Raw genomic sequence first — 72,089 nt, 5'->3', positions numbered from 1 at the left:
CTTGTTTAAGGCTCTTGAATTGGGGCCCTCAAGCCACTGGCAGCTCAGAGCCCCCATCTGCCACGTGATCCAAGGACACTGGACGTCTGAAGGGAGGACAAAGAAAGAACAATGGGAGGGGTGTGCGGTGTGGAGACGACTTTGGCATGATAGTACAATTATAAGGGGGAGAGGGTGGAGTCAGAGAAACGGAAGCCTAACTCTATCACTGAATAACTTTGCGACCTTGGGTGAGGTCAATCATTATCTCAGCCTTAGATTTATGACCTGAAAACTATCAGGATAAGATTTACAAAAATTGTCAGCTCACACCTATGGGCCACCCTGGACCTACAGGAATGCTGTTTTTTACTGGTCCGTGTGCCCGGTAGCTGTGTGGTTCTGCCACGTGTGCCACCACGTCCCACTCTTACAGCCAGGCCTCTTCACTCATCTCACCTGTGCATCTCCTGGGCCATTGGGTTCAGGGCCCCCAGGTAAACCCACTCTCTCCCATCCTAGGAGATGTTGATACTGTGTTATATGGCTCTGATACGAATGTCATTGGGGTCAAGAATCAGCCTCAGGATCTCTGCTGTTTCTACAAGTCTTTTTGTCTACACCAAATGAATTTCACGCTGATTAAAATACCAAAACCCAATTCCGAGACATCCACAGTTAAAAATTACCAATTTTTACTTTCAGGGAGCACCTAGTATATCTTTTAAGTACAGAATGCATAAACGCTAACCTTGCACATTGCATCACATTCCGTTCAACTTCTTATTAATGTTTATTTGCAGAAAAATAAAAATTACTTCCCCTCATCTACTTAGGGTTATTGTATAAACCACTTAAATACAGGGTTCTCTAGTGCCATCTAGGGGATTTTAGACCAAAAAAAAAGAAATTGTCTGCTCAGCTGAAAGAGTAAAACAAGAACTGAAAAATCAGCTATGACTCGCAATGTAATTTCTTATACACCCCTGATAATGTTTGGGTAATCTTTTATTTTACAGTTTGGATAGCTGAGCAAGGTCACACATGGTGCTGCATCTGGGGAATGCATAAATGAGTAAAATGTATGACATTGCACCATGCTTTGTGGCCTAATATTTCGCAAACATAACCTTGAGAGAAAAAGTTTCCCTATTTAAATCAATGCCTCTTTCTAAAACCAAATCGAGCAGGATTTGTTAGTATTTTTTTTAATGTGTTTTCTAGATTCCTGGTTCCTACATACCAATCGTGTGCATGTAAGAATTCCAGCAAGTGCCCTGAAAAGCTAAAGGGAAAAACCAAAAAGTGACACACCTTGCAAGAACTTGCCTCCATCCTCAGGCCTGAGCACAATGACAAGTAGATAGAGGTCACTGCTAAGCATCCGTTTTACTGAACTGAGCTCAGTAGCTTCTAAATGGTGCTGATGGACAATGTGTGGTGCATCACTTTCTAACATACTCTGGGTGACCCGATTGCAACAGTCTGGGTTGACCTAAATAGCACATTTCTGGGGAGTTTTACTTGTGTTATGACCCTGGGTGAGGCGCTTTTCCCACAGGTTCCTGCATTTAATCCTTCCCCCCAAACCTCTGATTCCTATAAATACCTAATTCCTATTTTACACATAAGAAAACTGAGGCAAAGAGAGTGGAACGGCCTCTTCAAAGTAACACAATAAGAAATGGATAAGCAGGGTTTCAAATCCACATTACGCTCCAGCCTCAAGCAGTGTGCTTCCTCCAATAAGTGGAATTTCAAAGACAGCATTTAAATATGACTACCAAATATCTTACAAACTATTTCAACCAAAGGGAAAATGCACATTAGGCTGAACCACATGAAATTCCTGCTGTTCAACCATTTTTGACCTACGAAAGAGCACTTACATGTGGTTCAACACACGGGAAGGCACATTCAAAGAAGCCTGGGAAGAAAAGAAATACATGTCTAAGGGCGTGCGGTGCCCTGGGCTCTGCTGTATGAGCACCACACCCACCCCGACCCCGCGCATCCTTTACAAACAGCAGCAATCCCCACTTACAGGGTGGCCTTCCTGGAGAAGCCTGGGAAGGGAAGAGATTCTGTGTCAAGGTCAGAGTGGGGCACACGAAGAGCCTGACCACCTGGGCAAAGGGGCAACGTCTGGCCTGGAGTCCCAGCACCCACGTGTGAAATGACCCGCACGCCAGGCCTTAGTCCACACCTGCGGGGAGCCCGGCAGGGCACCAGCGCTGGTGTCCAAGGTGAGGACACTGGCCTTCCCTCCCTGCTCCCTAAGGCGACAAGTCGAAGTTCTAACAACAATTCCATCTGGTAAGAGTAGTCCTTGTTAACAGGTCCCAAGTTCCTGTCACTTTGCTGGATTTTCTGGCCCGAGGTTGTTTCTGCTCTCAGTCCTCTTCCTCCCTCCTCCAGACCATTGCGCTGTGCTTCCTCCCGACCACCTCCCACCTGAACCTGGCGAGCTCCTCCTTAGCCTTTAGATCTCACCTTCCAAGTTTCTTTTTCTAGGGAGGCTTCCCCTAGCCTCCAAGACTAGATCCATGTCCTTTTATGTGATCCTTTAAGGCTGGTAAGAGGAAGAAGTAGCTTTTGTTATGTACCATTTGCCATAATTTTTTCAGATATCTTAGCTACTGCAGACATCAATTCATTAAACTGGATTACCTCCAAAGATGCAATTTCCTCGTATATACCTATGTGCCTGTCAAGGCGAAAGTTCCTAAATATCACCTCCAAAATGTGTTGGTCTTATTCATCCCACAAGTATTCTGTGACAGTAGGCAGTGGCAACACAATTCTAACACCATTTGTTCAGGGCCGCTTTGTTCATGCCTGGCTTGATTAAATGTTCTTTCTCAGTTGGTTCATTTGGCTGGACTAAGTCTCCATGCCAGAGTAAATGCATGAGGTTGATGGGGTGATGAATAGGTGATGAGTGGGTAGATATTTTAGCATGTATCTAATAATGAGCCACAGCACCTTATCATTTTACAAAAATGAAAAGCATTGGGTGTTTAACAATGGCTCTGAAGCAACTCTGATGTAACTTCAATGGGCCTTGCCAAGGCCATATACCTGAAAGTAAAGATGATCAAGGCTTATTGGTTCTCATTCCAATAAAGCTAATGACTTCTGCTTAATATGCAGTCAAAGGCTAGTTGGTTTTAAGCAAAGATTTTATAACTTATACTTTGTTTCAAAATATTTTCTCTCTAGTCTTACCTTTCTAATGTAGGAGGGGCAAATGTAATTAATATATGAGTATATATAACCTCCTTCCTTTGCTCAACCCATCCTCATCTACTCATTAAGGAAATATTTTGCAGATTTGTCAAAGGAAAGGGGGATAGGGACAGAAACTGGGGCCCACAGAAATGGGTGTGGAGAAGCATTTCATGGAAAGCTAAAATACAGGAAAGAAAACAAAAATTGACGCATGGACGGATGCTGTAGCAAATACGTAGGAGAATGAGAGGCGTGTGGGGAAAGAATTTAAGAAATACTGTCATGGATGATAAAGTGGAGCTCCTTTGACATTATTGAACACAATCAATAAAATTATAATTATTTTATTTCAGAATTCTGGACTGTAGCCATTTAACTGTGACCCTGCAGTGAGACTGGGCTATGTGGAGCCCTAGGATTTATTCAGATTACACTAACATGTTGTGCAATATGAAAGACTAGTAACATAAGTTGTTTTGTATAGAATTAGCTTGCTCTATTTACTCTAGGGCCCTGGGATTCATTGCATTATTTGGTCCATGATTTTTATTGCCAGCTCTACACAGCATTCTGACAACCTGTGTCTCTACTGCTCAAATATACCCATTGCCTCAAATACTCCTCACCTGAAAAATCTCTTCACAGTATCAATTCTGAGTTCCTCTGAAAAAGAGGAGGGTTGTAGGCCCCAGATGGACAAAAAGTGAAATAAAACTTGAGATTAGACTTTTAGTGGGAATCTACCCAACAGAAGTTTCTCACCATATAACAGGACCTCAACAAGTCTGCAAACCACCAAGAAGCTCACTAAACCTCAAATCCCAGAGTTCCTTCCTCAAAGATGATGAAATCCAGACATTCAGTAGTTGAATGCCCAGTGGTTTTCTTCTCAGCCTTATTAACAAAGAGAACACTAAGAAAGTTCTCTTTGTTGACTTCTTTTTTGGTGTGTTTTTTTTTGCTTGTTTGTTTTCTGTTGACATGGCCTGAAAGAAAGGCACTGAAGATAGTTTGAAGACTTCATTTTAATTCTTCACAACACCTTATATCACCTTATACCACTTGACTATCACAAACTATGTTACTGTTTTTGGACTTCACTAAGCCTCAGTTTTACCAGTCTACAAAATGAGATGTTGCAGCTTTCCTTTTTCCAATATGGTTTTTTATGACCTATTGGATGGTTTGAGAGGTACATTAACTACTCCTGATCAGGAAAGACTTATTACACTTTAGGTATTTAGTTTAATTTATGGTATTATGTTATACACTTTTGATATAATATGTTCAGTAGTGACATCTGAAATATGTTGACAAGTACACTGGCACTGGAATTAAAAAACCTAAGAAGTTGGCTCAATTTCTAGATTGTCTACCACTATTTATTTCTGACTCTGTGAGCTTAAATAGGTAACATTACTTCTTTGCGCTTCATTACTTCATCAATAAACTGACTGTAAGAAAATTAAGTTAATAAATATAGGAAATGACTAACATAAACATATTAAAACCTTAATGGTTTAATACAACTGAAGGTTATTTCTTATTCATCGTGTTCAGTATGGGTGTTTAGTGTAGCCTTCCACACAGTGATTCAGGTATCCAGGCTCCTTCCATGTTGTAGATTTGTCATCCTCTTTACTATCTGTAAAGGGACAGATAGCAAATATTTTAAGCATTACAGGCCATATGTTACAACTACTCAACTCTGCCACTGTAGTACTGATATAAAAGCAGCCATTGCCAATATATAAATAAAGCAATGTGGTTGAGTCTCAATAAAACTTTATATATATAAACAGGCGGCAGACCAGGTTTGACCGACTGGCCATGGTTTTCAGACCCCTACACCAGAATACTGAATTCCTCTTCTGGATTCCTTATAACCAACTAGTTAGTGGGGGAAAATCAAAGTATGGGGAATGGCCAGGAGTTTTTAATGGGCCAGGCTTAAAAATAGCATGTATCACTTCTGCCCATTCCATTGGCCCAAGAATGGGCATACATAACTCCAAGGAAGCCTGGAAAATAACTTGTGCTTACCCAGAAGAAAAAGAAAATAGGGTGCTATGAACTCATAACATTCTCTGCCAAAAATACTTTTTTCAATGGTTGTGGAGAGAGTCGTATGAGATGATGAGTGTGCAAAACTACTTTGTACATTATAATCTGCTATGCAAACATAGAGTGCTATTGTTATTATAATTACTATATGTAATGTCTTTATGAATACCTTACCACCAGGGAGTGGTAGCCCCCTCGGAAAGAAGAGAGTTTATGGATGTAAGAGACACTTGAAATTTTTGGATCAAACAGGCTCTAAAAATTATATTTTATGAGACAGGGCATTCAGAGCCCTTTCTTCCAACTTGGGTGCCTTGAAATACACTGAAATTTCTTCTTCCTCCATGGTAGTAACGAGGTTTGTATGCATAGAAGCAATTACTGAAGCACTTTCCAGGTTACCTCAGTAGTTAGATTACTTGCTGTAAAACTGAACTTTATTTATGATACCCTTCAATGCCAGAAACAATGAGTTGGAAATATAAAAATGAAGCTATCCATAATATTAACTAATTAACTAAAAATCCGTGCTTAATATTTTCCAAGAGTAAAGCAGTGTGCTGGGGAGATAGGATACATCAGAAAACATATAAGCCAAGATAAAAACAATTCTCAGTGTGATCCCTTCAATCACATTTTGAAGGTCTCACTTCTAAACCACTTAATGTGTGAGATCGGGTCATGGTATTTTTTTCAACAGCCTTTTCACAAAGTAGCATGAGCAGCACAATTATTCCACTAATTTTAAAAGAGTTCTCTTCTGTTTGTGTCTTCTAAATGATAGAATGAAACATGGAGAAAATGAAAATGCTACAGATTAGAATTAATTATATTGAATACAGGATAAAGCAGGGATGATTCATTTATTTATTTAATTTTTAGCAAAGTAGCAAATTGAAGGGAATTCCTATGAAGCAATTAGTCATCCAACTTTTGTTATTTCAAACAAAGCAAGTGAATCAGACATTTAAAGGGGTTTATAAAGATCTCACAGACTGTTGGAGGTGGAATGCAGGGGTATTTGGAGACCACTGTGTTGGCTAGTGGGGATGATGGTACCCGGTTGAAAGTCGTGACCTGGGTGGGTCTCTGTGTCTCCATATTATATATAATCTCCCCACTTCTAAATAGCTGGTGTTCAATGGATAGGGTATGCATAAGGCCCAGTTTGTTCAAGCCAGTCCAAGTTTACCCCGATTCTCCATCATAACTATTAATAGTGTCCTCATTCACTCTCCAGTGTCCCCAGTTTGGACAATTCATTACATGGACAGGCTGTCAATGGATATGTGTTCATGGCTTGATGGGCAGAACTTGGGAAGATGATACTCATGCCACCTCTTAACGGCCACGCCCAAGAGGCTTAAAACATCAGAATGCACAAATAACTGAGCACAGAGAAAGTAATAGGATCCACAGGCCCGTAACTGAAGGTCTTACTGGTTGTAGACATTTCCTTCCCTGAAACCTGGCCAGAAAGCTCCTCAGCAACAAGAAAATGGCCAATCAGCACTGATTTGTGATCTGCCACCACCCAAAAGAGGAGGCGAATTGTTATTTGAGAATCTGTATGAGCTTGGATCACCATTGCTAAAAACCTGGGCTTGGGAACCCAAAATAACTTGTCCAAATTTATAAAAATTCAGTGCTCCTCATTTTGATCAGTAAAAATAATGTCTCTAGCTATTTATCAATTAAATTCTTATATTTGCCAAAGGTGAATCTTGGGGGTATTTGTTAATTGCCTCATTATTGATTCTAGGCTTTATTAATCATAATGATAAAATTTCATAGGGCAAGAGGTCAGAGTGAGCTTGGGCAACATCCAGTTCTACACGCTTCAAGATATAATACCCAGAAAGACCCAAAGGCTTACCTCAAAGCATTAGCTTATTGGAAGCCTGCGAGGACTGTGCCAGTCCCTAACTCCTCACCTGGCGTTCCTACATCCTATAAGTCATCACAACACCAACACTTGCCTCCTGCTGGTTTCCAGTTCCTGCATTTGTTTGGAAGCATTAATACTGGAGAAGTGTTTTTCTCCATAATATTTAGGAAAGAGAACATGAGTTTAGCCTTCAGCTAGAGAAAGATGACTGCTCACCTAAGCCATTCTTTCTAATTTTAGGAATAATTTTAAAACTCTTGGTTCATCTTGAGATAGCATCAGTCAAGAGCAAATGACATGCTTCCTCTTCTCTTAAACTTTCTCGGAGCCCATCCTTTTCCATTTTGGCCATAAAAATTCTCACAACTCTCCAGGTAAGGATCTTTCCATTTGTTCACTATTGTACCCCCAGAGCCTGACCTAGTGTCTACCCCATAGCTGTTCTATACATATTTTTGGAAATTAACAAATTAATGGAAAAAAGATGAAATTCACCAGGTAGCATGCAGCCAAAATATGAGTCTTCTGGGCAATAAACAGCCATGTGTCCTCCACATTGCCAGGACTCCACTGAGTTGAGAACCACCAGAGTGCCTGGAAAAACTGAGAACTGCCTTAGAAACAGAGCCAAGCAAAACTAATTAACAAAGAGGTTTGCAGAAAAGTTATTAACACTACAAAAAGAAGAGAGTCCTTCCTGGATGAGAATATTAACATTGCAGAGAGATAGCAAAAAAAAGAAAAAAAAAATGCAAGAGATAAATTGCTTATTGGGGAGGATAATAGCAATTGGGATATATAAGAGTGAAGATGGCTGCTGATGGCTGTAGGCAACAGAAATAGGAACTCAAGCTGGCTTAAATAATCCGATAATATATTTTCTGACATAATTGGTAATCCAGGGTAGGTAGGCTTTTGGGTTGGGCAATTCAGAAGCTCAAAATGTCATCACGGGTCCATGTTCCCTCCAACCCTTGGCTTCGCAGAATCCTCACTATCAATATGAACTCTGAATGGCAACACCATGACTGAGGCAACTGTCAAGTCTAGATTATAATGCCCACAGGAAAAAGTGGGACAAACGCTCACTGTGGCTCTCTCTATTTTATTTATATATGTGCCGTTCATTTATTTTTGAAGAATCCATGCTCTTTATTACTATTAATGAGGCTTGTAATCCCCTGACTATAGTTTTCCCACTGAACTGGAGCAAACATAATGCTTAGAGTCAGAGTCTGCAGCTCTTCTTTACCAGCAATGAAACTTTTCCAAGAAGCTCTCAGAGTCTTTTCCCCTCATATCCCATTGATTGGGTTCCACATCTTTTCCTAACACATTCCTCATAAAGCAAATGGATATCCCCTTGCTGCTCTTATAGGGGTGATCAGTTTAGGCTAAAGCCTGTGGCTGCATGGGGAGGGGTGAATACCTAAAAAAAAGTTATGCTAGAGAGAAGAAAAGGGAACTGCTGTGTCAGCAACCATTAGTACTCCAGAGTGAGAGCATCAATGATTAATTAGCAACCTGAGTTAGCTCTCTGACATGTGACGATTATAGCAATTCCCAAAGAGGTATCTCACACAGGCAAGGTACTTACTTTATAAAAATCTTTCCAAGGCTCTGAAGTAGATAATTACTATTATCCCATCTTTTCAGATAAGGAAACCAAGGTTCAACTGGCTGACATACTGAGTTATACAGTCAGGAAGTGGCAGCTGCATATGGGGAGTCAAACAATTAGTGAAAATGTGTCTGATTCCCTGAAATAAAAATTCCGAGTCACAGAGTTTTGAAAGAAAACTTCCAAGCAAATGCCCAATACCCTATGAAGCCATACGTTAAATGTATTTCATTGATCATAATAACACTGTTTTTGGTACATCATTTATTCATTTATGTATTCATTTATTCAACGACTTGGCTTATTATGTGCAAGACAAATTGCCAAGTACTTGGGACTAAAAAGAAGAAAAAATTCCACCTGTGTGGGAAGTCCTGAGTTCACACACCAGGCAAGAGTAAAAGGTAAGTGTCGACCATATTTCCTAATCCTAAAATGTCATCAATTGGAAAACATGCAAGTCACACTGAGAAAGGAAAGGGGAGGGAAAATGCAAATTTAAATGCACATATTGATTTTAAACTACATATAAGTTTCAAAATGGTTCTAACCTGGGGGAAAGACTGTCAGAAGAGGAGAGATCTGCCAACCACAGCACAGGTTCTATAATAAGGTAGACACACAATGCCTTATGCAGGCACAAAATGAGCAAGCAATTCATTCTCCAAGGAGGGCATGGGGGTGATGTGATAGAGAAGGTAACCTTTTAAATACGAGCACTGGAAAATGAGTTGAGCTTTCCAGATAGAGAGAATCCAGGAAGAAAAAGCAACACAATAAGACATTGGGTGGGAAGCAAGAGTGGCTTCAGGGCAGAATCTTCCTCATGACGGCAAGAGAGAAAGAAGCAGAGAGATAAAGAGAGAGAGAGAGAGATAGACAAAGAGACAGAGACAGAGAGAGAGCTGGGTACGCATACAATCCAGTGCTTTCCAGAATGAAACATTCAGCTTCCCAATTATTCTTTGAGCTGCTGGAGCCCGATTCCTCAGGCTGAGAGTCCTTAGCCCCCCACTTCCTGGTCTGACCCTGTAGCGTCTCTTTTCTGAGCCTCAGCCCCATCCTCTGTAAAAGTGGCCAAGTCCCCATGCCTACTCCTCAGGACGAGCTCTCAGGATTTACCTCCAGCCTACCCAGGAGGTACAGAGCTCCAAGCCTGGAGTGTGGCAAGCATCCAGTAAACGGTGGCAGGCCAAGAAAAAGGAGAAAGAGATTCCATTCTTCAGGCTTGACACTCAAAGAAACACCTCACTCAAGTGTGCCAGACACGCCCCTTCAGGGAGACAAGGTGGTTTTGACAGAGAGACTGTGACCCCAAATGTAGACACAGTCCAGTGCACCTCATTTCTGCAACCACTTCCAGAAAAATACAGGAGTGAGTCTGGGGAAGAGCAGAGTGGAGACGACAGAGGAAGAGGATTATAAGCTGTATCAGCCGGGGATTCCTGGACGTGGCGGCGGAGGGGTGTCAAGATCACCTCGCCTGAGGCGTGGGTGATTTCAAAATAAGGAGAATGGCGTTTCCGTTTCATTTGAAGATGGCTGAAAACGGGAGCTTTACAAATTAATCCCCCTCAGTGGAGTGTGAGGGAACCAGATTGAGGTGTTTCTTGTCCAAAGAAGGGATCCCACCCCATTCCTTGTGCTCTGGTGGCGCTGAAGGGCACTCAGTATGATTCTGGGCCACTGAATGGAGAGGCACAGAGGCCGGCAGAGGTATCTTGCGGGTACACTGCTCTGGACAGCAGTCCAGAAAGTGGGCACTTGGGCTGGCAGAGCCCAAAGGGGGGTGACAGCCCCTCCTCCCCAGGAAGCAGAGTAAAGCTGAATGCCAATGGAGCATGGGTGGGGATGGGGGCGTGCGTGCCCTCCATAATCCAAGACCACCATTCCACCTATGAATCCCAACATTAAACCAGCCCAGATGGGCACAGTGTACGCCTTTCAGTCCCCCTGCACTTGCTGCCACCAGCCTTGAACAACTCCCACAGTGGGGACCAACCCAGTGATGATACGGAAAGTAGTCGCCAGCAGAAACTCAGGAAAGGAACCATCCAGGCAAACCTCCTTCCCACTAACTCAGATGCCATCCCAAGGAGGAGGAGAAGAGGAATCTCACTGAATATCAACCCCAAGGACACTAAGGTTTAAACCAGAAGAACTTTGGGATTATATTTTCTGCCATGTTTAGTCTGTTCAGGCTGCTGTAACTGGATACCATAGACTGAGTAACTTATAAATAATGAACATTTATTTCTCACAGTTCTGGAGGTTGGGAAGTCCAAGATCAAAGGTGCCGATAGATCCAGTGCCTGGTAAAGGCCAACTTCCTGGCTTGTAGAAGGCTGTCTTCTTGTATCTTCACATGGCGGAGAGCAGAGCAGAGAGTAAACAAGCAAGCTCTCCTGTCTCATAAGGGCACTAGTTCCATTCTTAAGGGCTCCACACTCATGACCTAATCACTTCCCAAAGGTCCCACCTCCTAACATCATCCCATTAGGGATGATGGATTAGGGTTTCAACATATGATTTCAGGGGACATAAACTTTCAGTCCATAATATGTTATAAGAGACCAAGGAAGGATTCATGAGCTAGAGTGAGTTCAATCACAGGAAAGCCAAGTTTTGTGCACTCTAATTTTTCCCAGTAGTTGAGAAAATTTCATCAGTACCAGCTAACATTATTGAACCCTTAATTCTGGCAGGCATTAGGTTTCACATTTACATGGATTGCCAATTTAATCCTCCTAAGTAGATAGCTGCTACTGTTATTTCTATTTCACAGATGAGAAAACTGACATAAAAATCCTGTGTTCTTACTGTATGTATTGAGTAGAGACAATAGCTAAAGGAGTAACAAGCTATTTTATCCTGTCTCTTGAACGAAGCAGCAAATGTCACCATCATGAGGGAGGAGTACAAACACCACCTAACACCCCTGGAAACACTATCTAGAAAAGCATGTGTGTCCCCTGCCCACAGGGTCTCCCCTTCTACATCAGACGAGAAGGACAGCGATCTCCCAGGCAAACCTGTGATGCAGGTTCAGCCAGCGCCTCTTTCTCCTTCGTGGTGGAAAGCCCTCCTCTCTAATGTCTACTCTGGATCCCAGCTTCTAGGCTGACCAGCCTTGTAATCTTACATCCGTGTAAACTGAGTAAGTTAACTCCTCTGTGCCTCCATTTCCACGTGTGTACCAGAAGGCAAACAATGCCAACATGTCAGTATCTTAACAATGACGGGGAACAAGTTATGGACCACACTTCACATAACACCTAGCACAGTGGCTATTATCTTCCCCATCCCCATAGCCTCACTCTCAGCTACATGTTCAGTTAGAAAGCGAACTTCCCCTTTCTGACGCATATAAGGTATAGGCAAGTATTTAAATGTTTTCCCCTCCCTGGGGCGTTTTACTAGCAGCCTCTTGAAAATCAAAGCACCTTTAAAGACACAAAAGAATCCATTTCTAATGGAAAGATTTAAAATTTCCCACCATGATGGGTTATTATTAAGATTTTCCTGATTAAGATTTTCCATGGGTCAAATCCTCCTCCTAAAACAATGAAAACAGCATTTTAACTTTTTATTTATTTCCAACCTGTCTCTTTTCAGAAAAGACGTGAGATTGTCAAGAACTGAAGTCAATATATTTTGTGAAATATCAGTTATTAAAAAAAGAAACTGAAAATCAGAAATCAGGACAGGAGATGGAATCAACTTGCTCTTCCAAAAGATCATCCAAAGCTATGGGGCCTAAAAACATCAGACATTGATCTGAGTGTCTTATCAGCTAAAGCAAAGTATTTGCATTGTTCCTAAAAATTTATACCTTTAAAGCATCTTCACATACATGTTTTATTTGTTCCTCTCAGCAATCCAGTGAAGAAGAGATTACACTCCCCATTTTACAGATAAGAAAACTGAGGTCCTGGAAAACAAAACCATCAGACCCAGATGTCGTAAATCATTGTTCAATGCTCTTCTGTTACACCACAGCCCCCTACTTCCCAGGATGGGGTAGAATTTTGAAGCAGAAAAGGACTTTAAAGATGATCTAGTCCAGCTCTTAGAGAGCTATTTTGAATAATGCATGTATGTCAATACTCACATAAACAGTATTAAATTTAATAAAATAATATTGAAATTTACGATTATCTGTGGTACATGCTTGACAACACACCTGGCCACTTTCTTCTGGGTTTGAGATGGGCTTTTTTTATGACACAGAAGTAACTAGAAGGTCAAATTATGTATATGGGCATAATCCAGGTCTCTTTGGTTTTCTCATTTTGGGCATCAAGGGTCTAACAAGATTCACATCATTATCCCTAAGTCATGAATCAGGCATGTTTTAAAAACTCTCCATGGCTAAATAATGCCTTGCAAGATCATCTTCCAGAAGCACTTCTCTTCCAGTCATGATTAGCCTTTTCTAAAGATTCCGCTCAGCTAGGATTTTTAGTGTTTTTTAATTGCATATTTTATGACATTTTAATTTTATGTTTATTCATTATTAATCATCTTTATTATGTTTTAATTGTCAATGCAGCATCCTGAGGAGGGAGAGGGAACACTTCACAAATAAGAATATTAATTTATTTGCCTTAAAATAATAATGAAGATTTTAATAAAATTACTTCTCTTAATAGGTCTCTGTGGAATGTTAATGCCCCACCCTTTAATGAACTAATGAGATACCAGGTGAATTTCATTAAGCACTGTGCCCACTTCCAACCAAAAAATTTTAAGCAACAATTGTAAACCTTCAAAATATTTACCTAAAGGCAACTTGCTGATTCCCTCTAAAAGGCAATCTAAGAGCAACATACAGAGAATAAAATCTAAATGTATCCTCTCTCATTCTGGCATCTATTTGGAGGGTGAATATATTGACATTGCCCATCTCACTGTGGTCTCCCAAACCACTTCGCATTTTACTTGCTCCCCTATCAGGAAAGGGCTGCCTGTCAGCACACAACTCTGCAAAGCATTCTGAGTTTCAGGACCATTCAAGGTGCACACCTAAAGTAATAATATTGACTATTCATGATGCTGTCTTATACCCAAAGATGTCACAGTTCTCTGGAAACATCAAGTAAGCCTCACAAGTTCTCAACGCCAGGAGAAGACTGCTGGTCTTATAAACAGGGGAACTGAGGAGAACTGAGGGGCAGGGAGAGGAAGGCAGTTGCACGGTGCTTCCCAGCCACGGTGGAAAGTCTCATGGAAAAACAAGCTGGCCACAGGCAGGTTGAGCTTGCCTGGCCCTTCATGAAACACGGACTGCCTTAGCGGCTCTTGGATTTGCCAGTGAGTTCTCCTACTTCTTATGTTATCAACACAAGAAAGAAGTTGTGTGTGTTCTTTTGAATGAACGTACTTTTTTGTATCACTGTCAAGGTTTGCTTTTAATACCAGCCATTGATGTACAGCTTTCTTGTACCTTGACAGTTTTAATAAGCTGCTTCCATGTTGCAGCAGTCATTTTTGGAGCTGGCATTTCCTCTTCTGCGCAGAGGATGCTACAGCCATTATGAAATTAACCTAATATTCTTCCAGCATCATTTTAGAATAGTGTTAAAATAATGGCTTTTTGGTTATATCTGTTACTGTAGGATTGCAATGCATTCTTACAAACCTTGCTAATTTTCTGAATGCGCAATCTATAAAAATCCTTCCACAGAAAAGAAAAACCAATGTCAGTAAATTTTCCCACGTAAGAAGAACTTTTTTTGTTTGTTTTGTTTTAATTAACAGTTAAAACAATTCCTTTCACATCACTTTAATGTTATCCTTTGGGGCTCTCTGAAAATGAACCAACTCACTTCAATAAAATCACTGTCATTCTATTTACCAGACCAAAGTTTATTGGAGCATGACTACTAAATGCAACTAAGTCAGAAAAAAGAAAAGCAACTCCCATAAACTCTCAATTAACAGTATGTTTTGTACCCCCGACACACACATCCTACACACACACACACACACACCCTACACACATACACACACACACAGACACACACAGACACACGCACACACACACATACACACACACACACACACACATACACACACACACACACACAGACTCATCTTGTGCAGTGTAGTTTCGGCTCCAGACATTTTTTAAAAAGCATTTGGTAACTGATTACAAGAATGAGTCCCTCTCATTCTTTAAATGACCCATTAAAATATCATTGTAAATCCTTCTATTATAAAGTCCAGTCCCCATGATGTCATGAAACCCAGCCCAAGGAGAAGAACCATAGAAATGTTATCTCTTGAGACTAGAAGAAAGAAAGCTTTCAGAGCTCTCATCTCCAAGTTCTCATTTTATCAATCAAGAAGCGAAGTCTAACCAGGATGGCATGAGTCCAAAGGTGATTTTAACACCATAGCAACCTAAGGAACAAATCTAGCAACAGCAGAACCCACTTCAAAGAGCAGAGGGTAAACGTGGGATGTAAAATTCTCTTTAGCAAAGTGGCAGCAGAGAGGGACAGTTCCAAAACAAGCACAGGTTAATATTTTTTCTTTCCGTGAATCAATCATGAATTCTTAGAGGAAAGTGACGATCAAAATCTCTTTACAAATAACAGAAATAAATAAGGATAACTGCAACGTACAGCCCGAATTCTGAGAATTAAACTATAAAGTCAACACTAACAGATGTAATATATGCAAAAATGCCTGAAAGACACAATGATTTGGTATAAACAAGCAAGTAAATCAAAATGAATTTTACATAATGAAAGGTACAAGCTTAACTGAAGAATGAGTGGGCCAAAGGCAAGGGATGGAGAAGGGGCCCCTTGGAGTTTGGGAAAACAGAGTCAGAGAGTTGATCCCTGCAGCTTCAGACTGGCCACCTGGCTTAGGTTATCCTCACTTCAGCTTAGAGGTGTTAGGTCTCCAGAATACAATTATGATCAAGGCCCCTGACATCTGTGCCCCATCCAGGATGATTCCCCACCCTACTTTAATCCAATAAGAAAAATAGATCAGATAATGGAGGACTCAGCCTTTAGACAAAAGGTAATGATGGTAACAAATTAGCGTGAGACCCCAATGCCCCCTTAACAATTTTGTTATTTTTTTCTTCATTGTCTTTCTCCCAGGCTTGGCCAAAATACTTTCTCTCAACCCCAGAGAGAAATCTTCAGACTTTAGCCCCTACTGAAACCCACCATCAATCTTCCTTTTATTCTTAACTGGAATGAATGCCTAGGATTTTGTATCTCATATGGGATTGGGAACCCAAAGGTCAAGGGGAAAGGTTTAGGGGAGAGTTCGAAATGCTTTCATCAAATAGCCATGATCCTCTAGGAAAGCCATCTGGTCACGGATTTTAACAGCTGGAAAGGACTTGAGGGATCACTAATCTGACCCATCTATTATGACTCCATTTATATAGCAAGACTTTTCCAAAATTGCATATATAAGAAATGAGACTTAAAACTATGCTGACCCCCAAATCCAGATTTTTCTTCCACTCCACCAGGCCTCTTCTTCCTGTCTTAATTTCATTAGCAGCAAATAAATTGGTTGAATTTAAAGGGATTGTTACAAATGGAGTTTCAGAATACAACATCAGCAAGGCTTCCAGTATCAGGTTCCTATCCCTATTTCAACTGAAATTGTAGAGGGAAGGAACTACTAAGACAATATTAATTTGCAGCAAGTTCTGGTAGCATTGCTCAGGTGGGAGAATGTAAGACATTATCCACCACCTATGAAATACAGGCTGCCTGAGAATGAAGCCACCACAGAGGAAGGTGGGTCTGAGAGCTGGAGATAGCATCCGGACAACGTCCCTGGGACATCTGGAAACAGGGACTAAGTCTAAAGCTAGGCCTGGCTCCACACCTGAATATTGCAGGAACTGAACCGAAGGAAAAAAATCTCATTTTCACTCAAAGTAGTTTGAGTTATGTCTCTTTCACTGGAAACCAGAAAAAGACCTAATACCTTAATGGAATTTTCATGCAACTTGAGGGAAAGTGATGGTCAATTATAAGGATCTAAAGTGAGAATTGCAGAATAAAGTATAAAAAGTGGGCTGAGCATTCCAGGAAGCCTTGAGCTGGAACTGTGATTTGGGAAGGAAACAATTGTCTTCTCTAGAATCCAGCTTTCTCATCTGTAAGACAGAGATAGTAGCTCCCTCGCAGAGCTATTCTAAGAACTAAATTAGTTTATAAATGTGAAATGACTAGATCAGTGCCTGGCACTCTAATATCTATATAATAGTGTGCCTTTTATATTAGACATTAATTAGAAATGAAAGTTAAAGTGTAATTTATGGCATACTTCACTTGGGCTACACTCAAGCTGGGAGACTCGTTCCTCCTAGCCCAGCAGCTAAGGAACCTGGGAGAGCCCCAGATAGCTAACAAAGTGGGTAACGAAGTGGCTCCCTTCCTCAGCTCTGAGAATCACATACAGACTCCAAAAGTGACCCTGCCATATGAGTGCTTCATTAATATGTGTGTATTTGTGTGTACATTTTAGCTTTACTTTTTACATTCTGGAGGAATCAACATGTTATTTTATGCTGTAGCAGCTACAGTCATAATGCTGCCAATTTAACTCTTCAACCCAAAAAGATGGTGACTTGTCTCTCTCATAATTTCTAGAACAATGATCTTGCCAAGCTCTTAGGTTTTGAGGAAATCCCCTGCCCATCTCATTTCCAGGCAGAGCACAAGTCAGAAAAACTGAGTAAAAAATTCTCCCCTTAGAAAAACACTCATTTGTGGCAATGAACTTCCAGCATTCTTTTGAACTCTGCCTCTTCCGTGTTTGTGATGTGAATAGACCTTGCAGTTAATTATCAACATGAATAATATATGACTGTGAGCCCAAGAAATAAGTCAAAGGTTCCAAAGAGTTTTATCCCCAGTTTCACATGCGGATGTTCTTGCAAATACACGTTCCATTTTAAACATGTCAGCACATTTGGGGATAGAAACTTTTTGGTGCTGGCCTTCTCAAAGGTGGCTCATTAGTGAACAGCTCATGCAATCGACAAGCTATTGACAGAGGAGGGAGAGACTAAGTTTCTTATCTCTGCCTTTGCATGTTCAAGTGTCTCAGATATATTGATGAAACTAAATTCTTCTCTCTGTCTCTGTCTCTCTCTCTCTCTCCTCTTTCTCTTTCTCTCCACTGTGTATCACAATAATTTGTTAGAACAGAGTGGAATTTTGCCAACATGTAATTCTTTTTCAGCCCCAAATGTGTCTTTTGGTCACCTTGCTTTTCCCTCTAACTACCAGCTAAAAGTTCCCATTTAAGTGGCAGGCCTTTTTAATAATAAGTTAAGGCTTTGCAGCAATTGCAAGAGTTCGGGTACAGTGTCCGATATCATAAGACATGATAAATGTTCAGTGAAGGATACAGTTCGAAATTCCACTGGAAAAATAGAGTGGGCTAAAACAATAGACATTCTTTATGACAACACTCGAGCTAAGTTAAAACGGTGATGCTCATTTTTTTTGGCATGCTTTCCAGGTATCCAATTTTTTTTGAATTTTTTTTCTCATTAATGACTATGGAAACCAATATGGCAGGTAGCATGCTCAGGCTAATTTGGTTGACCAACTGAATCAAATGGACTGTTAGTGAATTACTACTAGCAGGGCTGTAGATGTGCATGAATAATTCTGGCTGATATCCGTAACATTCCAATCCACACACTCCTGCTAGTCTGTGTGGCATGAGGGCAGAGTGGACATAATCGCTTCCTCTTTGGTCATGCCAGAGGACTAGCATTCCTGGTGTTGACTGCTAAGTGCGTCAAGGATCCGTACTCCTCTGAGCCTTAAGGAGGTAGGAGAAAACCAGTGCATCCTGTTGCTTTCTTGGCAAAAGGAAAAGACAACAAAGGCACAACCCTTCCTCCCTCTTCAATATCTCTAGGGAAGCATCTAGCAGATAGACAGAGCTCAACCTCTGGAAGCAGAGACCTAGGCTTCAGTTCCAACCTGACTAGGTACTAGAGCTGAGGACTTTAGCAAATTGTTTCAATTCTGTGCTACTCATTTCCTCATCTGAAAAATGGACTTAATGTCTACCTTTCAAGGTTCTTGGGAGAATTTGATGTCAAGTGACAGATAAAAAGTAGGAACATAGGAAATAGTAGTTCTTGGCAAAGATTTCAGAGAAAGTAGAACTTAAGAAACAGAAGCAGTTAAGAAGAAACATAATATATATATATATATATTATAACTGAATCTCTTTGCTGTACACCTGAAACGAGCACAACATTTAATTAACTATGCTTCAGTTAAAAAACTAAAGAAAAAAGAGGAAACAAAATATTAATATTATCAAAGCAACAATAGAGCTATTGTTATTCTTAAAATAATTTATGTGGTATTATAAATAAGATTATCTAAAAATGACTCCAGGGGTTCTCTCTGAATTGTCTGAACAAGGAGCTACCTAGCACTAGGGCTTACTCCTTCCCCCAGCAAGAAGAGCTTCTCCTTAACTCAACTGCCAGTGGGACTGGGGATTTCCTTCCCCAGCAGGAGAACCAGCAATGACCCACAGGTCCCAAAGTCTATTGGTCCTGGGAAGCTAGTTTTCCCAGACAGCCCCTGTAACAGCAGCACCCAAATCCAGAGTATCTGGATTCCAAGTAGCATATTTGTCTTTTCCCTCCACACCACACCCACTTGACAAGGCCCCTTTCCCATGTTAGATTTCCTGTCTTAGTCTGTTTGAGCTGCTATAACAAAATACCCCAGACTGGGTAGATTATAAACAACAGAAATTTATTTTTCACAGCCTGGAGACTGGAAGTCCAAGATCAAGGCACCAGCATGGTCAGGTTCTGGAGGAGCCCTTTCCTTGGTACCTATGTGTATTCACATAGTAGAAGGAGTGAGGGATCTCTGTGCGGTCTCTTTAAAAGGACACTAATCGTGTTCATGTGGGCTCCATCCTCATGACCAAAGCACCTCCCAAAGTTCTAACTCCTAACCCTATCACACTAGGCATTAGGATTTCAACATGGGAATTTTGAGGGGACACAAACCTTCAGACATGGCATATTATAAGAAAGCATAGTAATAGGGGGACATGTTTCCTGCCCCGAAATTTATTCCCACAGTTTGTTCGGCAGAGTACCTTGGCCCTAGATCACCTTTCCTTGGGGATAATGCAAGATTTTAGGACTGTGTACTTTCTTTTCTTACTAACCCTGGTTTTGTAAATGTCCCCCAAAAAGCCTGTTCCTTAACCACACCCTGTGATATTGTGGAATTTGTCTAGAGCCTATTGTACAACTGCCTAAAACTCCAGAATTTTTTTTCAATCAATCCTAAAGATCCATCCATGAGTTCTAGATACGTCATCTACCATGAAATGGGCACATATTTTGTTCTCTGTTCAGAGCACTCTACCAACCTCAGGAGGACAAGTTAATTAAACACTATCCCTGTCCTCAAAGGGTTTGGTTTTTGTCATTATTATGCTTTTATTCCATATCTTTGGTAGGAAAGAAAGTAAATACAATTGATTTAGCAGAACAGAATGAAAATTTATCCTCAATAGTACCTGTGTCACCAATTGATTGAGAATAAATTATGAACCAGGCACTCTACAAGCCACTTTATAGACTCTTTTACAAAATTCTCAGACTTACCCTCTGATAAGAGAACTGGGATTCAGAGAGGTTAAATAACTTGCCTGAGGTCACACAGCTAGTGAGTGATGAAAAAGAGTTTGAACTCAGTTCTGTTCTTGTAATAATAAGTTATCCTGCTTCCTAAGCAACTTGAATATCCAAAGGGAACCTCAGATCAGATGAATTAGGCTGGAACCAACATCTACACATTTAGTCTATTTTTCTTCAGTCACTAAAAGAGTGCCCCAAGGGCCTGAGAGTCTGCATGTTTCTTTGCAAATGATCATTTATTTCCAAAGAGTGATGTAGTTATTAAGGAAGAAAATAAGCAGAGTAGTTCTAGACACACAAATCACATTCCAAAGTATCCTTGTCCACTGATCAGTACTAATAAGGCTCATATTTAAAGCCCTGTCATATTCAAAATGCTGAAAGTATAAGTTGAGTTTTTATAGTGAACAGGGAAGAATAAGGGCAGAGTTTCTGAAGTTATAGCAAAGTCTACAAAACATGCAAATGAAATAAACTGTTATTTTTCAAGCTTCTCATGAAGCTGTTTTCAGTCTTTCAAATATTTACTGTGTTTAGGGTCCTGAGGCACAATTCCTCTAAAACAGCTATAAAAAAGCAAAGAAATAATAAATGAGCAAGTCAGTGCTACAAATCACTTGAATGTGCTTTATAAATTCCATTAATACTACCATCGACACTAAACATATTGACCCAAAGGAAGGTAAAAATGGAACTCACAATTGTTCAGGACCAGTTGTGTTCTGGGTTCTGTTTGGGAATATAATCCTATTTAATCTTCAGAGAGTAAACATTTGTATTTATTTTTGAGAGGGCAGACAGCAGAAGCAAGAAGAACTAAAATCCTGCAACCTGTGGACCGAAAACCACATTCACGGAAAGATAGACAAAATGAAAAGGCAGGGCACTAGGTACCAGATGAAGGAACAAGATAAAACCCAGAAAAACAATTAAATGAAGTGGAGATAGGCAACCTTCCAGAAAAAGAATTCAGAATAATGATAGGGGAGATGATCCAGGACCTCAGAAAAAGAATAGAGGCAAAGATGGAGAAGATGCAAGAAATGTTTAACAAACACCTAGAAGAATTAAAGAACAAACACCTAGAAGAATTAAAGAACAAACAAACAGAGATGAACAATACAATAATCGAAATGAAAAATACACTAGAAGGAATCAATAGCAGAGTAACTGAGGCAGAAGAACAGATAAGTGACCTGGAAGACAGAATGGTGGAATTCACTGCCGTGGAACAGAATAAAGAAAAAAGAATGAAAAGAAATGAAGACAGCCTAAGAGACCTCTGGGACAACATTAAATGCACCAACATTCGCATTATAGGGGTTCGAGAAGGAGAAGAGAGAGAGAAAGGACCCGAGAAAATATTTGAAGAGATTATAGTTGAAAACTTCCCTCACATGGGAAAGGAAATAGCCACCCAAGTCCAGGAAGTGCAGAAAGTCCCAGGGAGGATAAACCCAAGGAGAAACACACCAAGATACATAGTAATCAAATTGACAAAAATTAAAGACAAAGAAAAATTATTAAAAGCAACAAGGGAAGAATGACATACAAGTGAACTCCCATAAGGTTAACAGCTGATTTCTCAGCAGAAAGTCTACAAGAAAGTCTAAAGTCTATTTAAAGTGATGAAAGGGAAGAACCTACAACCAAGGTGACTCTACCTGGCAAGGATCTCATTCAGATTCCATGGAGAAATCAAAAGCTTTACAGATAAGCAAAAGCTAAGAGAATTCAGCACCACCAAACCAGCTCTACAACAAATGCTAAAGGAACTTCTCTCAGTGGGAAATACAAGAGAAGAAAAGGACCTACAAAAACAAACCCAAAACAATTTAGAAAATGGTAATAGAAACATATCAATAATTACCTTAAATGGGAATGGATTAAATGCTCCAACCAAAAGACACAGGCTCACTGAATGGATACAAAAACAAGATCCATATATATGCTGTCTACAAGAGACCCATGTCAGACCTAGGGACACATACAGCCTGAACGTGAGGGGATGGAAGAAGATATTCCATGCAAATGGAAATCAAAAGAAAGCTAGAGTAGTAATACTCATATCAGAAAAAATAGACTTTAAAATAAAGAATGTTACAAGAGACAAGGACACTGCATAATGATCAAGGGATCAATCCAAGAAGAAGATATAACAATTCTAAACATATATGCACCCAACATAGGAGCACCTCAATACATAAGGCAAATGTTAACAGCTAAAAAAGAGGAAATCAACAGTAACACAATAATAGTGGGAGCTTTAGCACCTCACTTCCACCAATGGACAGATCATTGAGACAGAAAATTAGTAAGGAAACACAAGCTTTAAAGGACACAATAGATCAGATAGATTTAATTGATATTTATAGGACATTCCATCTAAAAACAGCAGATTACACTTTCTTCTCAAGTGCACACGGAACATTCTCAAGGATAGATCACATCTTGGGTCACAAATCAAGCCTTGGTAAATTTAAGAAAATTGAAATCATACCAAGCATCTTTTCTGACCACAACGCTATGGGATTAGAAATAAATTACAGGGGAAAAAAACATAAAAAACAGAAACACACGGAGGCTAAACAATACGTTACTAGATAACCAAGAGATCACTAAAGAAATCAAAGAGGAAATCAAAACTACCTAGAGACAAGTGACAATGAAAACATGATGACCTAAAACCTATAGGATGCAGCAAAAGCAGTTCTAAGAGGGACATTTATAGCAATACAATCCTACCTCAGGAAACAAATAAACAACCTAATCTTACACCTAAAGGAACTAGAGAAAGAAGAACAAACAAAATGCAAAGTTAGTAAAAGGAAAGAGATCAGAAAGATCAGAGCAGAAATAAATGAAAAAAAATTTGTATTTATTTTTGGCTTCCCATCATCTTACTTCCTTTCCTGTATTTAAGTAATTCTCCCCCTAATGAGTCTTGCTGGGAGGCTGAGCCTGCCTCTTACTTTGGAAGTTACATCCCTTGTAGCCAAAGTCAAGAACATGCTCCAGTTTCAAGCAAACAGTTGTGCCTGCCCTAGAGTTTGAACAAGGGACCAGTGAGAGAAAGAAGCAGCAATTCCACCACTATCTGTAATAGTGTGCCTTCCAGAGCAGCCTGTGGCTTGGCTTTGGCTGTTTTTCTTTCTGCCTCCATGCCTGGTTCCCCATCACTTCAAGTGATTCTTTCAATAAATCCTATTTCTCCTTAACTCAGCCAGATTTGGTTTCTGTTGCTTGCAACTCAGAACCTAGACTGATCCACCTTACAACAATCTATCTTTGGGCATGGGTATTATTATCTCTATTATATAACCAAGAAAATGGAGGTTTTAAGATATCTAATGATCTTTTCAAGGTCATGCAGCTTGTAAGGAATAGTGCATCAGTGACTGAATTTTGGACAGTAGATTCTCTCTATGCCCTGATAAGAACTACATAGTGGTACCCAAAGCCTGCCTGAGCATTGCCATCATCTGATGAAAGCTACCCAAGGAGACAGTTGCCTAATGGCTCCTTCTCTGGAGTTGCAGTTTGCAAGGTTGAATTAAGTAATTTGACTTATTTTAGGAGAACAAGTTCATACGCTGTCTCTTCTGAGAAAACATGACTATCCCAAGTAGAAGTGAACTCCTCATGTAATACTGTGTGTTTTGATATTGGTATTGTTATACTGGTCTTGCAAAGCCACCAGCCTGGGCCCTTGTACAGAGTTGAACCACAAGAGCTGCAGGAAGCTTTATCTGAATTCCAGCTCTGATCACCCCACGACAAGTGAGGGGGCGGAGGGAGGAGAGAAGTTTCTTTCTTTATGCCCTAGCACACGAAAACCTGGAACTCTGCAGCTCCTCCAAATGGAGGCTAGGCATCACAAGGCTGGGATTTGTCCCTGTTCTGACACAAGGAAGGAGCAATGAGGAAAAGTCATTGCAGAACATGATACTGTCACTCCTGTGTTTATAAAATGCTCCTTATTTGTACAAGGCACTTAGTGGGGTCACACTCAGAGGAGGCTGGAGGAATCCAATGCTTTTGTTTTTGTTTTACATCTTTATTGGAATATAATTGCTTTACAATGTTGTGTTAATTTCTGCTGTACAACAAAGTGAATCTGCTGTATGTATACATATATCCTCATATCCCCTCCCTCTTGAGGAGGGCCTCCCTCCCACCCTCCCTATCCCACCCCTCTAGATCATCACAAAGCACCGAGCTGATCTCGCTGTGCTACGCAGCAGCTTCCCGCTAGCTATCTATTTTACATTTGGAATCCAGTGTTTTGAAGCTCATGTCTTCCTATCTTCCATTGCTCACACATCTCAATAAATAGACTTGGTGGGTAGAAAGTGGCTTGAGTGATACTCCAAGTAGTAATGATTGGGACTTCCTACCAGCTGGCAGAAAAGCCTGCCTCAGAATGAAAATGGACACCGGTTCTTGTGTTTAAATACAAAGAACACTGCAAAGTTTCCTGCAGGCTCTGACAGATCACTGCCAGAATTAAACAGGACTCACCAGTGGCTCCAGAGAGGCCCTTGACTTTCAAGTGGGAAAGACTGATTGACCCCACCCTACTCACAGGGGCCTGGACATCCTGATCATCTTCTGATGATGGGCTTTGGATTCAGTCGGCGGGGGTTCAAACTCTGCCTCTGCATTTACTACTCATAACTTTTGCCCAAGTACTTTGCTTTTTACGCGTCTCACTTTCCTCATCTATAAAATGGGAATTATAATAGGACCTACCACAAAGGATCATTATGAGGAACAAATGAAATCCTTTCTTTAAAAGTCCTGAATATAACTCAAAATGATGTCTGTCTATAAACATCCATATATCTTTTGGCTTCTAGGTAAACACGAGTTAAAATTTTGCGATTAGCCCGGTGCTTCCAAACTCCCAAGCATCACGGGATGGCCAAGTTATTCCACTTCCCCAAACCTCATTTCCACGTGTATGAAAATAGCAAATGATAGATTACAATAAGCTTCACAGCCTTAAGGTAAGGATCAAATGCAAAAAATATAGAAATTGTCAAATGACTAAGAATTGGCAGGGATGATTAAAAACCTTGCAAGACAGAAACTGGGCTTCTTGCTGTTTCTTGAGCATGTTGATCATATTCTCACCTCAGACCTTCACCCTTGCTGCGCTCTGTGTCTGGAACTCTCTTCCACCAGAGCTTTCCACGGTTGGCTCCAGCTCAAAGGCCAAAGACCACTTCCCTGGAATGGTCTCCCCTGACCACTCTGTATTAGTTAGCCAACACACACACACACACACACACACACACACACACACACACACACACACACAAGCTAGTCCCTCGTCCTGCATTATTTTATGAAGCCCACTGATTATACATATGACGTATTTATTCGTGGTCTATTTGTTCCCTGCCCTATCCCACCCCCACCCCGCTGGAATATAAACTCCCTGAAGACAAGGATTTATTAAGCTCCATCTCCTCTTCAGCTAGACGAGCAACTGGTGCATAACAGGTGCTCCATGAATCTTTATTTAATGCACTAAAGAATGAATTCAATCCTGTTGACTCTGGTGTGGTGCCAGTTAACACCATGGCTGAAATCCTCTACTTACTTCAGTCTCAAGGTATGAAAGTGGCTTGGTCAAGGTCACCCAAAGACAGTTATTTTCATGCTCTGCTCCCTGGCTCTGCTTCCCAGGCCAGACCTTGCACAATGCCTGACCTGCTCAGCTCTCAGGGCCTTCACCTCCAGCCTAGAGCAGAGTTCTCCCCATACTCCGGATTCTAAACACACAGTACCTCTTTCTATGTGGGCCTTGATGAGGAAAAGCTTGAGAAGCACTGCTCCAGGGAGCCCACGTGATTCCAGAGAGGTGCCCCAGGACCCCGTGGCGTGGTGTGGTGTAGCATGGGGTGGCATGGCAGGAACCCAGGGCCCTGACTCCCCGGGTCCCCCACTTCCTAATTCCAACACAGCATCTCTACTTCTTCACTGCTTTGCACAGTGAACGTCTAGAAATTGTGATGTGCAAGAAATGACTCCACAGCAACTTAATTCAAGACCTGAGGGATCTATGCAGAGGCAGATTACATCCTTGGAGACACCCTTGCAGACCCTCTAGAAAAACAAACATCTATGCCCCAGTGGGTGGGTGCCTCACTGACTGCATTCCTCTAAATCACAAATTATCCTGCCCCTTGAGTATGGCTCAAGGTCATACTTGAGTACTTATCACCTTAGAATGAATTTATTAGCCCATTTTCTAAGGAGGTGTCAGGAAGGCTCTATCCTAGGGAAGTGACAGGAGACAGAACTGTTGTGCTATGACATGAACAGAAAAGGCTCCAAAAGGGGAGGGGGGGCACCAGAGACCAATGACCTGTCCCAGTGTCACCCCAGCTCACACAGTTTATTAGATAATGTTGCCCTATTGGCCTTACTCTCTCCCTACACAGACTAGTTGGCCTGAAGCCATTCATGAGCTGGCAGCCAACACTGCTTCCCACGCAATCCTTCTCCACGTATCCTGCCAGTGAAACAGATTTTCAATGGCCTCCGTCTGTGGGATGTTGCTACCCATTCAGGGGTAAATTTCCGGTGCAGGGCGGCATAATGATTCCCATTAATGATGATATTATTCATGCAGCTAAAATCTGCATGTCCTCAGCTAAAACATTCCCCTGTAGAGGCTGCAACCCTTACTACTCAGAAATCCTTCATTACAGGTAGGTAATGTGTTTGCTAAGTACAGGAGTCTGATGCATGATAATAGCCTCCCTCATTGTTCCTCTGACTCCTTTAAAACACCAGGGGATTTTTATATGCACGTTTAATCACGAAGCCCAGATTTCTGCTTGCAAGCATCCTGCTCTCAGGGCAGATGACGGGAAGCGGTGCTTTCAAGCTCTCTGTTAGGAGCGTCTCATTCATCACAAATATATTCTCCACACATGAAACATTGGAGAATATATTTGCAGTAGAGATTGTACTCATCCTCAGTGCTATTGACATTTTAAACCAAATAATTCGTTGTTAGGGGTGGAGTGCTATCCTGTACATCGTAGAATGTTTAGCAGTATCCCTGGCCTCTACTAGATGCCAGTAGCATCCCATCGCCAGTGAGACAACCAAAAGTGTCTACAGACATTGTCAAACATCCCCTCAGGGGCCAAACTGGCCTCAGTTGAGAACCAGTAACATAAAATAAAATGAAAAGAGAGGAGAGATATCCCCTCTTGTTTTAAAGCCCAAAATGTGTAACCCAGTCTACACACAAAGAAACCCACATGGATAGAAAAAAAGCAGGTATTTTTGGTATCACATAAAGCACTGTCTCTAAGCAGTGACAAGAGTAGGAAAATTAACTTAGGTTTTATTGGTTTTAAATTAAATAATTTAAGAATCCCTAGTTAGAAAGGGTTATAGAGATCATGCAGGACCACTCCCCCATGATATTAATACAAGGGAGAAAACTCAGAAATGGTAATTAACTTCTGAATGGTCTCACAGTAATGATGGCAGAGACTGGACGAGTTATTCAGGTCCCCAAACTCCAAGTTTTTAACTTATTATTTTTTACATTTATTCATCAAGCATCTATTTTGTATTTAATCCAATATAAAGTGCAGAGCTCAGGTTTGGAGACAAAAGAAGAAGAGACATATTTCCCAATAATGACAATAGAGACCATTCATCAGGTACCTCTTATGTATCCATGGATGAGGCACTTTAGATCTATCCTGTCATTCAGTCCTCATAAAAAATTCTGTGAGGTTGGCACTAGTTCCTCACTGGCAATATTGACAGGTACAGTTAGACACCAGGGCCCTATAACTCACATGACACTTACAAAGCCCACCATTGTAACTGGAAATACGCCAAGAGTCCTCTAGGAGTGATGTATCTATGAGAGCAGAGAGAAGTCCACCTTCCTCACTGCTGGTAAAGAAACATCACCCATCTGCCAGCTACACATGATGTGTGGCAAAAGAAGGGACAGTTGCAGCAGCACAGAGCTGGGGTCAAACCCTGGCTCTGTCCTTTTTGTTTGCATCCTTTGAGCTGATTGTATAAGGTCACTGAGCTTCGGTTTCCCTGTTTGTAAAATGAAGACTTTAAGAGGTCCAACAGCCAGTTAGTATGGTAATAAAACATGATCGTCTCTTAAAGTCACCACATGCAGCCCCTTGTAAGAGTGAATGTTCACTAAATGTTAGACTCCTTTCCTTTTCCTAATCTCTCTGTGCCTCAGTTTCCTCATCTATAAAATGGAGATAATAAAGGCAGTTACTTTGTAAAGTTGTGAGGGCTAAGAGGGTATATAAAATGTATAGGGGCTGGAGGTTAATAAATATCAGCTTTAGCTATTTTTGCAAATGTAAATTGTTCTGGAATAACTTCAATGGATAAATCGAAGGTGAGGCCTCACAGATGTACCATAGAGATGAAGTAGCGTGCTTTCCTTCCAATACCCACACCCCTTCCAGCCCACTCTATAAATTAATAGGCAAGAAATCTGAGATCCTTAAAAGTGAAATCATTTTCCCAAGATTTCTCAGTAGGCTGGTTGTGCCTTTTTCTGGCTCCCAGACCCAGCTCTTTCTACCTCCTTCTTTTTACCTCCCATGGGCTACCCTGAACCTAGCCAGAAGTAAGCTTCCCGTGGATGAAAAAAGTGATATCCGGGTCACAGACTGTCCATATCGAGGTCCCACTACAAACTTCCTTGTGTTGTTATTGAATCTGAAGAGCCAAGATGTGACTAACAGCAGAGGAAAGTCTATAAAAATGTTGCTGCAGCTCCCGCTGGCTCTGCTCCATTGGCGACTCCACTGAATCACTCGGTTCCCAGTAATTATCACTGCTTCAGAAAGCCTTTCCCTGGCCATTCTGCCAAAAATAGCATATCTCCCACACCAATTTGTCTCCATCACAACAGGCTGAATGTGTGTGTCTTCTCAAAGTTTATACGTGGAGACATAACTCCCAATGGGATGGTATTTGGAGGTGGAGTTTGGGAGGTGATGAGGTCATGAAGGTGTAGCCTTCATGAATGGGACTAGTGCCCTTATAAAAGAGACCCCAGAGAACTCCCTTGCCCCTCCTACCATGTGAGGATACAGTGAGAAGTCAGCAATCTATGAAACAGGTAGCCGGCCTTCACCAGATGAGGAATGCCTGGCACCTTGATCTTAGACTTCCTAACCTCCAGAGTTGTGAGCAATAAGTTTCTGTTGTTTACATTATTTATGAGCCACCAGTCTATAGGATTCGTTTATAGCAGCCCAAATGGACTAAGATTCTTGGCCAATTGTTCTCAGAGGTTTAGGTTCTTCATCTGCGAAGCATCCAGTCAATAAGTGATATTTATCATTATAATTCTGAGTTTGCTTAGGTGTGCACTTCAAGAGGTCAAGTCAACACCAGTGGAGGCTTTGGAAATACCCCTCTGAAAGGTAAGAAAAAATGTCATGGAACAGGACTCCATAAATTGCTCTTTCACTGTGCTTGACAGTGTTAAAGCATCTTCCCCAAAGTGCCTTGGTCCCCAAGGACCCCTTACTTACCAGGAGAATCTGCTTCCTCCCTTGTGTGCTCTGCTCATCTTCCTACTCGCATCTGCACCAATTAGAAGGCAGCAGATTGCCAGAGACCCAGGAGAGCACCTAGAAGACAGAAACGCCATGCCAAGGACGGGTGAGGCTTTGGAGCTCGTACAGGTAACGGGGTCGAAAATGAAGATGTAGTAGGGGAAGAGGAATTACAACTCTGCTGATTACGTGATGAGGTGAACGGAAATGAAAAACGTGGCATAAATTATTAAGGAAATCTTTGCAGCTCCAGGCAAAGATAACCAGTGAAGAAAGCTGGATATCATTAAAGGTTATAGAACCATCAGGAAGCTGTAATATGGGGTCTCACTGTGACACAAAGGAGGGAATTTTACACCCAGTGTTTTCTATATTTGTTAATGGTTTCTATATTTTAAAAGATGTTTCCGATTCCCTGGTTAGCTGGCTCTGCTCACTGAACAAATATAGGAAATGACTTCAGATTAACACAAAAACCCAAGTTTATGCCTATAATCTGAATAATTGAGCTAAAATATTTCGATAAGCCATTTGGATTCTAGATAGTATATTCCAAATAACAATTCGGAGAGCCAACTTCAGAATGCTTTTCTAATCAGCTACGCAGGGACCCTGGATAGAATTCTCAAGTTATCACCGCAGTGTCGAACAATCTGATGAAGAAAGGAGAGGCGATGAAGTAGTTTCTGGTAAACAGAAACTACTGTGAAAATTTGCCCCATGTATAGGGGAACTTTCTGGGGAAGGTTTGAGTATATTTACCAACTCATATATTTTTCATTACTTTAAGTTGTGATAGTAGTTTCTCTCCCGATCACACGTGCACCACTGAATCTAAATCTCTCTGTCTGTCTGTCTGTCTGTTTCTCTCTGTCTTTCTCTCTTTCTGTCTCTCTCTCTCTGTGTCTCTCTTTTTCACCCAAGGACACTGGTAGTTTGCTGGAAGAAAGATTTTGTGGCTTAGAGGCTGGGTTAGTAAAGGTCATGCAAGATGCACCTGCAGAGGAAAGAAGAGAGCAGAGATACCTCGCAACCCCTGAGACAGAGTGATTGCCTTAGCTCTCAAAGGCTTTCCCAGTTCCCCCATCTCAGTTGCTAGAAGCCTCACTGAGCTTCCTGTTCTGTCCGGGGATTACAGGAGAGGGAACCTGCTAATTAACACCCTTCTCATGAGACCCTCCCTCAAACTAGGAGGGTCTCAGGTCTCACAAAGGTAATTAGCTGGTTTATATGAGGCTAGAAGTCTCTTCATCACATTTCTGATAAGTGGCCATTCGGACTCTGCTTGAATACCTCTTGTGACGGCAAACTCATTATCTACCGATGTAGCTTATGACATTTCTGGACAGCTCTTCTTAGCCAGGTACATAGGGGGCAATGGGTGCAAATAAACATTTCCATCAATTAATCAATCAACTAATAACATTAAGTCAAGGCTGAGGATGCAGATAGAGCCAGAGCAAGAAAGGCTAATCACAATCCTATTATATATCCTTCCCCCAAACCCTCTGTCCCACCAGGCTGCTAGCCCATGCACTAAACAATGGATCAGGAAGGATGGAGCTCTTTTTGTCACTTTGGTCTCTGTCCAGATTTGGACCACCAGAAGGACAGTATCAAAAGAAAGACAAGAAATTACTCAGGAAACGTTATAAAGCACTGTCTGCCTCCATTAGATTAGAGCTGGGGAGTCATAAAAGTTGCCTTTGTGGCTTTTTTTGTCCGTAGTTCTTTGTGTAAAATTGTGTTTTTTATTCTGGTGACAGAAGTTATATATTTTCATTGTAGAAAATCCAAAAACATGGTAAAGCACAAAGAAGAAAATAAAAATCATCCATAACCCCACTACCTACAGATAAATACTGTCATTTTGGTGTATATGCTTCCAGGGGGTTTTATTTCTTTGTTGTGTTACTTAATTGGGATCATATTTTTCATAGTGTTTTATAATTTGCCTTTATTTAACATAAAAATCTACCATACACATTTTTCTAAGTTACTAAATTTCTTCTTCAATGCAATCTTTAATGGCTATAGCATTCGTGCACATACAGGTACCATAATCTGTTTATACATACTTCTATTTATAGTATATATGTATGCTATTTACTTACATATCTGTGTATAGTGCTGTTGATGGGCACTTACTTAGACTATTAATATTACATATGACAAATCAGGGGCTCTGGGACCACAGAGAAAGAGCCCAGAATCTAGACTTAAAGGGTCAAGGAGAGTTTCCTGGAGGAAGTGATACTTGAATATTACTTTTCAGATTAGAAGGCACAGTAGCATACATTATCTGTTTAGTCTTCACAGTCGACCAAGGTGGCCTTACCATGTCCCTCCCCTGACGAAACTTTAGACAGATTTCTTCCTGACTCTAAGCCCTGACCTCCCTTCTCTTAAAGCATTTGCTTTAGAAAAATTTGTAAATTCTTTCTTTGCTCCTTTGAGATGTAAATCTTTTTAAAGGCTTCCTGCCAGTTTTAGGGACCAAGAAGGTCTTTCTCAAGGACCTGGAAGCCATCCATTGGAAATGTAATCTTGGAGGAAGGGGATGACCCTATCTCTCAGTTTCTCTGGGAGGGTAGGAGCCTAACTTTGGCAGGCACCTTTCTCCAAGCTGTAAAACTACCTCCTGTCATGAAGATATGAGAAACTTTATTTTTCCTTTCAGTGAAATCAATTAGCAAACAAGGATGGCCTGGGATCCTCCCATCCCAGCTCTTAAAAGCTCTCTAGCCCTTGAGAGCAGAGTTAAGCTCAGTCTGTGTTCTGGCCTCTCTTCCCTGTTGGAATAGTCTTCAGTAGAGTCTTCCTTGCCTGTTAAACAACTTTTGCTTTAACACCATGAAAGTCTTAAAAGGTGTCACATCCAAGTGTGCAAGTGAGGAAAACATGCCTGCAAGAGAAGTAACCCAGCTAGGAAATTTGTGAGCACCTAGAATGGATATTGGTAAGGTTTTTGCTTGCTCCTTGAATTCCCGCATACTGTGCTGATACAGAGAAGTTGAGATTAACTGGAGTGGTTGAATTATACTAATGAGAGTCCTGAGAGCTGGCTGGCTCCTCCGTGGCTTCTTCACCCACAAAATGAGAGCAATAATAGTACCAAGATTGTAGTACAGAGTTGTTGTGAAGGTGAAATGAGTTAGCACATGAAAAGTGGCAGTTCCTGGCACATAGAGAGTGCTGTTCTTGTGAATATCGTTATCATTATTACCATGGAAAAGCACTGATTTTAGATTCAGAATAGACTGGGATCGAATGCCAGCTGCATCACTTACTGGGTGGGTGAATTAGGCAATTAACTTGTGTCCTTATAGATTGTTCAAAGGTTTAAATTAAGTAGTACATGCAAAGCAAATCATTTACATTGGTCCTGTGGTGGACAGAATTCTAAAATGGCCTTTAAGGTTTCTGCTACCAAGTTATTCACTTAAACACTAATCTATAACCTGTAACCTATAATCTATAATGCTTTATGGGTGCTGTTTATAACGGAATTTTGCAAATGTAATTAAAGTCCCAAATCAGTTAACCTTAAAATACAAAGATAATTGGATAAGCATAATCTAATCACACGCCAATTAAAAGCAAAAATTTCCTCTGCTGGTCGAAGAAGAGAAAGTCAGAGAGAATCCAAAAGTGAGGAGGATTCAATATGCAGTTGATGTCTGAAGATGAAGGGGGCCACATGGAAGGACCCGAGAGCAGCCTCCTGGAGCTGAGGGTGACCCCAGACCGCAGCCAGCAAGAAACCATTCCTACATTCCAAGGAACCTACACTCCAAAGAACCGAATTCTCCCAGCAACCCAAATAAGCATTGAAGTAGACTCTTCCCCACATCCCACAGATGAGAGCATAGCTTGGCCTATATCTTGATTTCAGCCTATAAGACCGTAAGAAGGCAGCCAAGCTCCCCTCCACCACCACCCTCCCCTGCCACCGCCAACTTCTGACCTACAGAACCGTGAGATAATAAACGAGGGTCATGTTAAGCCACTACATTTGTGGTCGTTTACTATGCATCGATAAAAAACTAACACAGTCCATTAGTTACATAGGAAGTTTCTTTTTTTACCCCAAACGTCTTTTAACCACTGTCAAACCCAATTCAAAGGTGGATCCAGGGGCAGCTATGTAACACACTTTTTCCTGGGTGCCAATATCCCCTGACCCGAGGTCAAAGTACTACATTATCCCCCAAAGGACACCCTGGCCGCACGGGCGGATGCCCTGGTTAAAAGTATAGGGCAGCCTCAAGAGTCCCTTTGAAATTATACTTGCTTTTCAAGTCTCAGCACCAGGGCGCTAAAGAGATCAGACTGTTTTCAAAATTGAGAATCACAGGCAAGTCCATTTGTCCCTTTTTATTGACATTTCTGACCTTGCTGGAAAACATGTTATGTTTTGCTATAAAAATTATCAGAGAGTACAGCTTGCTGAGTGATATTTTATATTAAAGGACAGAGCACTCAAGGCCACTCTCCTTGAAGGAGTCCTACTGCCACTAAAAATCTCTAGGATCTTGGTGAGACATTTTTCCCCCTAATGTCAAGTCCACCTTTTTAACTGGGCCTCAGTGTTAGCAAGTAATTCAGTAGATGGAAACATAGTGTGACATTTTCTTGATTGAATCTCTCCAGCAAGCTTAGGTGCAGTTTTAAATCTAAAAGTAAAGTCTTAGGCCTTACCAGAAAAAAAAAATTATTTATTTTCTAAAAGTTCTTGGTGGATATTGAGGATACCTGTGAACATCGGTTTTGTTCAGATGTTAATTCTTTTGACAAGTCTCAAAACAAAATTAAAACCAAAAATCAAATTAGGATCAAATAAATATAAATCCTCTGGGCTGTACATTATCCTGTTCAGATTTCTTGTGATAAGATAAAAAAAGTTTCCGTTTAGGATAACTGTGCTATATATCCTTTATCTGCTCTACCCTACGATGGCAGGATGTCCATGTTGGCCAGTATTCATTCAGAATTCAATCAAGCATTTACTCATACATGTTAGGAACAGTGATAGGTGCTGGAGATACAAGTTTGAAGGAGACATAGTCCATATATTGAAATAGGGAAGGCAGATATTAAACTTTGTAAGGAACTCAAGCTGCCCTTTCATCCTTTCCTATGGATGAATCAAAATAAAAAGCTGTATTGTGTTTTATTAATAAGACCGTTGGACAACTGGGGGTCAACTCTTCCTTGCCTACCTACTAGCTATGTAACCTTGGACAGGTCATTTAAGTTCTCCAAACCCCACTAAGGTAGGTTTTTAACCCCTTGATTGGGTGGCCTCAGTAACCGGTTGCTCTGCACTGGGACCACTGTGCCAGGAGGTGTGCAGAAGGCACCCTGCTAAGCCCTCGAAGGAAGAGCTGCCCTCCCTGGGTGGGGTGTTGGGGGATGGCGAGGTGACCCGACCACAGGGCACAGACAAGGCACATAGCACAGCACACAGGCTTGGAGAAAGGAAGGCTCTCTGCTGAAATTCTAGTCACTGGGAAATTACTCTTCTAAACACCTGCAGGTCATCCTGGATCTGTTCTCTCTCTCTCTCTAGATCCTTTTGTTTCATCAACGACCATGTACTAAAGATTCTGCCTTCTAAACAAATGGCCTCTCCTCTCTACCTGACTCGGGTTGGACTCTGCAGTGGCTTCCTTCCTTATCTTGCTGCTTTCAGTCTCTGCCATCAGCCCCTTAGCTCCTTAACATGGTTTACAAAGTCCTTCGCTGTCTGTCTCTCGCCTAACTCTCCAGCCTCATTTTCCACAGTGAAGTCTTGCACTTTTTCCTCCAGCACACATGCTGGCCCTTGGTCTAGAATGCTCTCCCCAAACTCCTGCTCATCCTTTGAGAAGAGATAAAGACATTACCTCCACATACGGTGACTAACTTGTCCAGATCTGTGTGGGAATTGCTAGGGTTTACACTGAAAGTCCCACATCCCAGGAAATTCCCCTCAGTCCCCACCTTCTCTAAGCCTTCCTTGCCCCTCGCTGGTCAGGTCAGTACCCCTCCTCTGTGCTCCCAGAGTGCAGTTGTTCTGTCATCACCACACTGTAGTATAATTATATATGTATTTATCTCGACCCACCCTCTGGCTCTGAGCTCCTTAAGGACAGGGATTACATTCATTTATTTTCTTCTTGGAACACCACAGGCACTCAGTAGAAAGGAAGGGAAGGAAAGAAGGAGAGAAGAAGGATAGAACAAAAAAAGGAACAAAAGACCGAAGGTATGTTATAGTAAAATACGTTGTTGAACTCCAGCAGACAAAGACATCATGGGCTTTCCAGTCACCACGATATGGAATATCTGTTGATTTAGTTTTTCTTCATGAGTGAACTTCTTTCTATAACAACACATGGAAGTAGAGAGCAATGTACTATTCAATAGTATATCTTTTCCAAGAATATATTGATTGTGGACTATGGATAAATGCTAAAAAGCTGCTGTAACAAATAAGCAGCAACATTTCAATAGTGGGACATAATAGAAGTTGATTTCTCACTTAGATAGAGTTGAGTTTAGATACAATGGAGTATTACTCAGCCATAAAATGGAATGAAATTGGGTCATTTGTAGAGAAGTGGATGGACCTAGAGACTGTCATTCAGAGAGAAGTAAGTCAGAAAGAGAAAAACAAATATCGTATATTAACGCATATATGTGGAATCTGAAAAAAAAATTGGTATAGACGATCTTATTTACAAAGCAGAAATAGAGACACAGACGTAGAGAACAAAAGTATGGATACCAAGGGAGAAGAGAGGGGGTGAGATGAATTGGGAGATTGGGGTTCACAAATATAAACTATTGATACTATGTATAAAATAGATAACTAATGAGAACCTACTGTATAGCACAGGGAACTCAACTCAATGCTCTGCGGTGATCTAAATGGGAAGGAAATCCAAAAAAGAAGGGATATATGTATATATATAGCTGATTCACTTTGCTGTACAGTAACACAACATTGTAAAGCAACTATACTCCAATAAAAATTAAAAATAAATAAATAAATAAAGTTTATCCCGTAAGCATCACTTAAAAAAAAATAGAGAGCAAGTGTTCATCATTGTCAGGCTGCTCTCCTCCATGTGGTCACTCAGGGTCTCAGGCTCTTTCGGGCTAGTATCTCTGCCATTCCCTTGAGTTTAGAGTCCTTTAAGCCTAGACAGTGCACAGGAAAAGAGCCTGGAAGATAGATTATGGGAGGCTATATAGGCCAGTCTTGGTGAGCTTTCTGCACATCACTTCCCTCTCATCCCATTGGCTAGAACTTGGTCCATTGCCACACCTACCTGCATGGAAGCTGGGAGATGCAGCATAGCTGTGTGCCAAAGAAGCAAAATCAGGTTTGATGAGTGACTAGTCACCTTCTGCCACTCCACTGAAACAAAATTTTCTCCTACTAGGTGGGCCAGCTTGGGCAAGTTAGTTAGTCTCTCTCAGACCCAGTTTTCTTACCAGTAAAATCAGGATAATAATGGTGCTCAACTCACAGGGAGGTTGTGAGATGAGGCTCAGATGAGATAATGCATGTAAAATGATAAGCTCAAAGGCTGGGATATTCTATGTGCATTAGTTATGATTATGATTATAATTATTATTATTACCTATTACTATTATTACTGGTATTAAAACTACCCACTTTTATGCCAAGGGCATTCTAAGCAAGAAGTTATCATTAAAAATTTTTTTTCTGGATCCCTTGGGTCTCTGAAAAGCCGCAGCTGCCTTCATAGTCTGTCATCCCCACCGTTAATTCCACCCTCAGTTTCTCTAGCTGCCTTTTTTTTTTTTTTTTTAATTAATTAATTTATTTATTTTTGGCTGTGTTGGGTCTTCGTTTCTGTGCGAGGGCTTTCTCTAGTTGCGGCGAGCGGGGGCCACTCTTCATCGCGGTGCGCGGGCCTCTCACTGTCGCGGCCTCTCTTGTTGCGGAGCACAGGCTCCAGATGCGCAGGCTCAGTAGTTGTGGCTCACAGGCCCAATTGCTCCGCGGTATGTGGGATCTTCCCAGACCAGGGCTCGAACCCGTGTCCCCTGCATTGGCAGGCAGATTCTCAACCACTGCGCCACCAGGGAAGCCCTCTAGCTGCCTTTTAAATCCTAAGCCACTAGGAGGAGAGAAACAAAGAGTTCAGTTCTTTGACCACCTATATATTAAATGTCAAGTTTTACAAAAGACAGTATTATCCATCATCAGACAATGATAAACTATAATGAAATATAATTTCACTTGTACTCAACCACGCATTTTATGAGAATACCATAAAGCTTTACCATTGGCCTCAAAAAGCAATAGTAAACCCCTATGATTCCTTATGTTCTACTTTCCTGGGTGCCTTCAACAAAGACAACTATTGATTTTGAGTTGTCTGAAGTACACTCTATAAAAAATTATCCTCAGTCCATGGCTTTCTTTTTACCAGACTCAAATAATGGGGAAAAATAGGGGGGTACCACAGAAATACACATCCAAGACAGTTGTATGGAATCTTGTGGTTAATGGCAGCCTCCATTTTAATTGTGCTCAAACCTGAATCCAGAAGCCAAAATCCTAGCAGTGCAGATCTGTCTTGAATAGAAACCCACATTCTTTCTAAAACCAAACTGAGTCAAAACAGAGACAATAGAGATGTATTACTTGAATTGCACAGAGGACTCCAATCTTCATAGGTTTTTTAATGATCCATTATTGTATTTGATCCTCACGACACCCCTGTGATAGAGATAATAAGCCCCATTTTACAGATAAGTTTTAAAAAATAAATAAATAAGGCTCTGAATTAAAAGAGGTTGCCCAAGGTCATAAAGTTGTAGCCTACTTGTGACAAGAGCCCAATTCTTCTGTTCTGATTCCTGGAGCATCGTTCATTCCTACTTGCTGACTTCTCATCATGCACTATCAAAAACCAGGATGCACCCAAGTAGAAGGGAATGTATCGAGACAACTTAGAAGTATGTGGTCTGGGGGAGAGACAAAGAAGCGAGGGGCTGTGAAAAATGTATCACAACCTCAACACAGTCCAAAGTCAATGACCCCGAATGAAGCTGGGAGAGATGAAATCCTTAAAAAGTCAGGAGGATTTAATTCTGGAATGGATGCAGGGATGAGATGCTAGTTCCAGGGGTGGCCCCCTTAGAACCAAGGCGACACAACACCCCGACCGGATCATACTCCAGTGGCCCAAAGGAATATGGGCAGCCATGGAGCCTCCTGCATCCTTAGAGGAGAAAGATGCCCTTAAGTCTTCTGAAGTCCCTGGCCTTCCACCTTCACACAACAGAATGACTACGGTGAACCACCAAGCTGCCTGAGGTGACAATGGCCAGAGGACACGATGGCGTGTATGAAAGGAAGCATTTCAAACAGTGCGGGTTTATTTCCTTTCTTGCTTATTTCCCCAAAATGCCTGTAGAAAAGAAAGATAATCAGCATCTGAGCAGCTGTGGACAGTTCACAAGGAGATGCTTAGTTCTTCCTAACCGACGGGAATTTATTTTCAGATTTTAATTTAAAACGCAGACCTAACCCCAAACCCATCATTACAGTTGCTTACTAATCCTCTCTAGCTTGTGTATTTCCTTCATCACTGCGTGAATTTTTGTTTTGTTTTGTTTTGTTTCGTTATGCCGTGTTTTTCCCCTTCTGTGATTGCTCTGCTCAAGCTTGCTGTAAGGTATGCAGGTGGGTGCGGTGGGTACACATGGAGACATTTGCACTGCCTCTGTCTCACCTACAGCACTGTCACCTACAAGCAGAGATCTACTACAGAGGCAGTAAAACCACCTGCGGGAGGCACAGAGGCTCCAGGGTGTCCCAGAATCATTTGGAAACAAGGTTGCCTTGTGCACACCCATAATTGCAAAAACTCATCTGTAGCCTCAATGCCCCGACCAACCTCTACTGCCTCCTCTTCTACCCCAAATCCTCCCCTGAAAATATAAGTTCCTCCCAAGCACATGTTACCCAAAGGGTAAATGCAGTCGTCTTACAGAAGCGTTTACGCTTGAAGACAGTAATAAGAAATGACTAGAAGAAACCGGTGGTGAGTCAAAAGCTAGTAGCAGCTGATAGCTTTTGTACAACCTGTCTCAAGCAATTGGTAAGGGTGATTTCAACCCACCCATGGGAGACACCCAGCTGGTTAATGGTCTGCCCCAATCTGCATCAGATCTTTCTGACGAGCCTCCTCCCCAAGTCATCTAAACAACAAGGCAAGTGAGGACACCTTTGCCATCAGCTGTTTGCTGCAGTGCTGTCTTGTCTTAGGTGAACTTCGTCATTTGGAGCCTGACGTTAGGAAAAAAGGATAAAAGGCTGTTTTCACATTTTATCTAGGCTGTTATTGGAGTTTGAAAGGCTTCTGTTCTACACCAAAGCCCTCAGTGGCTTGGCAAATATGACAAGTGTGATTAGGCTGGAACCTTATTCTAACAGTCATCCTCGAGGTAGTGCGAATTTCATATAAGGACAATCAGGACAATCATTAGAGCCTTTCCTCCATCACCAGGTCCTTGAAGAGGGCTGAGTGGGACTCTAATATGCATTCCCAGCAACACCCTACTCAGAGATCTTCCGGGCACAGTGAATGTTTTTCCAACTGAACTGAATGCAAAGGAGTTTATATTGAAATAGCCAAATGATCCCTTTCCTCTCAAAAAGGTCTCCTGGGGGGTGATTTTCATTATCTCCTTGGCCTTTTATACACTTTTTTCAGGTTCTCTGACACAAACATTTATTACTTTCATAATCACTTACTTGAAAATCAGTTGTATAAAAAAATGAAGACTCCTTAGAAGCCCCTAAGACACTGCCTCTAAGAGGGTAAATTTCTATTCTGAAAATACATAAAATGCCGGCTTCGCCATGATCCCTACAACCTTAGCTTTATGAAATGATCATCTGCACAGAGAGGGGAAAAATCTGTGTTGGACGAAGTCTTATACATCTCTGAAGCTACCAGGATACAGTGATATACAGATACCGTATACATACGTCATGTACCTCATATACGTATGTGCGTGTACACACACATGTGTAAAAGCTCTGACTACAGCTTCAGGGTTTCAGGTTAGGCATTTAGGTAACATTTATTTCCTGGCTGGAAAGGTAATTTAAGCCCTAGATTCTAGAGATGTGTGTAACCTTCCTTCTGTTAAGTTTTTTTAGCCACAAAACTACATATGTCTTAATAAGAGCCCGATCAGCATAACTGATGAAGCTCCAGTTTTCCTCAACCCCCAAAACTTTAGTTTTTTACCACACTGGAAGGGTCAGGGTTGCTGCCACCGTCTGAAAGGATTCAAGTGCCCTGGAGCAAGCTTTCGCCGAAACCCTACACTACACTGGAGTGCTTCTCCCAAACGTCTGGGGGCTCCACAAGTCGAGAGGAAAATGCGTACCTCAAATTCCATGGAGAGAAGAGTGTTGAACCCTCCTCTGCTCTGTCTGGACAGTGGCAGGGATGCTGCCTGACTTCTCTCTAAAGTTTCCAAGATTTCCTCCATTTCTCTTTTGATTGGAAACAAAACATGAAGAGAGAAAAATTCACTTGTGCCCTGCCATCCTTTCTTTTGCTGAATTGCTAGCTTTGTTCTTGCCTCTCTATATTCGTCAAAGGCTACTCCAGAAGCTCAGACAGGTACCTGGCTCTAACTAGCTTCTTTGAAAGAGCAGGCCAAGGAGGCCAGTGGAGGGTGCTGGGGTCATTGATTCAGGTAAGCATGAAGGCAGGGAAAGAGCCTGGGTTAAGGAGACCGAGGGGCTCACTGCATCCCTCACTCCCTCTCCCAGATCAGCTTCTTTCTGTGTATCACCTGTGTTTTCTCTTAACTTCGGTAAGAAAGTTTGGTGACTTTGCTCCTGGAAGCTCTTATCTCATACATCACAATGGAGATTAAGGCTTCAGTTTGAAAATCTAGGGAAGGACTCTGACCTCCTGGCTGGGGTTGTTGTGAGGTTAGGGTTCCAAAACAATACTACGTTCATTATCTCATTTGAAGCCTACAAGAAACCTATTTACAAATATTATCACCTTGTTTCAAAGATGAGGAAATGGAGACTAAACAGGCTTAAGTGGCTTTCCCAGTGTCTCAGAATTCAAGAGTGAGAGCAGAGAAGCCCCTGTAGTAGAAGGTAGAAATAGAAGGTAATAATAAATATGCTGTAATAGTTAAAATCAATGTATTGTTTTACAATGATTGTTTTACAATCAATAAAAATCAATGTATTTGTTTCTATTGTTTGGTGCTAAGCACCTTTTATGCATTACCTCATTTATCCTTCCATGAACTGAACGGTGAAGGTTCTGTTATTATCATCATTCTACAGAAGAGAAAACCAAGAGGTGAGGGGGTTTAATAGCTTGCCCAAGGGCACGTGGTAAGGGAAAAAGACTCAGCCACGTGTGCACTCTGAGCTGCTAATCTACAATGTGGTCTCCCTGCCCAAAGATCTGTTAATCTATTAGCATGAAAAAATCCACTTTGTGAAACAATAATGACAGACACTATATAATTCAATGGTAAATTGTGTAGGATACAGCATGTGTTCTATAGGAATTCTGAGCAGGAAGAAATTAAATCCATGTGACCTAAAGTAGTCAGGAAAGACTTGATGAAAGTTCTGGGGTCCAAAGGATGTAGAGGAGTTAGCTGAAAAACATGTTGAGGGGACAGCATTTAAGGAAGGAGGACAGCATACAAAAGATAGTCAAAAATAACTTTGGTGTTTTTGAGATAGAGAGAAGAAAATGAGTAGAATGGAAAAGCCAGTCTCTGAATCTTCTTTGTTTTCCCATTACTTCATCTTAGTATTATCATTATATTTTTTAATAATTCAGAGCCCTCCTTCAAAATCTGATAAAACCTATGGGTTCTCTTTCCTCATTAAAATGTACATATACTCTGATATCACTTATATGTGGAATCTAAAAATACAACAAACTAGTGACTATAACAAAAAGGAAGCAGATTCACACATATAGAGAACAAGCTAGTGGTTACCAGTGGGGAGGGGGGAGGGACAATATAGGGGTGGGGAGTGGGAAGTACAAACAGTTGGGGGTAAGATAGGCCATAGGACTGTATTGTACAACATGAGGAACATAGCCAATATTTTGTGAAAAAAATGCTTAAAATGGTAAATTTTATGTTATGTATATCTAACCACAATAAAACAAGGAATAAAAAAAATTATGCCATCTTCAAAATGAATAAATTAAAGTCAGCATTCTTAAAAGGGAAAAAAAAATTTTTACCTGCTCTCTAAAAATTGTATTCTGCATAAACGCTACAACTGACGGCCCCCGCACCCAGCCATATAGAACTTCCTTCCCCAACCAAGCCTATCCATGAAACTCTGCTGCAGAACTTCTGCACTAAATTGTCCTAGGTTGGATTGTTTTTTAGGTTAAATAGAGCCAGGTACCAGGTCGTATGGGAACTACTTAAGACATGAAAACCTGGACTCTATGTGCTGGTAATTTCAGCCTCAGTCTAGGTCCTCAACATCCATGTCCTGAAGTACAATGCTGCTTCATTTGGAAAATATTTATGGAATACCAAGGATCTGTGCTGGGGTCTGGCAGGACTCAGTCTCCCAAGAACTCATGACTGACCCCCTTGTGTTGGTTTTCACCCTGACATTTCTGTCCACCATCTAATCTTGCCTTCCTCCTTTCTCCGTGGATTGTAGGATGCTTTAGCATTTGGAAGGGTTCAGGATCTACTCCATCACCCTAACGCTTCCTTTCTCCAGCCTACTTACTTGATTCATCTCACATTTGCCTGCTGAACAAATCCTTTTCAGATAATTTCACTCTCATCTCTAGGTTTTCTAAAATACAACTCTCTCTTTATACGTGGATGCTATTACGTATCTAGAAGGTCGTGTGGCTTCTCGGAAGCCAGGCACCTTTAAAGCCAAATTTCAAAATTTGGCTCAACCACTTCCTGGCTGGAATGTCTTAGGGAAGATGAAACTCATTGGCCTTGGTTTTTGGATCTGATAAGTGGGAGTAATAATAATGTCTGATCTCGGTTGGCCTCGGCCTGCAGCAGCTTGAAGCAAGATTTCAGTTCCTCAGCCAGCGACTGGAGTCAGGCCACGACAGTGAGAACGCTGAATCCTAGCCACTAGACCACAGGGCCAGTGGCCAGTGACAAGGCCCTGGCCCATCAGCTTTGTAGAAATAAATTTCCAAAAAATGATGGAAAGTAGTGAAACAAGTAAAGTGTTTATTAGGAGGAAAAAGGGTACATGTGGCTAGACACACAGGCGGGCTCAGAGAAAGAGTCACGCCCTCGTGGTACCTTGAATCACTTATATATGAGGCATTTCTTCTCGGTTTCCTTTGGCCAATCATCTTGCTTTGTCTGGTTCTGAGTCCATATTTGGTTTTTCTCAGGGTCCTCCCATGTTCTGCGTGCATCTCCTAGCCAAGATGGATTATAGCACAGAGGCTTATGCGTAGGTTGGCATCACCTACTATGGGGTGGTGCCCCCTCCCGTTTTGACCTCCAAGGAGCCTTTCAGAGCACATATAGTGAGGAAGTTCTCCTTGACTTCAAGAATGAGGAATATGTGGTCTCTTTATCTTTTATCTGGGCAGGGCTCAGCTGTCTCTGCTCTGCTATTATCTTTATCTTCGAGTATCTGTCCACAGGGGACAGACTCCAGCCTGGGGCCCACCTATCTCCTGCCTCATGTCTACATTTCACAATTATCATACAGGAAAGAAGTAACTGATACCTGGTGTTTGGCATTTAGTAGCTGTTCAGAAAATTAAAGTGTATGTATTTTTTCATATTTTTCAACTTGTGTATTGCTTTACCTTTAAACTCTTGGAGAGCAAAACAAATCAACAAAAAAGCTAGAATCATGTGTCATTTAATCTTGAGAGGGGGAGGAAATTTCTTGTGGCGACGTTAAAGAAGTAATCAGCGCTTTCTTTGTGTAACTCAAAGTTTAGAATTATTCCTGAGTTCAGTTATTAGATAGTGTTGCCCAAATCCAGTTTCCTACTTCAAATGAGGTACATGTCCTAATTATTTGGCTAACCATGCAATAAGAGACTTTTTACTTTAAAGCAACAGTTTTGAATCCCTGTGTTGCTAGGGGTATATTTCAGTGCCAGGGGACCTTGTTAGACCATTTCTCCTAATCAATTAGTCTGCGTATAGGCAAGGCTATAAATTCTTTAACTATCCTCTCTCTATAGGTTTTGATAATTTTCTTTCTTCTTTTTATCGAAGATAAAACACCCAAGAAACACCCTAAGCAGTTGCCATCCCATTTCAGATAGTTTAAAAGTTTTATCCTTTTCTGGCTCAGCTTCTCATCCAACAGAAAGCAGGGGGTCCACTGCAACCCCTCCCTGTCTCAGGGCGAAAAGCAAGCCCACTCTCGGCTCCCCGAGGATTCCAGACAAAAGCACACAGTGCCTTGGAAAGTAACTGTAGATGCAAAATACCACCATTAAAGGAACTATTTTAAACTAAATTGATTCTTTGTTCTTTCGCCAATTGGCTAATCCTCGTCTTGAGACATGCTTCCATTTCAGAAAGCTAAAAGCACAGTTCTCAGACTGAGACTTAGAGGAGGCGTGGGATGCGCTGACATAGACATTAAGTAGAATTGAGCCGACCGGCAGCTGCATCTTGATTAGCTACTTGAGTATTTCTCCAGGCTCTGCACTCTTGTGGCAGAAGCATATCCGAGGAAGGGAGAGAAGTTAAGGGAAACCTAGAGCAAGGTCTGGGTGTCTGAGTCAGTGATGATGCTGACCAGGGTGGTCCATTACCTGCACCCCAGCCACTGGATTCCAGCAGTGACCTTCTTCCCTGCTGGGATTTTTAAATAGTTCCAGTTTCCCTGACTTTCATGAGAAAATTCTGGTATCCTGGTCTTCATCTTCACAATATGGTCCTGGGGAGAATCCTTAGGTGTAGGCAGCAAAACTATTCAATCTACCACATTGGGGTTCCCGTTGCATTCCCCTTAAGGGAGGATCGAGGGTGGGAGGAAGGGGAGACATAAGGGATGGGGGTAGGAGGGACTAAGTCTAGGAAGGCAGGGGCGTGACCAGAGCCTCATGAAGATCTCCCTTGAACTGAGTATTTATAACAACTTTCTTTTTTTATTTTTAAGCTTTTGCCATTATTTCATTACATGGTGTCTGTTCAATGTACAAATGTAGATAGACAAAATAGAAAAAAGAATATTCATAATCCCCAAACTCCTTAATCCTTCCATTTATAAGCATATATGTATATATACATCTTTTACATAAATGAGATATACTATAAATGTTTACTTAATTATACATCATTCATTCATTTGGGGCTAATAAATTATGATGATTAATTTTATATGTCAATTTGACCAACCACCAGGTTCCGAGATATTTGGCTAAATGCTATTTCTGGTGTGTCTGGGAGGGCATTTCCAGATGAGATTAGCATTTGAATTAGTAGATGGAGTAAAGCAGATTGCACTTCCCAATGCGGGTAGGCATCATCCAATCCCCAAATTCACTCTCTCTGCCTAACTATTTAAGCTGGAACATTGGTCTTCGCCTATACCATCAGCTCCCCTGGTTCTCAGGTCTTCAAACTGGGACTGGAATTATACCACTGGCTTCCTGAGCTCCCAGCTTGCAGAATATATATATATATATATTATATATATATATATATTATATATATATATATATATAATATATATATAATATATATATATATTATATGGAAAACCCTAATACATAAACATACATTTATGTTAATATTTTTAGTGGTTGCATAGAATTTCATTGTATTACTGAAACATAATTTAATTTTTTAGTTTCCTGACTGGGGACATTTATATTGTTTTCAAATTTTTAGCTGTTATAAGCAACCAAGAAAAGCATCCTTGAACACACATTACTGGGCATTGTTCTAAACATCCTGGTGGGCATGTGGCTTAATCATCCGTCCCACCCTCCCTAGTTTCAGTGCCTGGATTACAATAGATGATGTAGGCCCTGGATTATGAAAGATGATGTTGCCTGGGGTAAAGGAAAGCACAGCACCGCACACTCCATCCATAGAACTGACAGGAGCTGGGTCATTTTAGGCCTCCTCAGAGGTTCTGACACCACCGTCATCCTCAAATTATGATTGAACAGTTGCTTTGTGGGGAACACACAGAGCACATATTTCTCAGACAGATCAGCTAATTCAGCCCAACTAAGCACAGCCTGGGGGGCCACCTGATAAGATAAACTCCACCCCAACCTACAAAGAATCTAGGTCAGAAATGACACTTTTCAGTCCCTTAAGGTGTTAAGGGACTCAGAACAGTAGGATCGTATCATATAGTCCTTTTATTCTCACTCTGTTTTGAATGGTTTTAGAATAATTTTTAAACATAGCAGCTCTAAGATGGATGGAGTTGGGAGGCTGCACTGGGGAAACAGTGAATTGGAGCAGGTAAGTATATCTGTCTCCAATTAGCAGTGCTGTCAGTACACATCATAAAATATTCAAAGGCTTCCCAGGAATGTCAACTTATTCATAATTGACTTAAATGAATCACTGACAAAAGGTCTTTAATCTCTCATATAACACATCTCTAAAAAATTAAAACTGGAATCACAGTTCAGTAAAAAAAAAAAAAAAAACCAACAAGGGTTCCACTCACCTAGATGGATTTGTCATTTGATGTGTTGGCTTTGTGAAGCATCCCATATTTGAAGCAGCCCAGGACTTGGTCTCAGTGGTCTTTAATGTAAGACATATCTAGGAGGATATAAATGGTATTGTCCTTCATGTTATCAGTGGAGTCTTAATTTATTTTTCATTTGGAAAAAAAAATCAAAAAACCAAAGAAAGGAAGAGAAATCCTTAAACAGCTCACCTTCACTATATCTACAATGTTTTAAAGTCCAAATGCAGATGTTTAGAAGAGCCCCAAATGGAAACAACTTCTGTGTGTCTTCTGTCCCTGAAAACTCTTTGCAGGGATGTGCCATGTTGTACCAGCTGATGAGAGCCAACGGGACACATCCCTTCCCAAATCTGTATGAAATGACAGTCATTGGGTAGCTTGAAATTGGTCATAGTGGGAGTTTTTACCGTGGAAATTGGCAAATGCTGCTAATCAGGGCTTTTTTTTCCCCTGAGAGCCAATTGTTAAATATTTACTAGCACCTCACTGCTTCCTGCCCTTGCCCACAGCCCAATAATCCTGCTCCTCTGACCAAGCATTGCCAGTGCAGAGGTGAGCCTCTGGCTGACCACACACATACTCTTTGGAACATTCAAGAAGTATTTCTTTATTAATTAATAAAAGACTAATCTTAGACTCATGAATAATGGGCATTTTCTTCTACCCTCAGAAAAGACTGAAATTCTACTTACAATTCTCATTTTCACTTTAATATTCCCAAGATACATTGACACCCTGAACTCTCACAGTAGTTAAAATAAGAAATTAAATTAGGAACTCTTGAGCAGCTTATTATAAATTGCTCATATGTCCATTTGTCAAACCATTAAAGGTTTCAGAATGGCTGTGACTCTTTCCTGGGTTGTTCTGGTCGGTGAGCAAATTGTACAGGCAAGCGTGTCCCTGAAGCCTGCCCCGGTAAACATTTAGTATTCAAGTGCATTGATTGGTTCATATTCCACAAGCCCCAGAGTTGGATCATAAGTGAGAGCTGCTACTTCTCTGTTATGAATTAGTGTCTTTTCACATGAATGCATTAATAGCCATCATTAATAATTATCTGAGCATGAAACTGACAGACAAAAAACTTTCAGGTTATGACTCTATCACACCAATTTCATTTGTTGACTGATTTATTAAAATTTCATGGTTAAGATAATACAAATTTTAGCTATGCTAACATACACGGATCTTAGTTCTTTCTCTGCCAGACTGCATTACCAAACAATATCCTTTTCGAATTTTAAAATTTTTTTAGTGGATAAGAAGGATTAAATAGGGACCAAGATATGTAGAAAATGCTTAAAATATCCCATTAGAGACCAATAGCTCACAGATGCTTTAGTGGAGTACTAAACTACTCTCTGTGCTGACCATGCATTCTGGTAAAAACTTGGAAACTCCAACTGGCTGCTTGGGCTCAAAAAAAAAAAAGAAAGAAAGAAAGAAAAGGCAATGCCAATGCCACCTTTGTTTCTCTGAGTCCAGATGCTGTTGGGAATCTCCGAACTCAAACTTCTAACTATTTGAACTCCTCAATGGGATGGATCCAATCACCTATTGTAACAAATTACCACATACTTAGTGGCTTAAAACAACACAGATTTATGGTGTTACAGTTCCTAATGTCATAAGTCTGAAATGGGTCTTACAGAGCTTAAATCAAGATGTGGGCAGAGCTGCATTCCTTTTTTAACTTTTGCCAGCTTCTAGAGCCTGCCTGCATTTCTTGGCTTGTGGCCCTTCAACCATTTCCAAATCCATCAGGGTATCGTCTTTAAATCAGTATCTATCTCTCTTCCTCTCTCTCTCTCTCCTTTGCTCTGCCTATCCTGACTCCCTCTTCCTTTTCCCTTATAAGGATGCTTATGATTACATCTGGCCCACCCAGATAATCCAGGACAGTTTCCCCTATCTCAAGATCCTTAACTTAATCACGACTGCAAAGTCCCTTTTGTTAGGTAATGTAATATATTCACAGTTTTTGAAGATTAGGACATGGATCTCTTAAAGGAGTCACTATTCTGTTTACCACAGCGTAAAAGCTGCCTCTGGAGGCTGGGAAGATAGTGGCTCATGGTTTGTAGTAAAGTCAACTGGCAAAACTCTTGCCTGTATTAATTTGGAAGATAGAACATAGACTTGTGCATCTCACTAAGGAGATATCCAGACAGAATGTTAAAAGCGCCAACTGGGTCTCTTGTGTAAGGAAGAGAGATTAGTTACAGAGCGAACTCTTCAGTTTGCGAGCAGAATTTCAAGGAAATATAGAAGAACCAGGATGCAATGGGTAGAAAAACAAAACTGTTTCACATTTTCCCCATCTTTAGTCAGTAAAAGATTCAAAAAGTGAGAAATGACCTCAGGGTTGAGATCAAATCATAAGTTTATTTATAAGACCTTTTGTTAAGACCTCAGAAGGATTCAGCAGAATGCCTAGTTAGAGCCTCTCAACTAGAATAAAGAAAATCTTAAAGGCAATGTCCCACAGCACCCTGACACTCAGCCCAAAATAGAGAGAGGTCTGTCTCAAAAAGAATTATGTATGTGACTTTAGGGGCATGAGGTGAACCCAGTCAGATTCATAGAATTCCCACTGAGTGGCCAAATGTGAAAGCTTTGTATCAGCTTGGACTAACAGGGGTAGAGACAGTTCAAAATGAATACAGGCTCTACAAGCAGGAAGTAGGTTGAGAGAGCTGCTTAGCTGCAAACATAGGACATTTCTTTTGGAAAAAGAAAGACCAGAGGGTAGAGGCAGAAGCCACAGAGAACAACGGATTAGGAAGACACTCCCAGGGGCAGAACTGGGCCCTCAGCAAGCAGCATTTCCTTCTTTGGAATAAGGAGCCCTGACAATTTGTGCCTGGCTGGAGTTCAAAGATGCTCTGGACCCATGACTGCTCTGAGCTGCTCCTACCCCTCTGCTTTTTGTATTTTGCTTCATTTTACCTTGCTTTTTTTTCTAAAGAAGGGCAGACTGCCACAGGCAGTGCCTCATTTGGATGTATCTGGAGTTTCAGGAGCTTCACCACCCTGCATTCCCCTACAACTGTACCTTGAGAGCTTGTTTGGAGGGTCTAGCAGGGGAGCTCAGCTACTCATATGCTCTTGACGAAAGAATGATCCTCCTCTCTCAGGGAAGGTCATCCTCTTCCACTGGGCACACAGTTTTGGGATGAATGCACACAGAGGAGTTACAGAGGAAGGGGCCATCCGCCTAGCCAGCCAGATCAGCCGAATCAACCCTGGCGATCAATGGCATGACAGATGTCACAGCCATATCACCCTCACATACTACCTTTCTCTCCTTTTCGAATGAGATTTTTTTTTTATTGGAGTATAACTGCTTTACAATGTTGTGTTAGTTTCTGCTGTACAATGAAGTGAACCAGCTATATGTATACATATATCCTCTCCTTCCGAACGAGATTTTCTACAGTGGTTATCTTAACTCTGTCCTCTGTCTTACCATTGTATATTGGGTAAAGCAGTCAGGTAACATCTCTTTGTAGTTCGCAGGTCTCCAGATTAAGAGGAACGACACCCATAAGGCCTTATCCACATCTAGACCTGATTCAAATCATGAATTCATAAGTTTCTCCCATGATGTCATAATTAGGTGAGACTCAGAAGGTCTTAAAAGGTATGAGTGTATTTGCATATGGGAGAGAACAGACAGCAGACAATCATATATGGTTAAATTAATCTCCCCAATGAATACCTCCCAGTGTTCACACCAGTGTGGAGTCTCCTTGCATTGACTCTGAACTTGGCTACATGAATTCTTTTGGCCCATAAGACATCAGAAAACATGACAGAAATAGAGACTTGAGAGGAACTTATACATTTGGGTCATGTCCTCTTGTAATGCTGCCCCCACCGTGGCTCAGTCTAGCCTCCTTGAGGCTGAAGGACCACATAGAGAAAGAGGCCCAGCCATCCCAGCTCTTCAGTTGAGCCCAACCTCCAGCCAGCCCTCCAGCTCAATGCAGCCATGTGAATACACACAGGTAAAACCAACAGAAGACCACATAACCAACCAACAGAATAATTTCACAGCAGTAGATAACTGATGTAGGAATTTAGTATGAACATGGTCCCAGGAGTTATTGAGAGCAAATGAAGTTAAGTTCCACTTTAATTGCCCTTTTCTAGTATCTGGACCCAGCCTACCTCCCCATCTACCCTACAAATCAGCCTACCACTGGTACCATTGCCTTCACTGATACCAGATTATCACTCGCAAATCCCATTCCTCACAATCATAGTCCAACTCTGGCCCTCACTTACCTCCACACTAAGACTCCCACAATCATACTTTTAGATTTCGAAGAATATTTGTCAATAGTTTTATGAGGTTTTATAATAACATCAGCCCTTATACGATGTCATAAATGCGTCCTCGGGCCTTCTGTTTTCTAGTAGCCCAGATTATAAAGTTACGTGTCATGAGAATAAAACCTCTTCATCAAGAGGAACTGTCATAGCATAGTAGCTTGTTTTAGGAGCCACTTCTCTTCCTCAAAATATTTTATCATTTTTACAAAAATAGCTGGTGTTATTTTAAGTAACTTCCTTTTATCCTCCAGGTGGTACCTGAGCCTGGGCTCCCAAGCAAAGTCAGGAAAATTAGAAACTTCTCTACCACGTAGATTAATGAGGCAGATCCAAGTACTTCAGCACCTAAGTCCCTCCTGGGAAGTAACTTCTATGCTTAGGAAATCGCTCTTCCAGGTTGCAGTTTGCTATATCATCTCTGGGAAAATGAAAGAGGGGAATGACCCAAACAGGCTCCCTTACTCATTGCCAAGGACACGGTAAAGAAACAAGTTTTCACTGTTATGTCATTTCACCTGCTTGTATCCTCACACCCATGAAGTGGGCAGAGCTGTATCATCATCACCACTTTACAGTTAAGGAAACCGAGGCTCCAGAAGAATAAGTGATGGACACAAGGTCACGGAGCTTGTATGAGGCATAGCCACAGCTTCAACTCAGGTGCCTCTTTGAAATAGTATTTTGACAATTATTACTTTTTGGAGAAACCTGGACCCAAGCCTTGAATCTGTCTGTTAGAAGCAGGTGAATTTGAGCTCATTTTGTAATTTCATATTTGAACTGTAGATATTAGTAGTTGCACTGCAGAGTTGTCATGAGGATTAGATGAGATAGAGTGAAGGGGAAACAGAGAGGCAGCAGTTAAATACATAGGGACTGAGCCAGATTGCCTAGGTTCAAATCCGTTCTTCTACTTGCTAGCTGAGTGGCCTGGGGCAAGTTGTTTAACTTCTTTGCCTCTGCTTCCACTACTTTAAAATGGAGATAAAGATAATAGCCTTACATCATAGGATTTGGGGGGAAAATTAAGGATTAGCTAATATATGAAAAGCTCGTATAACAGGATCTGGCTTATAATAAGTATCAGCTCTCATTACCTAAATCTTGGCATATAAGTCACATTCAATTGGCTACAAGTCCTCGGCTCTTTCCACTTCTCCATGCTACTTCAAACCTTTAGAGTTTCCAGGTTCAACTTCAGTGTACCAAATATCCAGCTCACAGACCAAAAGACATAACTCCTCTTAGTTGGCACTGTTTAAAAAAAATCTTTACCAGAATGAATAGACAGTTTGTCTATGCTTTGATGAAACAAAAATGAATTTCTTTTGTGTGCCTGACTGTAGCTGACTGTATTAAATAAATTATTCACTGTGACAGAGGAAAAGGCTGAACATTTTTGAACAAAAGAGACAGCCCCAGACCACCTAACAAAGCTCCACGGTCCCCTGCTGAGTTGAGCAGACACTGGTAAGGATCAATGTCCTCGAGAGCCTAGACTGTACATCAGCCATTCAGCAAACCTGCATCATCCTCTATCAGCCTCTCTGACGGACTCTGAGCTCTAGGGATAAAAGAGGACGTCAGTCAGAAATGCTAATAAATCCTGAATCTGAAAACAGAGGAATTTAAAAATAATGACAGAGTTCAGTGCATATTCAGGGAGGTTCTATTATATGCGCATTTAATTTTTTAAACTTTAAAGATAGCTCTTAGGTAAAAAAAGAGAAAGTCGGAGAGACAGGAAGGTACAGAAATAACCACGGAAGGAATGTAATTAATCCCAACCAAAATCCTGTTCCCTGCTCCTGTGCCTGAGAATGAGAGTGACCCGGCTGTGACTTGGCCACCTCTCAGTAGACTCGTGTGTCTCTCCAGTGTAAGCTCTCACCTCACCACTGTGTGAATGTAGGGCTAAAGGGGAGCTGCTGTTCGTACAACCTATCCCAAAGGCAAGCCAACATCTTCCCCTGGTGCCCAACCAAAGCAAGATTCATTTGCTCCAACACCGGAGGAGAAACAGGCTGCGGTGGATTTCATGACACAAATGACAGCCTCCAGTGAGTTGCCTTCCTAAGGATTTTCAAGGGTAATCTTAACAACAGGAGATGTTCACCTTAGATGCAATACCGTTGTTCTGTATACTTAGAATGTATACAACTGCACTTTCTCCCTAGGTTACATTAATGTAACCTAGAAGAAAGAAACTTCAGTCCTCCTTCTATAATGCAAGGGTTCAGGCCTTGTAAGTTCACACCCATACATTTAATAGGACTGCATTTTGATGATTTATAGAACTGCAATCTTGTGGAAGAAAAAGGAGAGCAGGGATATTTATCATTGCTTCACCCATCCTAATAATTAGCATGCTTCATCCTGTACAAGTAACAGTGCACTACCCCTTCAGCCACTGGGCTTTGGCCACATTCCTGTGATCAAATGTAGTGTTTGCAATAATGAAACTCAGCAGGAGTCATGTCTTTGAAAAATGTGTAGCATAACTGTAGTAATATGCTTTCATCTTCTGCTGTGAAAGTAATACCCCTATCAGGAGGATTTTCTTTAAGTTTATCTGAAACTAATTTATACAGAATGGGTTAAAGTACTGCTTCTCTCTGGAAACTGTGTGTGAGTGAGGAGAGGGGAGGAGACACACTTAAAGAGACTTTTGAAACTGAGCTTTTAACACAGAGGAGATTCTGACAGATAAAATTTCTGTTTTCATTAGAGTTAAAGTTTCTTAAATTTGAAGTTTTATTTTAAATATAAAATAAAAATGGAATTATCATATTTTCTCTTTCTCAGCTTGATTATCAGTATATTCAATTCAAATTTTGCTCTAGATTATTTTATCAAGAAGCAATGCAAAGTCACAAAAGAAAAAAAAATCCCAAGTGTTTGGATGATAGCTGCTGAATTGCATCTCATTTAATTGATAAAGTTATTAGTATTATTCTCATTTTAGAGATGAGGAACCTAAGGTTCCAGGAAGTTAGGTAACATACTAGGGTCTCATAAATGATGGAGCTGGGACTGAACCTAGGTACGTCTCTTCACACCAAAGTGGATTTTTTCTCATATGACTCAAATCTCTGAATCATAGGACCAGGAAAAAGGTAGCTAATTTTACTCTCTTTTTGTAATCAGAGATACTTCTACTATATCCTGGGCCACTGACCAAGAAAATAAAGAATAAAACACCGTCAGGCCCCCTCTCCTTGGCCATGTCTAGCTATGCTAAGACCTCAGACAAATCCAAAAGTTATAGTGTCCTCTCTTCTTCCCTAACAGTTGGTGGAAAAGCACATACAATCTATGGAGATCACAAATCAACCCATCAACCGCTGACCAAAATCACAGCAAAAGATATTAAAAAACCCATAATAATTCACCTAACTTTAAGGTTGTAAAAGGTTTAGAAATGTAAGAATGTGTCATTAAGAAAGGGGTATTTGAGCACTAGTAAAATTGCACCCAGACTGCTGAGCAGTCAGCGGAGAAGAACTGGCTCAATGTTTAACGTATCAAGTGCTCTACGTGGTGGCACCTGGGCCTCTCAAGGCCTTCTCCTTCACTCAGCCTCAGGGAACCAGAGGAGAAGAAGCCACCAAAAAGCACTGGCAACAGCAGAAAAAAGAAAAAAAAAAACCTGGGTAACTTGAGATTAACTTTCTATCCCTCAGGTAGATATATGTAGAGGGGGCAAAAGCAAAAAATAGAAATTCCCCATCACCTTCTTGCAATCTTCCCCCAGGATTCTGAGAGACCGCTGTGCTGTCAACAATAGCAAGATGTATTCCCTCACCCAACCACAGAAGACTGCCTTCTTCAGCAAACACCCTGTTTTTCACACATCCTTGATTCTGTCTTTTATATTTTTCAATTTTCTAATCCATTTCTTCCAATAGCTTCCAAGAGAAAAGGGAAAAATGCTTTCAAACTCTAATGTAAAAGCATACAAATGAATAATCCTATGCGTGTGCACTTCTGTATGCATTTAAGTGAGTATTTTGATTCTGTCGACAAAGCACAAAATGAAGTGGATACCAGAAAATAAATTCATTCCTCAGGCACAATTCAGGTCTTCCAAAATCAAGCAGAAGTCCAAATTATTTGATCAAGTGAACCTGATAGTAACCTACTATGCATTGTCGGTCAATTGAGTGTGGGAACAACTTGGTTGAGTGCCATTGCTTATGACTGTTATCATTGCCATCTACAATGCAGCATTTAGACACTTAAGAAGTTCTAAATAATCATGGCATCTCACCACTTACAGTGGTCTTAAACAATGAATTCTCTGAGGCTTAATTTATTCATCTGTATAATAAAGAGCTTCAAATAAATAAGCTCTGATAGCCTTCCCAGGTATCTCATTTTCTAAAAATAATCTAAGACTCTCAGTGTACCTGAAATAAAAGTGTTTTGTAAATTCTAATTTAAACCAAATGAAAGCCAAGAAATTATTTTAAGAAAGCAATCAAAGCAATGGACAAAAGTCAAAGGAACTGAGTTCTAAATACGGTACTTTGATTATCTTGGTTAGCTATTGTGGAATAAAAACCCACGTCACACTTAATGCCATACGCAACAGTAATCAGTTATGAGTATTTCCTCTCCCAGTTTTGGAAGTTTCAGGGCTTGGAGGTGGGTCCTATTTAGGGTTTCTCATGCAGTTGGAGTCCAAAGGTGCCTGGAGCTAGAGTCAGAGACATCTCAAAGCTGTCCTCATTCATGTGTCTGGCTCTTGACACTGGCAATCAGCTGGGACTTCAACAGGCAGTATTGCCCAAATACCTATGCGTAGCCTGCACTTCCTTGAGGCATCACAGCTAGATTCCAAGAGGGAGTGTTGCAAGGGATAGAGAGAGCGAGATGTGTGGCCTTTTATGACCTGGGAAGTCGTGTATTTTCACAACCCTCATTCCTAAATGTTTAGTAGAAGCAAGCCACTACAGCTTTTCCATATTCAAGGAGAAAGGAACTAGGCTCCACTTCCTGATGGGAGGAAAGTCAAAGAACTTACAACATGGTTTTTGAAACCACCACATTGGCTTTGGTCAAATCATTTAATATCTAGGGCTTTATGATCCAATAAATTATGAAAACATGTATTTTAATGTCTAAAAGTCAAATATAAAACAGCAATGAATTTGACTGCATTTCTACAAATATTTTCTCTTTCAGGAGAGTAATAGCAATAATATTAACATTCATTGTGTGATTACTATGCTAAATGCCTTAAATGCATTCTATATTCCCTATGTCGTAAGTATAATGATCATCCCCTTTAACCCTTATAGTTGCACCTTAAATTCAGAATAATGGGTTAACATTCGAGAAAACTAACAAAATCTATGTTTGCAATTCCTCCCATAAAGAAAGACTGTAAACTTTTCTTTAGAGCTCTGTGACAGTAATGTTATTTTGGTGTAAGACATGTTTTCAGTACACTGATCATTATCAGGGAATGTTACTTATTCTTTATACGGAGAATAAATACAACTGCCTCAAATCCCTTTCCCAAGTTCCTCTGGGCAAATTATTCTGTAGAATAAATCATCCCCAAAAGAGTGTCCTTTAAGCAGAGGACAAATGTATGTTCCGATTCTGCCAGCAGACCCCCCAGGAGGACACTGGAAACCACATTTGAGGATACCTATCCAATAAAGAAAAGTTTCCCCCATCAGAGGAGACACTCGGCACTTACGGCAGGCCAGGCTGCAGGGAAATTCTGAAAGTAGAACTTTATGAGAATACGAGAGCCCAAACCCAAGTATTACTGAGCATGGAAGAAGCCTGCTCCTTCCCCAGAGCAATTTCGTTCGGGCTGGCCTCATTATTTTAAAACACAGTCACAACCTTAACAAGAGGTGCATGTGAAAGGCAGCCCCAGCATAATCAGGGACTCAGCTGGAGAGTGAGTGTGTGCAAAGGCCAGAGGTTAAGTTAGAGAGAAAAGCCTCCCTCCACCCCCTATTATTGACATATTGACCGAGCAGAACAGTCAGGAAGTCAAGCCATCCCTGAGTCCTCCAAGTCCACACCACTTTATTGAGATGGAAAATAGTCTTGCAAGCAAGCTGGAGAGCACAATGCTGATTATACTAACCCAGTGTTAATCCTTCATCATTTCCAAATGACTAAAATGACCATTTGGAAAACGTCAGATTTAATCTGACACAATCGCCCCACAGGGAGCCTGGAGTCCATTCTATGTTAGCCTTGGATTAAAAAACATTTTAAAGAAAGTAAAGAAAAAAAGAAAGAAAAAGAAAAGTAGAAAACACCTAAAGAAGGAAAGGAAAAGAACAGACACTGTTCAACTTTCCCCTTGGAATTTATTCCATTAAAAAATGTTTCCATGCATAATCAACACTCAAGGGCCTGGGGTTTTATTGTATATCAGTAGAGCATCAAGTATATGCAATAAATGAATCAAAAACCAAAGTTGCTTAAATGAAAATATGCCTGAAAATAAATCAAACTGGCCTCTTGAGATATACAGAAGTCCAGATAAACTTAATAACAGGGTTTATTGAAATGGTTGCCCTGCTGTTAGACCTTTACCAGTCTCAAACACCTGGTGAGTAGTCGCTGCTATATTGTGAAATTTCTGTTAAATAATTAGCTTGGAAATGTTCCCCTGACTGCTGTCGTATATGCCCTTCCAGGAATGACTGGGAGGGCTCGGTGACTGTTCTTGCTTATTGCAGAACAAAGGTGTCAGCAGGATCTTTAAGCTGTAGCAATGGCTATGTCAAGGTCTGGACCATACTAAGCGACAAGAACAGGATTTGAATCCAAACTCTGTGGCTTGTTTCTAATAGACCTTGTTCATTACAACCTGAGTGCCCAAATTTTCTAATGTTCTTTAGAAATGCAATGAAATTCCAGAGCAAAGAACATGCCCTCAAAAAGCCCAAGTTTTGAGAAATGAACAATATTTGTGTAAAATTATAAACCACTGAATCACCACTTTATTTTATATTTTCTCATACAGGGTATGTTACTTTTTTTCCCCTCATAGTAGGTAGTCACTTTTCACTGAGTTCAAAGATTCAGAATTAACTTTAGAATTAACTAATTCATGTTGATAAGTGCCTACTTTGTTCAAGTTGCTTTCAAATACTTCTATCTTCTTTAATCTTTCATTCCTTTATTTAATTTTTTCCTCTCACTACATGATGTGGGTAAGTTACTTGACATTTTGGAGCCCCAGTCTCCTCACAGGGACAATGGGAATAGCTATTGTACCTACGTCATAGGATTATTGTCAGAATCAAATAAAATAATGATCATGTATGTAAATAAGGATTTTTTTTGTTGCAAACAAGTGAAAAAAGACTTGAAGAAAAAAAAAGCTTTGGAGAAAATAATGGAGGAAGTAAAAAGATTACTGAGAAAGCTAAAGGACAGGGCTCTCACAGCTAAAGACTCCCAGAAAGTGTTCATGGCAGGAAGCACGCTACCGTACCACAGTGGATGCTCCAGTAGGGAAAGAATTCTAGCTATATCTTCCAGCTACTTTGCTCAGTATTTAAGATCCCCAAACCAGAAGGTCTGATTAACCACATTTGATTATGTGACTTTCCTTTAGGTATATTGGGTGAAGTAAAGAAAGATCTGGCAAAAAGGACCCCATCAACTCCAAGGTTGAGAAAGGAAACCCCTGGATCTACATTCCCACAAAGAGTACACATACCTGGGGAAGAGGTAAATCTCCCACAGGAAATCAAATGCTATCAGAGGGAAGGAGAATGCATGTCACATATCACACAAGATGAAGGAAGTCCACTACCGTTTAAAATACACGCTACATGTCAGACCTCAATCAATGTCAATTGTCTATAACTTCCTTTTGATGCAGTTATGGTTATTCCATTTTGCAAAAAAAAAGTAAAGCTCAGAAAGGTTAGGTAATTTTCCCAAGTCACATAATAAATAAGTCAAACAAACGGCCTGAATTCCAAGACCAAACACTCCCAATGGGAAGAATGAGGGTAAAAAGTTGAGAAAAAACAAAGAGCTGTTTAGTTGGATGAGTAGGGAACAAAGTCTGTTTAGGATTTTGGTCCTTAAGCTTGCTTTTCCCTTGGGCACAGAGTGAATTTTCAATGTCATGCTCTTGTGCCGTCTGTTCTGTGATCTCTGGACCCTGTGGAGGTCAGGTCTCATTATTCCCCTTTAGGGAAAGCCTCCTGTTCAACAAAAGAAAAGCCAAACTTCTTCAGAGAGGTTAGAAAGTGTAAGTACAAGCTTTAACCTTCTGTTTTCTGATTAGGGGATGGTAAACATTCAGGAAGCCAGGCACACATGAATTTTGCAACTAATGTCACATGAAGGGAAGGTCACCTGAGGCAGCTGAGGTAGCAGAAGAAATTGATATCTTATGAATGTTACCTGGAGAAGTTTTCCTGAACCTTAGACCCCAGTCATTTCTAACTGATAGCAAAGTCTGTTGCCACCAGCCAAAAATGCTAAAACTTGAAGAAAAATACATTCATTTTCAAGGGTTGCTTCCTCACTCCCACCCCACAATTTCCAAGAAAATTCTAAGTGCAGCATATAGCAAAGGTCTGAGTACTTCAGATGAAGTGGGGAAATGCTTATGGTATATATGCTCTCCCAAATTCTAGCGTATTAAGACAGTTTACTAAGAGTTCCCTTTGTAAAACTCTAGGGAGAAATGGGAAGAGAACTGAGGGAAGATGGTTAGATCCTCGGACAGCAAGATGAACACTCTTGTGAAGAACAAAAATGAGGTCAAAAAGTATATGAAGGGATGTGGGGCTTAGAGATGATGAATGGCAGATGTTCACCCTAAGGAGAGGAGCGTCCAGGTACCCAGAGACTGCCTAGAGTCACGGGATTTCAGGGTCATCAGTGAGAGACACTTTTTGAGGGTGGTGATGCTTGTTCCAAATACCTGGGCAGCAGGAAATATGCACCAAAGGTGTCCATTCTCTATAAGAAATGTAGTAACTAGCGAGAGACTCAGGTGGGACAAGAGCAGCCAAAGCTGAGAGCCAAGAAGGTGCAGAGGCAGGAAAAGAAGAGGGTGGCAGACAACCCCAGGGAAAAGAGAAGCCTGTTACCAGTGGGAACAGAAGCAGGAGAATGTTAACAGCCACAAAGAGCACAGGAACAGCCAAAGAACCAATGGGAATGGAGGGCATGTAGATCAACTATAGTAAAACTGTTCTTTGTGATGCTGACCACATGTACATAGGGTGCTGACCCTGTGCAGGCACTCATATTTTCTCATAGCAACAAGAAGAAGTATATTATTATCTCTGTTTTATATGGAAGGAGACTTATCTCAGCAAGGGCAATTAACTTGCCCAAGGTCACACAATTAGTAGAAACAGGGTCAAAACCTAATCTGTCTTCACAGCCCACATTTTGCTCCAGTGGAAAAAACTATACCCATATTTCAATATACATGTTGAAAGACATGTTTCAACATGCAACTGTCATGTGCATTTTGCTCTACAATTCTTTACAACAATTGCATTCTACCGGACATACTACCTTGAAACTTGCATTTTTCTTCCTTAATATTATATCTGGGATATTCCTTCTTGTCCATTATGTGTTCCTTTTCGTATATATATCATGTTCCACAGAATATCACAATGCAGAGGTCAGCAAACTATAGCCCACTTTACCACCTGTTTCTGTAAATAAAGTTTTATTAGCACTCAGCTACATTCATTTTTTGTATAGTTTCTATGGCTGCTTTCCTGCTTTAACAACAGAGTTGAATGATACTCAAGGCTAACATTGGTATTTTTCAAAATATTTCTCTGATTACTAGAAAGGCTAAATATCCTTTCATATGTTTACTGTCCATTACATTTTCTCACCTGTGAATTGCCTCTTCATTTGCTTTGCTCATTTTTGCACTATTGTTAGGAGTATAATGCAGGGTTAAGTATACTTTCTCTGCATACTGCTGGAATTATCTAGACTCTTGACCCCAATACTTATTAGTTGTGTGATATAGGGCATGGTACTTGATTTTTCTGTGCCTCAGTTTCTTAATCTATAAGATGAAGTGATAATATTGTCTCCACCTATTATAATTATTATAAGATCAAGAGATAACTATCCTTCTTATTTATCACTTCTCTTTTTCTCTGTTTTTGCCAATCTGTCTAGTCAAACAATAAGAGCTTTTGCAACAACCCTCTCAAAATTCCCAAAACACAGAACTTCTGAAGCCACTAAAAAGTGTTTTGTTATCCTGCAGGTGAGGTCAGGGAGTCTCATAGCTAATGGGAGCAGAATATCCTGGTGATGTGATTCTGGGTGATGCAAGAGTAAAAATATCTTGTTTCATTTCTTTGTTTGCAAACATTTTCTACATCAGTCCAGTAAACCATAAGTGAATCTTGCTGTAATAAATGAGGTTCTTGCAGGCCCTCAGGGATCACCCTCTTAACATTAGTTTCATTGTACAGACACTAGGAGACAGAACCCAAAATCCATTGAGCTTGTGATCTGCCTTGATTGAAAAAACATTTTCCCCTAAATTCCAGATTTCTTGCAATTTGAAAAAATACTTATATCCCTTTCATTGCTCTTATTATCTGTGCCTTACATTAAACTTATGTCCTCTCTTAGCTATTAAACTGTAAACAGCTTGAGGACAGAATAAGAATTTGGTTTATCTTTGTGTCCCTCACAGCACCCAGCAGAATATGTTACACAACTTTGGTGCTCATTAAACAGTATCTTACCATATGAATTAATTATTAATGGTTATTACCATTAATAACAGTATGAATAAATATCAAGTATCTCTCCTGGTTTGTTTCTTTCCCCTAAAAACAAAGTTAAAGAAAGGAATTTTAGTCAATTTAAGGCTTCATGTCATTGGGTTCCGACTAATTAAAGTCTTTACAAGTACGGATTTCTCTCTATTAGAAGTTCCCCTTTCATGAGGAAGCATTGGAATTTAGAGAATCTGGAATTCCCTAGAGGGTCCTCCTTTGGAATTTGAGTAGATTTAGCCTTGAATTTTCAGGACTTAGATTATCAAAATAAAGCAGAAAATAATAATAATGATTGGAACTGACACATAGTAAGCATGCTATTTATATTATATCAGTTAATCTTCCCAAAATATTATAAGGTTGGCATTATTCTTATCCCTGTTTTGTAAAAAAGGAAACTATGGCACAAAATGATTAACTCACCTATGGTCACACAGCTAGGATATGACACACCAGGATTTAGCCCCATGCAATATGGCTCCAGAACCAACACACGCCTCTCTATATTGCAATGGGGACACTGCCAGCAAAGTATTGTAGAAACAAATTTACCATCAGGAGAGGAGGTTTGATCTTTTAAATCACCAGTGGTAGACTCAGGGGACCTGGGCTTGATTGCTGGTTCCATAATGATCTATTGGCAAAACTTCAAGCAAACAAGCCAACACCTTTCCTGGACTTCAGTTTTCCTCATCTATGGGGATAATGATAGCATGAAGTCTACTTCACAGCTATCTAAAGTAGAATGAGATCTTGTATATAACAAACATTTTCTGAACTATAAAGCAAACTGTCATGACAACGAGCTCAAAGATAACAGAATCTCAAGGTTTATGTTTAGAGAAGACGGTAAGAGGATGATATACAAGTTTATTAGGGCTGCCATAACAAAATACCACAGACTGGGTGGCTTAAACATCAGAATTTTATTTTTTCACAGTTCCAGAGCTTGGCAAGTCCGAGATCAAATTGTCAGAAGGTTTGGTTTCATCTGAGGCCTCCCTCCTTGGCTTCCAGATGGCCTCTGTCTCACTGGGCCCTCATATGGTTTTTCTCCTGTGCACATGCATCCCTGGTGTCTCTTCTTGCATCCAAATTTCCTCTTCTTATCAGGATACGAGTCACATTGGTTTAGGGACCACTCTAAGGCCTCATTTAAACTTAATCACCTTTTTAAACACCCCATCTTCAAGTACAGTCACATTCTGAGGTACTGGGGTTAGGGCGTCAACATATGAATTTGTGTGGAGGACACAATTCAGCCTGGAACAAAGAAAATCTCTTTAAAGGCAAGTGTAAGCTGTACTCATTGACCCACAGAAAGGGGTACAAGTAGATGATAGAGAGATGTTCAGAGGATTAATGCCCCAAATTCTAAACAACCCAGGCTATCCAGGCCATCAGGAGACTTGAAGCTGAGTCATAGAGCCAATTTTCTCAATTATCCTCATTTCACAGCAGTGATGGTTTGGGGGTTATGAGTAGTACTATACAAGAATATTAATTGTAATGGCAAATTTCACCAAAAGGTCTAAAAGTAATTTCAAGTACGTTGCCAACCCTACAGGTTATTAAACATCTTTACACTAGAACAAACAAAACAAGGCACTTCTAAAATTAGAGAACTTTACATCCTGCATGGTGGGAGGGAGAAGAGGATGAATTTGTCTCTACTGTGTGTGATGATGTGAGTTTGTGGTTAATTGACGTTTTCCTAGTCCCATACCTTTACTTAGGCTCATCCCTCTGTTGAAGTCCCCTTTCCTTGACCCATTAAAACATGTTGAACCTAAATGTCGCCTTCACCATGAAGCATCCCCTGATCACTGCAGCAGGAAAGGCTCTCTCTCCTCGGAAAGTCACTCTATTTTCTTATATTTCTCAGAATCACTTAGGAGTAAAGACTGAGCTCTGGTAATGAAAAGACCCAGAAACAACGTGGCTTGAATAAGATGAAAGTGTATGGGTTTCCAACCTAAGATTCCTGAAATGAGCAGTCCAGGTGTGTCCCCATCATTTGGAGACCCAGACTCCTTCCGTCCTTGGTTCTGCCTCATCTTTTTGGTCATTTTCCTTATCCGTATAGTTGAAGTTGAGTCACAGGTACATCCATAAAAGAGCTCAGAGGAAGGAGAAATAGCAGGAATCCAGGGGCAATGATGTTCTTTTAAGCAAGAGAGATAAAATTTGAATACATAATTTCTGCTCACATTTTACTGATAAATATTGTGGCATGGCCACAGCCAGCTGCATGGACAGATGGTGTACTAGTCAGGGTTCTCTAGAGAAACAGAATCAATGAGAGAGAGAAAAGGGGGGGGGAGTTCAATACAGGAACTGTCTCATTTCAATTATGCAGGCTGAGAAGTCCCATAATCTGCCATCTGCAAATTGGAGAACGAGATAAGCCAGTGGTAAAATTCAGTTCAAGTTCAAAGTCCTGAGAACCAGGGAGTCGATGCTCTAGAGCAGGAGAAGATGGATGCTTCCACTCAAGCAAAAAGAGAAAATTCACCCTTCCTCTCCTTTTTAGTTCCACTCAAGTTGTCAGTGAATTGGATGATGCTCACCTGCATTGGTGAGGGCCATGTCTTTCCTCAGTCTACCTATTAAAATGCTAATCTCTTGGAGGAGGACCTTCAAGATGGCAGAGGAGTAAGACGTGGAGATCACCTTCCTCCCCACAAATACATCAAAAATACATCTACATGTGGAACAACTCCCAAAGAACACCTACTGAACGCTGGCAGAAGACCTCAGACTTCCCAAAAGACAAGAAACTCCCCATGTACCTGGGTAGGACAAAAGAAAAAAGAAAAACAGAGACAAAAGAATAGGGACGGGACCTGCACCAGTGGGAGGGAGCCGTGAAGGAGGAAAGGTTTCCACACACTAGGAAGCCCCTTCACTGGTGGAGACAGGGGCTGGGCGGGGAGGGGGGGGAAGGAAGCTTCAGAGCCACGGAGAAGAGCGCAGCCACAGGGGTGCAGAGGGCAAAGCGGAGAGATTCCCGCACAGAGGAGCGGTGCCGGCCAGCACTCACCAGCCGGAGAAGCTTGTCTGCTCACCTGCCGGGGCGGGCGGGGGCTGGGAGCTGAGGCTCCGGCTTCGGAGGTCGGATCGCAGGGAGAGGACTGGGGTTGGCTGCATGAACACAGCCTGAAGGCGGCTAGTGCACCACAGCTGGCCGGGAGGGAGTCTGGGGAAAAGTCTGGAGCTGCCAAAGAGGCACAAGACCATTGTTTCAGGGTGCGTGAGAAGAGGGGATTCAGAGCACTGCCTAAACAAGCTCCAGAGATGGGGGCGAGCCACAGCTATCAGCGCGGACCCCAGAGACGGGCATGAAATGCTAAGGCTGCTGCTGCCGCCACCAAGAAGCCTGTGTGCAAGCACAGGTCACTATCCACACTCCCCTCCCGGGAGCCTGTGCAGCCCGCCACTGCCAGGGTCCCATGATCCAGGGACAACTTCCCCGGAAGAACACACAGAGCACCTCAGGCTAGTTCAACATCACACCGGCCTCTGCCGCTACAGGCTCACCCCGCATTCCATGCCCCTCCCTCCCCCCGGCCTGAGTGAGCCAGAGCCCCCTAATCAGTTGCCACCTTAACCCCCTCCTGTCTGGGTGAAGAACAGATGCCAGAGGATGACCTACATGCAGAGGTGGGGCTAAATCCAAAGCTGAACCCCAGGAGCTGTGCGAACAAAGAAGAGAAAGGGAAATTTCTCTCAGCAGCCTCAGAAGCAGCGGATTAAAGCTCCACAATCAACTTGATGTGCCTGCATCTGTGGAATACCTGAATAGACAACAAATCATCCCAAAATTGAGGTGGCGGACTTTGGGAGCAACTGTAGACTTGGGGTTTGCTGTATGCGACTGACTAGTTTCTGATTTATATGGTTACCTTAGTTTAGTTTTTAGCGCTTGTTATCATTGGTGGATTTGTTTATTGGTTTGGTTGCTCTCTTATTTTTAATTTTTTATTTTAATAATATTTTTTTTAATTTTAATTTTAATAACTTATTTTATTTTATTTCTTCCTTTCTTTTTTTTCTCCCTTTTCTTCTGAGCTATGTGGCTGACAGGGTCTTGGTGCTCCGGCCGGGTGACAGGCCTGAGCCTCTGAGGTGGTAGAGCCGAGATCAGGACATTGGAACATCAGAGACCTCCTGGACCCATGGAATATCAATCACCGAGAGCTCTCCCAGAGATCTCCATCTCAACACTAAGACCCAGCTCCACTCAACGACCAGCAAACTCCAGTGCTGGACTCCCCATGCCAAAAAACTAACAAGACAGGAACACAACCCCACCCATTAGCAGAGAGGCTGCTAAAATCATACTAAGTTCACAGACACCCCAAAACACATGGCCGGATATGGTCCTGCCCACCAGAAAGACAAGATCCAGCCTCATCCACCAGAACACAGGCACCAGTCCCCTCCACCAGGAAGCCTACACAACCCACTGAACCAAACTTAGCCACTGGGGGCACTGGAACTTATGGGACTGGATGTTTTGTACCAGGACAGCTCAACTCCCCACACTTAAGTGTTCAATAAGAAAGAGCTGGATGAGTGAAGTGTTCATCTTGTTCATACAGAGATCATGGGTGCTCTGATCTTTCGTCTTGTAATACTTACCTCAATTATAATGAATCACTTATAAATGTGTCTTTTTAATATTCCTTTCTCCTTGTGTGCACCATATCCCCTTGTGATACTGTATATATAATGAGGATGGGGACCAGGTCTATGGTATATTCTCTCATGGGGAGTGCACCAAAAATATTTATTAAATAATGAATGAGTGTATTTGTCAAATGGTGGTGATGGGTTCTTAAGAAATGTAGAGGTGAGGAGAGTATCAAGGAGTGTGATAGAGACTGGTAGGCATTTCCCTTTTCTCCTGGATACACAGCTGGACCTGTTGATGATGAGTGTGGTCTTGAGGGTGGGTTCTGGCCAATGGGATATATGGGTGTATGGACAAAAGTGAGGTTCACCACTTCCAGCCCAAGGCCACGTAGCACCTCCAGTGCCACCATCTACCCGCGCATCCTCTGCCTGCTGACAAGATACAAGAGAAGACACTGGGTCTTGAGGGATGGTGGAACCATCAGATGGAATGATAAAGGTTTCTGAATCACCATGTGAAGTACTGCCAGCCAAGGACCTGCAAAGAATGGGAAACAAGTTTCTACAGCCCTGAGCCACTGGTGTTTTGGGTCCTTTTGTTAAAACATTTAACCTACCCTAACTAATACAGGAAGAAAATCCCAGATAAAATTATCTGGTATTTCTTAATCCTTTTCAGCAAGATGTTCCACTTCTTTCTTCATTTCCAGACGTGAAATTTACTCATAGAAAATACTCTACTTGAAATAGTCAACAGCTATAGTTGGGACAAGCCTTACTCCTAGGTGGTACAGATAGACAAGGGCAAAGAAGGAGTCTCTGACCAGGATCGTGTCACTCACCAAAATGCCTGAAATTCTCACAACTGAAAAATTCATTATTTTTAGATTTTATAACCTGATTTTTAAAACAGTTTTATTGAGGTTAATGGATATACAATAAACTACACATATCTAAAATGTACAGATGTAATGTTTTTCCACATGTAAACACCTGTTAAAGCATTACCATAATGAAGATAATAAACAAATGCATCATCCCCAACAGTTTCCTTATGGCCTTTTTTAATCCGTTCCTCCTCTTCTTCCCCAAATTCTCCTCACTGTATCCCCTTCCCCAGGTAAGAAGTGATCAACTTTCTGTCACTATGCATTAGGTTGTACCTCCTAGACTTTTATGTAAATGGAACCACACAATATTTACTGGGTTTTTCCTGGCTTGTATCATTCACTGTCAGTATTTTGATATTTTTTATATGGTAGAGTATATCTATAGTCTATTCCTTTTTATTACAGAGTTGTCCTCTATTATACAGATATACCACGGTGTGTTTATCCATCACCTGTTGATGGACATCTGTGTTGTTCTCAGTTTGGAGCTATAACAAATAAAACCATTATGAACATTGGTGTACAAGCCTTGGTATGGACATATTTTTTTTTTTTCTCTCGGGTAGATAACAAAGACTGTAAGGGCTGAGTCATAAGGTAGGAATATGCTTAATTTTTAAAGAAAGTGTCAAAGGAAATGTACCACTTTGCCTTCCCACCAGCAATGTATGACAGTTCTATTTCCTTTATATCCTCCCCAACACTTCATATAGTCAGTCTTTTTAATTTTAACCATTTTAGTAAGCATATACGGTGTCTCACTTGCCCAAAGCAAAAATCCCAGAAGCTCTTAAAATGCCACTTGGACATTGTGAAAAGAACATGGACATTAACGATAGAAGAACTGGTTACATGTCTTCAAACTATCATTTTTGTAGGTACAACTCTGTCAAACAAGAGGGCATGCTAGGGAAGAGTGCCTGCGAAGACTTAGAAGTATGAAAGAGCCTGTGGAACAAATGACAACCATTCAATAATGCTAGAGGTCAGAGTGAGAAGTCCAGACTGGCAAGAGATAACTCTATGAAAACAAGCCATTGTGGCCATTCATAAAAGGTATGACGTGCTTAGAGTCTGATCCTTGAAAGAGGGGCTCCATGATGGAGGAGAGTGCCATAATCAGATTTGTGAATTACAACTGGCAGTTCTGTAAGGAACAAGCAGAGGAGAGGTGAGCCCATAAGGAGAGAGTCCTCGAAGAAGATTACTGCATGAGTGCAGTCCAGAGATAATGAGGACCTGATCTAGGATAGTAGCAGCAGAGAGAAGATGGGAACCAAGATACAGAGGAAAGAATTAGCCAGATTTGGGGAGGATTCCCTGGATTGTCGGTGACTTGCAGGTTTTTGCTTTGGGCAGATAGATAAGCAGGGTGTCTTCTTGTAAAATAAGGAACAAAGGTTGGAAAGCAGATTTGTAAGGGAAAATGATAAATTCATTCCAGGACCCTGAGATTAAGGTATCTCTGAATATCAAAATGGAGGTATATGGAAGTCAACTTTTGCTTCACTTATTCAAAACAAAAGTATTAATTATTGTCTGTGTGCCAGGCATTGTAGGGAGATGGCATAATGTGGGGCTGGAAATAAGACTAGTCTAGGAACTAGACATCTTGGTTTCAACACTGGTCAGGCAGCCAGTCAGTTAGTTAGTTTTCATTTATTTTGGATGAGACTCTTCAATTCTTACTCACCTATAAAATTGAGGGAATAATACCAATTTTGGCCACTTGCAATATAGTAAAGAGCAGAATTATATGAGATATAAGATGATAATTCAAAGTAGAAAGTGTTAAGAACCGTACAAGAGATTTATAGGGTTCTGCATACCCAGAAGGGTGTTTACTTCCAATTGGCTCTGGCCTCACATTGTAATATATGACTATTTATGCCCACACTATTTACAGCCATAAGTGAGAGGAGGGTCTTGAAGGAATAAGCCATAAATACAATTTGATGAGGCAGAGAGAAGGCCAGGTCAAAACATTCCAGCTGTGGTTCAGGTAGCAGGAGGGCTGGAGAAATTCATACTATTCCTCCCAGAGGCCAGTGTGAAGGGGTGTCCAAGGGAAAACATATAAAGCAGCTCAGGACCACTATCTCTATGTGATTTTGCAGGATGGCAGAAAAATGTTTGTAGGTTCATAGGCTGTTCCCCAGTTGCAAGGATGCTTGCAATGAGAAGAAAAATTCTCTAGAAATCAGAAGACTAGAAAACCAGTCTGAACACCACTACATAATAGCTATGTGACCTTTGATGTAACTTACCATCTCTGGTTCTCCTTCCCCACGTGTAAAGGAGGGGTTTAAATGATCTCTACCAATCCTGCCAGCTCTCACAATGAATGTCTTTATGAAGCCTTTCTGGACACACTGGTCCTTGAAAAGGAAGCTCCTTTCCTTTGCTCATAAATCTAGATCTGTTTACTCAGCAAGATTAAAGAACATAATAAATATTCAAGCCAGGCACTGTTTGGACTGTGACACAGTTTAACAATGCTAATCTGCTGCGTGGCAGTCAAAGTCTGCATCAGCTTCACATGTTTTTGAAGATGTCCTTATCATCCAGTGCTTGGATCAGTCATAAACTCAAATTTGCATTGGTGACTTCATTTAGCCATCTCCCTGCCACTGGTTCCTTAGCTGAGTCTTCAGCACATAACAGAGGTCATCCATGCAGAGGGAAAGTAAATCTCTCCATATATTTTGAGAATCTAAATACTATTTCAGAACTACTACAAAGTCATCCAACGTATCACCTTGGGGATCTGGATTTTCTGAGGATAGATTAATTGCTGCCCTGGTCTTGGCTAATTTTTGCTAATTGCTCAGGACCTCGGACAGGTATACTGCACTGAGTACGCTGGTAGGTGCAATGTTAAACTCTGAGAATTTATTTGTTGGACTGGAGAAAGCTGCTTTCGAACTTAAATAGGGCAGACTATCTTTGCAGGCAACATGGTGGAAAACTACCTTAGTCAAAATGTGCATGCTCTTCAAATGAGAGGTTGCTATTTTCCAAAGAAGTAATCAAAAAGGGGAGGGGGGAGGGTGCTCATGCAACTCTCACCAGTGTCTATTACTGTAAAATGCCAGAAGCAATTATGATGTCATGTGTTGTCTAAAACCGGAGCAGTGAGACAGCTTGAGATGCAGTCAGAGATAATAAACCAAATAAAATCTGCAGAGTTTTACTGCTTCATATTGCTTCTTTCCAGAGTTATAAGCAGCAACAAAAGCATCTGCCACATTACATTCGATTTATTCCTTCTTTACTTTCTCTCTTCTTTCCTCCCTTTGTTAAAAAGAAATTATGTAAAGTTGAATTGGTTAGGGATAAATTTCAAAGGTTACAGCAGGACAAAGAGGTGCTGTTATTAAGAAAAACCTCTTCCTGGAGCGATCCTATGTAACTTACTGTTGCAAGCCTTGCAAATATCCCCCTAATTAAAATATGCTTTCCTGTTTTCTACTTGCTTTACCAACAAGCATCTGAGAAAGGAGCAAAGAGCTTCCCACCTTAAATGGGAAAAAGAAAATAAGAGATGCCTGCCACTCAGGATCCTTCTAATAAATTCTACCTAATAAGGTTCAGTGCTAGGGGCTAATTTCCAAGGTATTTCCTTAATTGGATTCCTAAAGCC

This window comes from Eubalaena glacialis, chromosome 5 (assembly GCF_028564815.1).
Source record: "Eubalaena glacialis isolate mEubGla1 chromosome 5, mEubGla1.1.hap2.+ XY, whole genome shotgun sequence".
NCBI lineage: Eukaryota > Metazoa > Chordata > Mammalia > Artiodactyla > Balaenidae > Eubalaena > Eubalaena glacialis.
The sequence above is the reverse complement of the archived record's forward strand: the minus strand, read 5'-3'. Positions refer to the sequence as shown.